At 40.0% G+C, this 71442-nt stretch overlaps 3 protein-coding genes across 7 annotated transcripts in view; all 3 read left to right on the top strand.

Moving 5' to 3' along the window:
* The first annotated feature begins 1378 nt into the window (after nucleotides 1-1378).
* Nucleotides 1379-26523, top strand: ulk1b (unc-51 like autophagy activating kinase 1). Of its 2 annotated transcripts, none has more exons than XM_004538233.3 (27): nucleotides 1379-2031; nucleotides 3622-3714; nucleotides 4052-4093; nucleotides 7300-7332; nucleotides 8762-8798; nucleotides 10611-10784; nucleotides 13220-13293; nucleotides 13558-13659; nucleotides 14872-14930; nucleotides 15305-15387; nucleotides 15552-15602; nucleotides 15872-15963; nucleotides 16276-16441; nucleotides 16624-16678; nucleotides 16892-16978; nucleotides 18050-18181; nucleotides 18314-18480; nucleotides 19436-19695; nucleotides 19832-20037; nucleotides 20350-20471; nucleotides 20609-20722; nucleotides 21045-21229; nucleotides 21667-21851; nucleotides 22596-22714; nucleotides 22928-23085; nucleotides 23441-23576; nucleotides 23808-26523. In XM_004538233.3, the coding sequence occupies exons 1-27, from the start codon at nucleotides 1942-1944 to the stop codon at nucleotides 23861-23863; spliced, it is 3078 nt and encodes a 1025-aa protein (XP_004538290.2). In that variant the 5' UTR covers nucleotides 1379-1941; the 3' UTR covers nucleotides 23864-26523. The 2 variants fall into 2 exon arrangements, with proteins under 2 accessions (XP_004538290.2, XP_004538289.3); XM_004538232.4 differs by having other exon boundaries at nucleotides 16627-16678.
* Nucleotides 26524-59672: 33149 nt separating this feature from the next.
* Nucleotides 59673-64030, top strand: ccdc74b (coiled-coil domain containing 74B). 4 transcript variants are annotated; one of them, XM_076886424.1, is made up of 7 exons: nucleotides 59677-60202; nucleotides 60850-60897; nucleotides 60998-61112; nucleotides 61915-62110; nucleotides 62213-62313; nucleotides 62412-62471; nucleotides 62676-64030. In XM_076886424.1, the coding sequence occupies exons 1-7, from the start codon at nucleotides 59911-59913 to the stop codon at nucleotides 62800-62802; spliced, it is 939 nt and encodes a 312-aa protein (XP_076742539.1). In that variant the 5' UTR covers nucleotides 59677-59910; the 3' UTR covers nucleotides 62803-64030. The 4 variants fall into 4 exon arrangements, with proteins under 4 accessions (XP_076742541.1, XP_076742540.1, XP_076742539.1 ...); XM_004538230.2 differs by having other exon boundaries at nucleotides 59680-60202; nucleotides 61912-62110; XM_076886426.1 differs by lacking the exon at nucleotides 60850-60897 and having other exon boundaries at nucleotides 59673-60202.
* A 3636-nt stretch (nucleotides 64031-67666) lies between these two features.
* The window catches only part of crkl (v-crk avian sarcoma virus CT10 oncogene homolog-like), a 10359-nt gene continuing 6583 nt past the window's right edge, over nucleotides 67667-71442 (top strand). Inside the window, exons 1-2 of the mRNA XM_004538229.4 lie at nucleotides 67667-69004; nucleotides 69399-69870. Of these exons, the coding sequence (XP_004538286.1) occupies nucleotides 68694-69004; nucleotides 69399-69870 (783 nt within the window). The 5' untranslated portion in view covers nucleotides 67667-68693. The remainder of the gene's footprint in view (nucleotides 69005-69398; nucleotides 69871-71442) is intronic.

Below are 71442 nucleotides of genomic sequence, written 5' to 3' on the forward strand. Positions count from 1 at the left end.
TTTTTCATGGAAGTCATTGCAAATTTCACCTTAGACGAAGTGTCATCTCACATTTGCCAAAAACATCTCAATGATCCCCAAGATTTTTGGGAAAATATTCTGTGGTCTTACAAGATAAAGGTTGAAGTATTTGAAGGTTTGAGTCCTGTTAGTGTTTTATAAACAGAACATCATACTAACAGTCACACATGGCGGTGGTAGTGTGAGGATCTGGAGCTCCGTTGCTGCTCCAGGACCTGGACAATTTGCTGTAACTGATGGAACCATGAATTCTGCTCTCTCTCAGTTCTTTGTCTCAATTTTTTTGCCCTGAAGCTCAAGAGGACTTGGGTAATGCAACAGGACAATGATACAAAAAACACCAGCAAGTCCACGTCTGAATGGCTCAGGAAAAACAATGGAAGGGTTTGGAGTGGTCAAGTAAAGGTCTGAAATCAAATTGAGATGCATGACCTTAAACAGGCCGTTCATGTTCAAAAACCCTCCAATGTGGTTGAATTCAAACAATTTTGCAAAGATGAGTGACACAAAATTTCTCCACAGCGATGTGAGCCCCTCGTCATCAGTTATTTTAAACACTTGATTGCAGGTGATGCTGCCAAGGGTGGCACAATCAGTTATTAAGTTTAGGGGGCATTTACTTTTTATTTTTATCTGAAAAATGTAAATGTTACACAGTTTCCATGGTATTGGAGGATTCTAGCTGCTCAACAGTCCTGGGTTATCATTGTCCAGTATTTAGCTTCATGCACTAAATATGTACCCTTCTATTACGAAGCCATGCTGTTGTAATGAATGCAGTATGTGCAGCATTCAGACGGATGCTGCATACGTCCCCTCGGCCTGTTTTTTTTTTTTTTTAATTTTTAAAAATATTTCAAAATGATTTAATTTTGGTCTTAAAACTTATAAAATTTCTCACTTTAAACATTGGACATGTTTCATCATGATCTAATGAAGAAAAAACATGGGTTTGTGATATTTGCAAATATTCGCATGCTCAATTTATTTCTATTTGGCACAGGATTCTAATGAAGACCATGGTTTAATAAAAAAAAAAATTTTTAAAAAGACCTCATAACATTTTTTTTCTTTAAAGATTTTTGATTGCCATTTTTCCGTGTGAAATAACTAAGTAAACAAAGCCTTTAGTGGACCTGTCTTTCTCTCGTTTTCTGCTTCGGCCTATTTTTCCAGCGTACACATTAGCACGCATCCGCACATAATAGTTATCTGATGCATTGTTTTATACTGAGACGAAGCGTCTTCTTTTTCCAGTCTGATCTTGTTTAATAAAGTTAAAGCAAATCTACTCTTTCATTTTAGGGACGCTCCGTGACGTCAAACCCACAGCTTTAATCGCAATGCGCATGCGCTTTGTTTCAGAAGCTAGACTGCGTTCGACGGCACGAGCGATGTTGTGACTTCAGCGAGTCAGCTGCTAATTGCAGTGCATTAAGGGGGGTTAGCAATGGTCTCTGCTATTTAGACCTGTTTTTTTCTTTTGAGTTTAATACCGTGGCTCGTTTCGCCTGTACGGACGCTTAGGCGACAGAAGTCAGGACCTCCTGTATATAAACAAAACGCAGCGAGCTGCTTTTTAAGGTGGCACCACCGAGACAGCAGCTAGGAAAGTCGTTCGTTAAGTTAGCTAACTTCATGTTGGCCGCACTGTCAAAGATGGAGCTTGCTTCACGGCTTTGTCAGAAGTAACACGATTTAAATAAAAATAAAAACTTCAAAGCGTATCCGTGTTAACATGAGAGAAGAGGCCGGTTTGAAAGGTAGGCAGCCTATGGCAAAAGAAAGAGGGGCTGAACGTCGCTGCAGCTGGCCCCAGTTGACAGAGGAGAAAGGACTCTCTAACAAGAAGGGTGACCTGAGGTCTCCTGGTCATCTGTCCAGGTCTTAGTAGTGTAAAAGTAAAGACTTTGGCTCGACATGGAGACGGTGGGGAAATTTGAGTTCAGTCGGAAGGACCTGATAGGGCATGGCGCATTTGCTGTGGTCTTTAAAGGTAGACACCGAGAGGTGAGTATTACCCCTTTGCAAGTTTATAATACGTTTTATTGCTGCTATAAAGAAATCCGTTGTCTTTTTTTTTAAGGCAGATTTGTTGCGCTGTTAAATGTAGGTCGCCATCTGGTGTAGTTGTTGTCATTGTACGCCCTTAAGAGGCCTAGTCTCACATACAGGATGTTCCTTGAAATAACAAAGCTGTATTAAAAAACGTTGAAATACTTTATTTAAATACTTGCGACACATTTTATGAAAGCATGCCTGGTTATTGTGTGACTGCCTTTATTTTTGTGGCTGGCTTGTGGTGCAGATGTTGTGTGTCAGCGTCGCTAATGTAAATATAGGCCACCAGACACGTATAGTTTTCCTTAGAAAGCTCCACACTGAGGCCAAATAGACATGTTCAAACATGTACTACACCCAGAATGGATGGATATGAAATGGAAATGCTCCATCCTGAGACGTGTAATCCACTCAGGGGATCATGTGGGCCTGAAGCATCTATGTTGCTTCTTTACTACATTGGCAGACAGATGATAATTTCACCCCGTTAGAGCTCTTCGCTCTCTGCGGACTTGCTTGTTTTTCCTAGGATATTTAAAAGTAGAATGGGAACCTTCAGTTTTCGGGCCATTCTTTTGTGGAACCAGCTTCCAGTTTGGATTCAGGAGACCGATACTAGCTCTACTTTTAAGACTAGGCTTAAAACTTTTCTTTTTGATAAAGCGTATAGTTAGGGCTGGATCAAGTGGACCTGAATCCTAAGATAAGCTAAAACTTTATTGATCCTACAGCAGGGAAATTTGTGCGTTACCACAGCTCAGGTACAGATAGCAGAAGAACACAAAGTTATGCTGCTATATGACTAGGCTGCTGGGATTCCCATAATGCATTTAAATATCTGGTGTTAATATTTGGCTCTCTCAACAGCATGTCCTCCTCTCCTCACCCCAGCCGGATGCAGCACATGGCTGCCCCTCCCTGAGCCTGGTCCTTTTAGACCAGGAAGTTTCTTCCTGTTAAAGGGGAGTTTTTCCTTCCCACTGTTGCCAAATCTCTTGCTTATAGGGGATCATATGATTATTGGGGTTTTCTGTTTTCTTTGTGTTATTGTTTGGTCTTTACCTTACAATATAAAGAGACTTGAGGCAACTGTTGTTGTGATTTGGTGCTATATAAATAAAATTGAAGTGAACAGAATAATTTTCATCCGCTGTTTTCAGTGCATTTTACAATACGGTAGTGAACTGCCTTTAATTTTGCTGCAAGGTCAGAAAATCCACTGCCAAGGTCACTGCAGTGATTCATATGAAATATGGTGCATGGGAGTCTGCCTTAAAAAGAGGAGAAAACCCTTAGCAATCAGACCTTCTGGCTGTTTACACTCTCAGCAAGTCATTTCCTTGTAGGCCAACACTTCATGGTAGTCAACAAACAAATATACCATAGTGTGACACTTTACATTTCCTTTTACCAAACCATACATTTGACAGATGGCAGTGCAGTGAGACAAAGTGCAGACACTTTCTGACATTCGAGCACACCTCATTCTCTGCAGTGTTTTATTTCTTTCTTCAAATGACTTGAGTTTCTGTGCTCCAGAAACATGACTGGGAGGTGGCAGTAAAATGCATCAACAAGAAGAACCTAGCCAAATCTCAGACTCTGCTGGGGAAGGAGATCAAAATACTGAAGGTAAGTCAAGTTCAGAGAGAGACAAAAGAACACCCCCTGCCTAGTGTTCAACATCAGATTGATTGATGTATGTTTTCGTAGTTAAATCTGTCACCTGGCATCTGAACCTGTGGTAATATGGTATTCACAGCTGGCCACGTGCCAGATGTGTTAGTGAAATATGAGGAGTGGTTATCTCAGCACGATTGTCTTACTAAACGCAGAGTTTGTTATAGTCAAAATGAGTACTCAGAAGCTTCTCACAGACTACAAGAATGCCCTGACCTGAACAAGCATGTAAAAAGAAATGTGATGATGATAACGATATGTGACCTGAAGTATTTTGTCTTTTCTGTAGGAACTCAAGCATGAGAACATTGTTGCTTTACTGGACTTTCAGGTATGTAGCATCACATTCACAAGTGTCAAAATCACATGTTAAGGTTTCTCATTTTTCCCTGTTAGACAGCAGCTGAAAGCGGAGCAGATGGGCTGCTGGATGTGGCTTTTCCACATGACCCACTTGTGTCTCATGCTAGTTGCACAGTTATGGCTTACCTATTTGTTAAATGAGGCTTTCCAACATTTGTTTGTTTTAAAACTGTTTGTTTCTGCTCTGGCGACTCTGGTTTTTTGGCCCGTTGAACTTGGCCAACCCTTCTAGTGCTTAAATTCTCTCTGCTGCTACGTGGCCTGTTCTTGATGGCCTCCTTTTATTAAGTCTTTCTTTGAAGTGTAGCAATTTAAGTTGTGCGTGTAGGCAGAAACAAGTTGATCAGGGCACAGGCTACTGTGTTAATGCTTCTTTACCAGTTGTTCATGGTTAGAGAAGCAGATATCCTGGCTCACCATAATAAACAAAAGGTGTTGCATTTTTAATCAGAGTCCACACTCTCAGTGATGTCTCTGTGATGGCCGCACCTGCTAGTTAGTTTAGATATAATGTTCCTTACTTCCACACACAAACTCTTATCTGAACTCACCAGGTGTTTCTTCTGTCTTTGTAGTTCTTGATTAACAAACTGCCATCTGGTTTAAAAAAAACATCAAATGTGCAAATTCTGCTAATTTCAAAGGCTGCGTTGTTCTTGCAGACTAACAGCAGGTAGCTGATGCTGTGTCTTTGAAGAAACTGGTCTGGAACAAATCTCTTAAAAATGTTTGTAATTTTAAAAAGTTGCAAAGAAGTTTTGAAGGTTGTTTCATTGTGATCTGCTTATTTATTTTTAAATGAAATGTGAATCCTTGACTCTAAGAACTGAGATGAGATCCTCCTTCTCTGTTGTGTGAAGAGAAAATGAAAACTGTGCACATATTGAAAGTTTCATTAGCGGACTGAAGGTTTGAGCTATCATTCTCTGCCCATATCGGTTAAGCTTGACAGCTTGCTCATAATGGAAGAACAGTGTTGCATGCTATCATATGAGCTGCTTGCTGCTTACACACTAAAGCACTGAAATAATTAGCAACAATCATTTCTCTGGACATGCAGAACCTTAAAAAATACCCTGTTCTCTCTTTATCGTCCGTGCTGGCTGGGGATAGTTGGAGCTGGGCTCTAAGATTACAGGTTTGTTGTGGCACGACAGTGCTGATCTTCTTAGCTGGCAATCCATCCATCTATCTAATTAGGTCCTAAAGAAACTGACACCAAACCAAGCTCTGGAAACCAGCAATGAAAGGGACTGAAGATGTGTTTGCAAGTCAAATATTTGTGTATTGTAGGCTTTCAATTTTGAAGGGTTAGTGTTACTCATCTGGGTCCAGACCTTTGAATCTGTTTGCTGTACTCAGATCGACTGATTTGTCTTGATATTAAACCATTGTTTGACAGTTGAAAAAGTCAACTAGCCAGTCAGAGCCATGGCCACAAATAACACCATTGTCAAGATCTTCTCAAGCTGTACATCTAGTGACATATAGAAAAAGAAACCCTTTCACCTGCTGTCAGCGTACAACTGAATATTGGCTAAAGAATTCAGACTCATTCAAACAGGGTCAAGTTGGCAATCGCATGCAATCTGTTTCTGATAATAAAGCGATTCGTTGAAATTGAAGCTGAAGTTCACACGAAGTCCAACATCATTCCTGCCTGTGGCCATCTCCCTGTACAACGCATCCACTTAACACACTGTTTGCTGCTACAACTACACATGTTTCTTTTCCAATTATTTATTTATAAGTGACTTATGTATGTATGTATGTATATATATATGTATATATTGTACTATTCTTAGTTAGCGTATTGTCTGTCTTGTCTTAATGTTGGTTTAAAATGGAGCACTGTAACAAAAAATAATTTCCCCCAGGGATCAATAAAGTATTCTGATTCTGATTCTGATGAGTCTCACAGATTTGAAAAAGAAATCTAGAAATTTTATTGAACTGCCAAATGACAACCTTGGTTTTATTTGGGAATATAATCAGTTGGCAATCAGCTGAGCCAAACCCCAAAGTCCAGTTTTCACTCGAGTGTGACTGAGTCATTATAACCCAGGACGTAGTTCAGATTTTTTTTTTTAATTGTAAGCTATTACAGTGCCATGGCAAACGGCAACAACACCAAACCTCTTATTTAACTATTTCATCGAATGTTATTTACCTAGCTTAGTGTTTCCCCACCGCCCCTAAACTCACTGGTTGCTTGTGTTTGGCCGTCCATCTTTAATAAAGCCAACGACAACTATTCAGAAAGCCTGACTCAGCTGAACTGTATAAAACAGTCTGGCCTCTGACTGCTGGCTTTAGTGAGATACTGAATCGAGGTCAGAGAGAGACTACAGTCGTCTGTTGCCATGAGATAAGAGAGGTTTTTTAAAATGGGCTTGACTACCCTTCACAAAGTTTTCCTTTTTTTAAAATAAGTTTTGGACTGTTTCCAAAGTGCACAATAGATGTTTGAGTTTCTGTGGTTCTAAGTTCTCAGTAAGGAATAATTTCTAAATGATCCATTATTTGTTTTTTATCTTGGTGTTGATGTGAGAAAATATGACTCGCTTGTTACTGATTCACACTTGTCGCCCGTTGCTTTGTTAATGTTGCTGAGGACAGAGTCCACCTTCTCTGTTAGTATTTTTTTTTATTGTTGATTTTGCTTTTTAAGGATGCACTAATTGAATTTTTGGGTGGTATATAAAATCATTTGGCCAATAGCCAGTGCCTTTTTTTGTCTTTGTTTTGTTTGGTATTTATTTCCACTCGGATTCCTAATTTCTGATGGCAGACATACAATTCAAGTGGGGGGGTTTTTTTGTGTGTTTTTTTTTTTAATCCACGCCACCTCCATATTTATTGTGTAAGAAACAAAGAAAAAAAGAAAACGGGTGTTTCAGGGGTATCAGTTGGTTCTGCCTATACAGACCTGGTGTTTTAATCCTCCTCCCATTGTGCAACTTTTATAGACTTGTCGGTATCTGTATCTGGATTTTAGCCACTTATTTTCACTTTTCTGCAGCTGTTTAAGCTGCTTGATACTTCTAGTCTAAGTCACCTCGTTAGCTTGCTTTAACATGAGTGGTGTGTACAGGAACCATCTGTTCCTTCTGCTTTGTCTGCCACTGGCGTGTGTATGTTTACCCCCACTCTTCTTATCTCCCTTCTCTTTAGGAAACTGCCAGCTCAGTGTACCTGGTAATGGAGGTAAGCTTGCTGGGATGTTTGGCTTTGTTTGCTCAGCGCTGTATTGTCTGAACTCTAACAGGGCTAAAATTAGCTGTCTCCTCTGGCATCTGTGGGGGGGTTAAATGGCTAACAGCCACTACTCTTTTTGCTGTGATTTGATGCTGTTGTCCTGATTATGAATTAGAGGGGGAAAGTCCATAAATGGAGGGAGTTGTGAGTTCTCAAATTGCTTTTGATGCTTTTGATGCTCATACTCTTGTTTTGTGCATTTTAAATAATTTCTTCAAGGGAACATGCCAGACTGTTTTATCAATGTAAATTTTGTTTATAGTATTTGTCAAAGCGATTAAAAATTGCTTGCTATTTTTGTTAATGTATTTTGTAAAAATACATATACACTCACTAAACTTTTTATTAGGTACACCTTGCTAGTACCAGGTTCGATCTCTGACTTCTTTGACTTAAGAACTGGCTCAGATCTCGGTGGCATAGATTCAAGAGGGTTAGGTCTATATCGACTTGATATCATCACACAGATGCTGCTGATTTTTTTGTGGATTCATGCTTTCATATTGTTTACACCAAATTCTGAACCTACCATCTGACTGTTGCAGCAGAAATCAAGACTCATCAGCTCCAGCAACATTTTTCCAGTTATCTGTTGTCCAATTTTGGTGACCTCCCCCTTTACTTGAAGTCCCAGTATCCTGTTTCTTAGCTGACCGGAGTGGCACCTACTGTGGTCTTCTGCTTCTGTAGTCCACCTTTTTTAAGGTTCGACATATGCATTCAGAGGTTTGCGGATGTCTTCTGCAAACCTTGGTTTTACCAAGTGGTCATTCTCCTGTGGCCTCAGGAAGGTATTTTACATGGAGAACTGCCGCTCGCTGAATATTTACTTTTTTGTGGATCACTCTCTGTGGTCAGATGATCAGGTGTACCTAACAAAGTGGCTAGTGAGTGTACACGACATTGACAGCCAGGCAGAAGAACTTTGGATTTCTTATCCTCATTTTAATCTTCTGCTGTCAAATGTGTTCTGTCATGTACTTTGCCATTAAAATAAAAATATACAATTGCTGTCTAGATCTATACCACAAGTCAAAAGCAGATTTCTTTATGCTGATCTGTGTGTCTGAGAGATTAAACTACTTGTGAGGCAGCATTTTACGGCCTCACCTGTCACAGCCCGTCCTTTTCTGGGTTCATTCATATTAATGCTGGGAATGGGAACAAGGGTATAAATCTGTAAACACATCACTCTTCAGCAAATCACTCCCCTGATCTCTGCTGCTTTCTAGTTGCTTCAGAGGCTGTGTGATCTCAGAGTCTTTTTCACTGTGGTTACACCTCAGTCCTCGGTGCTACCTGTGTTTTCTAATGCTATTCCTTTTCATCTCTCTCCCCCTCCCCTTCATTCCTGCCCTGTCACTATTTTTAACCACAGTACTGCAACGGCGGCGATCTCGCTGACTACTTACACTGTAAGTGCAACAGTTTATCTACTTATGCTCAATGTACTCAAAATGCTTCTTAATCCAAAAAATCAGTTAAATCAGGAATAAAATCTTTGCTCAAAAGTCTTTCTAGATCTAAAGCAGGCCCTGAATGCCCTTCTTTTATCTGAACACAACGATTATATCCGTTTCCTAGCAAGCGAGATGAAAACTGGACTTTTGGCATATTTTCATATGTATGTAAATGATGATATTTGGCATAGACATGTGTTCAGGAAAGAGCTTAAATTTCAGAAATAAGAGAACAGCAGAGCAACCATAGAACTAAAAAAATGGATTCTGCAATGATGGCCAAATCATCAATAGTCTTAATTATAACCTTAAATTAGTAAAAGCCTCCAGTAAAGCACTTTGTGACAAAACGTTTATGTTAAAGAATTTGTCAGAGTGATTTCTCAAAGGGAGGTGCTGGTTATGACAGTTATTTTTCTGTCACCTCCCAACACTCAGGTCACATCTTTGTTTTGTGAGACTTCAGGCTTTCGTGTTTAGCCCTGAAAGCAGCAGCAGCAGATTTGGCTTGTCACTAACAGATTTGGACCCAAACGTTTTAATAGTGTGTTACGTTCCCCTGAGGGGTCTAGGCGGGGAGAGGGAGGTAACAAAAAGTGACCAGGTCAGAAAAAGGAGTCAAGGAGGCAAAAGGGTTAAATTAAAGAATTTTATTAAAGATTCAATTTATACTAACTAAAAGAGACGGACAAGCCGCTATCACCATTTAAGAAAACAAACAAAACTCAGGCGTTGGTCAATAAAGTAAAACGTAAGCCAAAAAGAAAGAGCAGCTCACTAGCTGAAAACCACCAAAGACACAGCTCACTAGCTGCAAACACAACAACCACTCAGCTCACAAGCTGTAACCCCACTACTGGCACTCTGGCCCAGAGCTCACCTTTCCCTGGGCTTAAATCTCCTTGATTACTGACGAGAGTCAGCTGCACAAAAGGGAAAGGTGGCACCTCAGGCACAAGAGGTAGTGGGACACGCCCACACAGGCACCTTCAGGAGAGAGGCCCTGCTAGGGCCGTAACAAGTGCCTAAAGAATATTCAGACCAGAGACACCTCTCTGCATTGTTCTTCTGTCTTTTAATAAACACAGTACAGTGTTTGATCATATACTTAGAGCCACCTTGTGCTCACTTTTGAGTCAGAATGGTAGAAAACTGGGAATTTCTCAGCACTACAGATTTTCCCAGCTTCGTCGTATCCTCACCAAACTTCTCTGGGCTTCAAATAGCCAGGACCATCAATCCATTTGTGATATCCGTCAAACTTCCTGTAATTTTGCACCCAGACTCTAAATAGAAATCCCATCCTATTCTATTAATAGCCAGCATGATTGAAAAATGGGTTTAGATCCTCTCCCCATTGTAATAAATGACCTAGACTGCTTCCAGCTCAAGGCGAATACAGCATGTCTTTAAAAGTCTGCTGGAAGGGACGTGGACATGGAGCAATTGTAGACAAGGAAGTGTCCATAACGCAATACTGTATCATTTTGAGCTGGAGACACAAAAGAGGACATGACAGTTGGGTGATATTAGAGAACCCAGGAATAAACACACGCTGCAGATAATTTAGGAAATGTATTAAAATGATCTGTTGCATAAAATCATTGTATTCCAACTATAAACTAAGAGAGATTCATTCAGTCCGTGATAGGTTTACCGATATCATCATGTTGTGTCCTCATTAAGAAAATTCTACTTGCATCGTAACCTGTAGGATTCACATCAAAGTTAGTGATTAATTGATATTTGCTTTGTCTTTTCCTTCAGCTAAGGGCACACTGAGTGAGGACACTATTCGGGTTTTCCTGCAGCAGATTGCAGGAGCCATGAGGGTCCTACAATCCAAAGGAATAATTCACAGGGACCTCAAGCCACAGAACATCCTGCTTTCTTACCCACCAGGATGCAAGTCACACTCCAACAACACCTGCATCAAGATTGGTAGGTTTGGTTATGTGAGAGTCTTTAAGGCGATTATACATACTGTTTGTTTTTGTTTTTTTTAAGCATTTCAACACACTTTAGGAGACTTTAAGATTTTTTTAAGCTCTGTAGTATCTGTTGATTAATATGCCAAACAAGAATACATTTTTTTAAAGTGATGGCAAAACATTTAAAATATAAAACTTGTGGGATTTAAAGCAGCAGAACAATTTACAGGAGCAAAAAAATAATTCAATCTCAAAAGCTCCTTATGGAAATTCCTACAACGTAATCAACTTTTTTTATAGACAGTTTTATTGCAATGGGATCTCATAATGATTTCCCTGAGGTAATTGATTACCCGAAGCTCAGAAGGCTAAACTTGTTTGAAGAAATTGATTACATATAGAATTTCACATTTTACCTCTGCAGTGTTGCTATTGTTCTTCTGAGAGTGCACGCTGTTTAAAAATGCCGCAAAGCAAAGACGCTTTCTACAACTACAAGATGCACTTGTGTCATCCAGTTTAAAATTGATTGATGTGGTAGAAGATGATATTGGTGCAACAGAAAGTAATCAATAAGTGTCTGGCTATTGGTGACTCTATTCTTAAAAACATGAAACTAGAAACCCCAGTGGACACAGTCAGAAGTATTCCAGGTGCCAGAGCAGGCGACATTGAAGTAAATTTGAAATTCCTGGCTAAGGCTATGGAGCAGGTGTGTAACTTTACCAAAATAATGTCATACTCTGTAGTTTTCTCTGATCCCATACCCAGTCGGACCAAGCGTGACATGTTTAGCTGTATGTCACTAATTGCTGGCTGTCCGAGTGGCGTCCAGCATGTGAGCTTCATAAATAAATGGAAAACTTTCTGGGAAAAACATGGTCTTGTCAGGAGAGACAGCAGTGGACACCAGCCGTTTAAAGTCTTCTCCCACAGAGGTTGATTATTTTGTTAAGTGTTACAGCTTCACTGTATACATCGCTCAAGGCAACAGATCAGAGATGCTGGTATAATTCACAATGTGCCTTAAAAGGAAATGACTTAAAAAAAGAAGAAGAAATGGTGTTTCATTCATTTAAAGTCTCCTTGTTTTTTTTTTATTTTCACCTTCTTTTCTCTTTCCCATCACCCCAACCAGTCGTGGCATATGCCTGCCCCTCTGTGAGCCAGAGTTCTTCCCGTTAAAAGGACATTTTTCCTTCCCACTGTCGCCAAATGCTTGCTCATGGGAAGCTGTCTGATCGTTTGGGTGGGGCTCTAATATTGTAAGGCCTTTACCTTACAATATGAAGTGCCTTGATGTTATATAAATAAAACTAAATTGCATTAAATTGAATAATTATGAAGTATCTTTCCCAAGTGAGTGAGAGCGAGTGTGTTCAGCTGTTTGGAAGCTCTACTAGTCCCTTAGCCTATTAATTTTTTCCCCTCTAGAGACTGAATGCATAGCAAAGCCACCGCAATCTCAAACAAGCTGACTACACACACACACGCACACGCTGTACCTACACAAGGTTTTTTCGCAAGCGGTTTGTTGATTCGTTTAAGAGGCTGAGTGCATTTTAGACATTTAAGAGTTTTTGTTTATAAAATGTACTGTATATACGGATTACAAAATTATGACTTAATACTACAAACAAGCAAAGAAACACTTAAATGATCACACGAGGCTAGCTCCAAAAGTGAGTCAGGGCCCCATCTTGAAACGGTGTCTGGTATTAGGAGCTCATCTGACTAAAGGCAAAGTTTCTGTTGCCTTTAGCCAGATTTTTATTAACACCTCTGCACTGGGTCATCATTGTGTGATGACCCAGTGCAGAGGTGTTAAAGATAAGGCCCAAGGGCCAGAACTGGCCTGCAAAAAGCCAAATGTGATTTGCTTTGACTGCTAAGATGGAGAAATTTACATCAGTTTTAAAGCCTTACTGACAAAAATAAGTCTCCTGACAAACCGCAACAAAGCATTTAAATAATGCATAAGCAATCAAATGTACGACGCTGAGGTGTTCTCTCATTGTATTATATTAAATAACAAAAACTTGTATAGGAATACAGTATTAGGCTATGTTTGTTCAATGCATCTAAAAAAATAAAATCAACAAGCCAGCGTGCTACATTGATCTTCTGTGGTTAAGAAGTGTTTTAATTACGTCATAATTCAAAGTAAACTCCAGTGTGATGATACTAAATTTCCATGAGCTTAACTAAATCATAAGCTCGCCAAGACTCGCCCATTATCGCTCAAGTATTGCATATTCTTTCGTTTGTTTTGCTAGTCTGTTTTTCCATTTTTCTCTTATTTAAATGATTTTTTTTGCCACAATGTAAATATTATGAAGGTACACCTGGATTCCTTTCTGGCACCAAATATTTACTCATCCTCCTCTTTTCCCTTTTTTTCTGTATCCCCGCCGTTCCTTCCCTTCTGGACGTTTATGTCCACAGCGGACTTTGGCTTTGCAAGGTACCTTCAGAACAACATGATGGCAGCCACGCTCTGTGGATCCCCTATGTACATGGTAAGCACAATTTGGGTAATTTTTACTGATGAAATGGAAATAACTGTTTAAATGTGAATAAATGTTTCAGTTGGCAGATTCAAATATGGTGATTTTAGCTGTTTGAGATTGTTGCAGTCCTATTCATTCATTTATTTGTTACATTTTTAACTAAATGCGATTTGTAAAACAATACAGGGATGAATATAATATCAATTTAATAATCAATTGTCCCTCAAAGTTTTAAAATTGATCTCACCTCCCCTTTTTAATTTTTCTCACCAGGCTCCTGAAGTAATTATGTCCCAAAACTATGATGCCAAGGCTGACTTGTGGAGTATAGGAACAATAGTGTTTCAGTGCCTGACTGGAAAAGCTCCTTTTCAGGTAAAATAAAAGTTTACAATATCCAGAATGATTCTTGGCCAAGCCAGGGGGGGAGGCAGGCAGGCACGTTTATTTTTATTTTTTATTTTTTTCCCCTTTCCAGAATTCTGAGAAAAAAGTCAGAATTCTGACTTTTTTCTCAGAATTTTGAGAAACGAATTCTGTAAAAAAAAAAAAAAAGAGTCGGAATGCTGAATTCTGACTTTTTTTTTCCTCAGAGTTCTGGAAAAGAAGATGTGCCCACTTTTTTTTTATTTTTATTTATTTTTATTTTTTTTTCCCTCCGGTGGCCCAGATCCTCTTCCGTAACAAACTTGAACTTGAAGTCAATCCAGTATTTGGTGTGTCCACTCTGCGCCTTTAAGAGAGCTCCAGTTTTAGGCTTTTCTAAACTGTTATGTTGGGGCTTATCATCTATTTCAAGACCTTCAGATAATCTTTTTGCTGGAGATTGTTATTTAGGACTGCATGTTTTGGACCACTGACATGTTGAACTTTGAACTTTAAGACTGAAACCAGGCACATGCATCCCTGATGTGATAGGATATGGATAAAAACCTCAAATCAAAAGTGCCTGAAACATTGGAATATCAGCTCATTGTGAGGATGTCATAACTAGCACACAGATTAGAAAATATTTTTGCTTTTGTCATTTGCTCCAAATCTGTGGGCATTCTTGCACTAGCAGTACAGACTGCACACCAGCAGGGACAAAACAACAACTCCAGCATTGTGACTTCTTTATTCTCTTTGTCTTTGGCAGCTACAGTCATGCACTGCTTCTCTACTGAATTCCTTATAACTGCTCTAACATCACACATTAAAAAAAAAAAAAAATTCTCCCTTTTGTTTTTCCTCAGCCTGTATCGGGCTAAATGTAGATTAAAGATGCCAAATGTGGACGTTGACAATGGTGTTAAAATGAAGCGTAATATAGCAAAACCTGTTACGTGTTGTTCCTCAACTGATCCAAAAGCATTTTTAAATTACCTGCTGTGTTTTCCTTGTTCTCTGATATGTGTACATAAAAGTTGTTACTCAAGTAAATGGAGTGTGTTGTTTGCAGTGCAGTGACAAAACCTGATATAATAAAAATGTATACAGCAATGCACTAGAATAGTGTAATCGTATAATTACTCTGTGTGTATATGCATACTCTTACAGTCTTTCTTATGTTTTTCCAATATATCTGTGACTTTTTGCCATCTTCAGGCCAGCAGTCCCCAAGATCTCCGGCTGTTCTATGAAAAAAACAAGAATCTCAGCCCCAAGTAAGAAATTATGTTGAAATGACGATATGTTTTTTTAAAAAAATGATGTCGTAGTTTTCTGCATTTATTATAAAGGTATTTCTTAGAATATAAGTATTGTTTGGATGTTTAGTGCAGAACCAATCTGAAAGGTGTGGCTTATTAAGATGCCATATTGTAGGTCAGCTTATCAAAGACCTGGAAAAAAGCCATAAATCATTCATTTATTCTTGTTTGCTAATACACATAAATTGCCTCAGAAATGTCTTAATCTAGAAAATCTATAAAGAGTTGAAGTGTAGGAGTTGAAGGTGGAGTTTTGCTGTATGTAGAGTTGTGACCTTTTAATCATTTGCATGAAGCAAAGACTGATTGTTGTTGTATTTGTTTTACAGCATTCCCAGAGAGACTTCAAGCCACCTGAGGCAGCTGCTGCTGGGTCTGCTGCAGCGCAACCACAAAGACCGCATGGACTTTGGTCAGAAAATGTTTAACGTTCATTCATACTCGACATATTTCATTCGTGCAAGTTTGGATCAAACTTTGCTTATGCAAAAGATGTTGTTACAGTTTCTTAGTTTGTTGCATGCAGAGGAAAACTGTGAACTTCCTCTCATTAATTATATTTATTCTCCCTGGTAGATGACTTTTTTTGTCATCCTTTCCTGGAGGCTAGCTCATCTGTGAAAAAGAGTAAGTAAGAATAAACAGCATTACTTCCTTAGTTAGGTCTAATATAGATACAAATACAAAATATGTTCCATTTGCTTCAATAGAAAATATAACCCTAAAAATAAAACAAGGTGACTGAAGCAATGTTTACAGGATGAGATCTGATAGTCAGGCCAGTCACGTAAAGATAGAACGGGTGTTATAACACCTGGAAGTCCTGTGGACTTTAATTCTGAACACACAAAGTTTCTTTTTTCAGAAACTAACAACTGTGTTGAATTTCATTTCAGCAACTCCTACTGTGACCATGACTTGTTTGCCCAGCTCTGCATCAGCCAGCTCTTGTAGCAGCTCTTCCACGTCTCACCTCGCCTCACCACCGGTTTGTGTTTGTTATTTCTTATATTTCCTCCAGCATTTCCCCCAGAGGGGATGAGCACGAACACCAAAAGATCCCCAAAGAAGCCAAAAACTTTTTTAAATTTATCATTTTTTTTATGTGCACTAATTTCCCGAAGCGGCGACCTCTGGAGGAAAACAGAGATTTTTGTATTTACTTTTTTTTTGATGAGTGTAAAGTTTTATTTGCATTCATAGAAGCAACAACTTTCTCACCTTTCCCTTCTCTGATGACTAATTTATACGTTCCTCCTCTGTGTTTAATATGCCACCTTCTGTCTCCCTGTCTCTGTAGCAGTCGCTTGCTGAGATTCAGCAGTTGCGAGCCAAAGCTCTGGCCTCTCCCACCCAGGAGGCCACTGGTTTTCTCCTTAAGGACTCGTCTGGAGGTGGCGGCAGCAGCAAGAACTCATCCTCCTGTGACACAGATGACTTTGTGATAGTGCCTGCTCACTTCACCAGTAAGAAAACTTTTCTTTTTCATCGAGTCCCTGCATAAACATTACATGGAGCTCTTCAGTAGACTTGAATTCATCTTGTAGCCTTTTTTCTTTCCATAGACTGACATTTATATTGCATTTCTCAAGCTGAAGCGCTGTGCTATGAGGCTGTTCAAGTTTATAACAGTTTTGTTTTTGTTCAGCAGGTGAGCTGACAAGTGAGAGTAAAGTGCTGCAGGACAGCCTAATGAACAGCGGGTGAGAAGCAAAAGCTAGTTATTCATTAATATCCAGCACAGCGGCTGATATGTTAATTAAATGCACTTCTTTGGCACTGTTACAGAATCGGGCTTATAGAGGAAGATAAATTATGTTAGTAATCACACTTATATTAGCTGTGAAAGTGTACGCCCTCTAAACTGTTCATGAATAACATTGTGATGGTTTTATTCTCTTCTCCACTTTAATTAGCTCTCTTTTAGCATCAGCTGGTCTGTGTAACCAAGCCAAAACACCGCCGCACTCGCCTTCCTACAGTGGATCACCAAGTCCTGTCAGGTAACTGCACACAGCCAAATTTTTTCTTATGGTGGTAAATGTGGGGGAGTTAATTAGGTGATCTCCTGATGAATTTGCAAGTTTGCTCACCTACAATGATATTAACAGTCTCAAATTTTTATTGTAGTTTAATTTTAAAGGAGGGACAAAAATTCAAAAAACACATTATTAAAAAAAGGTTTAAGTGTATTTGTGTGTCACTGAATGGAATAAGAAAAACTTGACTTGATGGAGAAACCCTTGTTGGCAAGCACAGCGGCAAGAGGTTTCTTGCAGTTGGTCAGCAGGTTTGAAACCATCAACTTTGGCCCACTCCTCTTTACAGAAATTCTCTAAATCCTCCAGGTTGCTTGGCAACTCGAAGCTTCAGCTCTATCCACAGATTTTTCTAAAGGACTGAGGTCTGGTCTGGGCCACTCCATCACCTAACCCTCTGGAGTCTAGGGTTGAATCGGCTGTTTTTGACCACCTTTGATTTTACCTTTATATTTTTCTTTTAAAAACTGTTTACCCTCCTTTGTTTGGTTTCAATGTTTTTAGCACAACCTCACGTCTGGCTTCACAGTAATTTCTGCGATATATCCGAATAGTTAGACTAATAGCTGAAACTACTTTCAAAATTAGAGACTGTGTATTTCTTTGTAAGTGAACAAATTCAACAAAATATCAAGTAATTATTTCCCCTATTGTATAGTTACATGGTGCAAGAAAGAAGCAGCTGGTAAAGTAATTTGGATTCAACTAAAGCACCGAAGGTTCATGCACAAAATTTTCTTCACTATAAACTGTCAGGTTTTTAATTAAGTCAGTTTTATTAGTTTAACAAGCTTAATTGTCCTAGTGTTTATCTCTCTATTACATACACAGTTACTCCACAACTGTCATCTTAATCTTTTGTTTTGTGATGTTAGTCGATGTGTCGTTTGTACGTAAACATTGTGCAAATTAATAAGTCACATCTGCTTCCTCTGGAAAGTGTTAACTACGCATGTGTGTACAAAAGCACACGGACTGTCTCCTCTCTTATCTAACTGTTCCCTTGGCACCCTCGGTTATTCTCACTGTTGTCAGGCCCAGCGAGTTCTCGGGAAGTAGCTATGGAAACCATGGTCAGTCATTGCCTATTCCAGTCCCCACTCAGGTCCAGAATTACCAGCGTATGGAGCAAAACCTCCATTCTACCAAACAGGATGGTTCGCCACGGTCTGCATCAAGAAACACACACACACACACATTTATAAATGTATAAACTCCACTGTTGCAAAACTAAATTTACAGGTTAGCTTTTAAACTTCTTGATGGAAGTGCAGTGACTCATAAGACTCACTTCATTAGGCTGTCAACACCAGTGCGCCGCTGCAGCAGTGGAAGCTTGTTGGGCTGTGCTAGGACTGGACCTTCACCACCATATGGGCAGGGGGCTGTCACCACCATCACCACCACCACCACCACCCGCAGGTTCTCCCTGGGAGGTGCCAGAACTTTGCAGCTCTCTCCTCAAGGTAACTTGAAGGCCATGCTTCACTTGCTTCTGCATCAACCTGGCTTAAAAATATGGAAGCTGTAGAGTGATAGAGTGCAAGCTTGGAGCTAACTGGTTGGTGCCAAACTCCAGTGACGATATTTGAAAGGTATTAAAACTACACCAGCCGGTCTTTTGTCTGTTTGTAACCATATTATAAATTATAGATATTAGTTATAAGCAGATCAGGGAAAGTTTGTTTTGGTGCAAATGATTTCTAGAGGAGCAAAAACTGTTAAGGAAATCTGAAAAGTGAGATTATTTCTCTCTTTGTTTGTTTTTTAAAGCTCAGTTGTACTTAATACTGTCATTTATAACTTGTATATATAAATCTACTTCTGTCATTTATATAGCAGAAATTATCTGAGTTGTTTAAGCTTTTGATGCACGATGACTTGCTGAGATTTTTCTTTGTTTTTGAGTATTTATAAATTGAATATGTGGGGCTTCTAAGCAGACAAAGACATTTTAAGGCATAAACTGGGGCTGTGTGAACATGCGATGAGGAGTTTTCTAACCTTTAACTGGAGGTTAAATTAAAATCCACTAACAAAAAGACCAAGCAGAGCAAATGATGATAAATTATTGAATAGTTTAACCTCTAAAATTATTATTGATTTCCAGTGGTTGGCATGAAAACTGAACTGCAGACAGAGGTGAAATACAGTGTGGTGGTGTTCTTCCTCTTGGGTTAGTGTGGTCAGAAGTTTTAAAAGTTATTGCTTGAGAAAATGAAACCGCCATCACATACTTTTCTCACCAGCTGCTTTCAAGTCCTCCTCGCACAGAACCTTCTCTTCCCAGACATGTATGCTGTCGGGGGAGTTAGACAGGACATGTCCATCTTTGCTAGCTTTGTTGTTTTCTAGGCCTGTCTGACACTTCATGTTGCATTGCCACCTGCTGTCTAGCAGTCCTTCTGTCCCACTTTGCAGCTCTGCAGCACACTGAACCCAGGCTGAATTCTCAGCAGCAACCACAGAGGGCAGGACTTGGCACAAGGCTCCACAGTGCCCCCTGTCTGTTGGACTGTGCCACTGGTGGTGGCAGGCAAAAAATCCGAAAGCAGCACTCGGACCCTCTGGGTACTCCCTCAGCCGGACTCATGGCTGTCCGCCCCTTACACTCTTCTCCCAGACTGAGTGAGCTGATGCAGCGTAATCCTCTCCCCACTATTCTGGGCTCCCCCTCCAGGGTAGGTCTGTGTTTTGTGTGTCAAACAGAGAGAAAAATTGTTTTTTTCTTTATGTACGCAAGACAAGACAAAACCACCAACTGGTTTAACCCAACCTTTCTAACCTTTTTCTTCGCCATGTTTCCTCTTCGCCCAGACCATCCCGCCATTTGAATTCCCCAAGACTCCGAGTTCTCCAAACCTGGTGACCTTCCTGACACAGCAGGGTATGGTCATAGGCTCTCCTTGCAGCAGGACTGCCCCAGCAGAGCTCAGAGACCTGGTACACCAAGCACCCACACCGGTCACCCATTCTCCTCATTGCATCCACAGATGGAATGATGATACCAAGAGCTTTGGAAGGTCGTGTTTTGTTTCTGCTGTTCTTTGTTTTATGTTCCCCGATGATGCAATCCACAAAGAACCAGGGTACACAGAGAAGCTTGTGTCATGTAAAATTAGTTTAAAACAGGCAATGAAAAGCACACATTGCTGAGTTAAAATCTTTCTCTACCTTTTCTTTATTCTTTGGACTTTTTATTATATAGTGTACTGTTTTATTATCCAAATATGATGTAAAATTATATTACAGACTATGTAGATAGATATGGCTAATTAATAAAATGAAGGAAATGAATAAACACCTTGTCTCTGTGTCATGTTTCTTTGAAGCAGGTCTCAAAGTGCCGGTGGTCTGTCCGACGTGCTGCTGATGGCTGCGTTTGGACCCGGTGGACCTGCAGGTGACCGAGGCAGCACAGAGAACCTGACCTCTGAAAAAGCCATAGATATAACAGGTAGACATGACTGTTGCATGAACGAAAAAACACACATTGTTCTGCAGTTTAACCACTGACGCATGTAAAGGTTTGGAACTGATAGTGATTCATAGGGAGAAAAATGTCAAATTTGTTCCCTCCTTCTGTTTCTCAAGGATCCCCGGGTGGCGGGGGAGGCTCTGGCAGCCCAGCACAGGTGGTTTTCACTGTAGGATCTCCACCTAGTGGCAGCACTCCACCCTTTACCTCCAGACAGAGAAAATACTCAGGTATTGTGCATGAAAACATGTCGACAGAGCTGAATACAAGTAATTCATCTCCAAATCGCATCTGCAGCACGATGGCAGTATTACAATGATTCACAGTCGGGCAGTACAGAGCTGAGTTTTTCATTTTAAGTAACGTGGAAATTAAATGTTCTGGTTAGCATAAGAGTAGGTGTGTATATGTGTGTGTATGTATGTATATATGTGTGTGTGTGTGTGTGTATTTATGAACAATCAGGAAACATGAAAGCCAGCTGCATTGATGAAAAATGATTGCCTCGGGCATTGAGTGTAACATTTCTGCCGTCTCTTTCCCTGACTGCAGGCTCATTCACTTCAGGCAGCCCTGCAGGCTCCTTAACCAGCCGTCACCCTCCGACAGGCACCTGTTTGGATGGCTTTGAGGCTTCTTCCAGTCCTCGTTACAGTTTCCCCGATCCCATCACAGCCAACATGGGTGGTCGCGTCACCTTCGAGGCTCCCGAGCTGCCCGAAGAGACGCTGATGGAGGTGAGATGCCAGATTCCTCTGGAAAGTAATGAGGATGGAGTCTTCTGTGTTCAGAGCTTGTGTGTAGCAGTGACTTTTCCTGTTCTTGTGTACATCAGTCAGGGTGATCTTGAACTAAAGAATACTCAGTATCCCTTTAAAGAGTGTTGGCCATAAGGAAGGATGGAAAACATTGTCAATGAGGTTTTTGGGGGGGTTTTTTCTTTCTTTTTTTTTCCTTTTGGTTCACGACACTGTAGAAAAATAATTTAAGGTAAAAGCTGAAATGGATTTATGGAAAGCACTGAATGACCTGTCTCTTTTTAAATCCTGGGCTTTTTTCACCCATGGAGATTGAATGCAAAACCTCATTCTGGTGTCCACCGTTTAAAATTCTGTCATTATACCCTCCCCTCCCTTTCTCTGCCTGTCTTTCTTCCGTGCCTGTCGGAGTTCAGCAGGAGCATACAGACACTGTGCAAAGGCTGCGGTTCACATTGGATTTTGCTCTGTGTCTAATGGAGGTGGCTGCTGCCCGTGGTGCTACAGTGACAGGGGAGCAGGGGGACTTTTCTCATCTCTCTCTCCTTCAGCAGCAGAGCCTGGTAGCAGATCAGATAAGCTCGCTGAGCCGAGAGTGGAGGTAAGGCCGTATCTGCTGTGGCTGTGCCTCTTTGTTGGATGAATTGATACCTTGGCGATTTCCTGGCTTTACGCCGCGTTTGGTGATAAGCCTCTGGGGTCTTGGACATTTTTATTAAATTGTATTGGTGCCTCAGAGACTTACTATGGAAAAAAGAAATTGGAATACATTTAATTATTTTTTATTTTTGTTGCTGTAATGTTAATGTAATTGTAAGCTTATATGCTTGAATGCATCTTTGCTGCAGGACAAAAACTAAAGTAAAAGCAGCGGGTTGTAGTGAAGGAGTCATCATGTAGGTCATTTTGTGTTTTTATGCACCGGGACTTTTTTTGTTGTGTACTTCAGCTTGAAATGAAGAATATTTGCATTTTGCCCAGAGAGTGCTGGGAGCAAATAGAAAAGAGAAAACTGCCCAAGTGCCTGCTGCTCAGGACACCATGGCAAAAGTAAAAAGCCTGAGGCACTCTCATTTGTAGAGGATGAGATTTTTGGCATTCTCAAGTTTTTTTTGTTTTTTGTTTTTTTTTTTCTTGGGAAGACTTTAATCTGAAGTGTAAATGTAGTTGTTGCGTTTGATGGTTTTTGACTGCCTCTAGTGAATTTTCTGATGCTGAATATTTCTTAAACAGAAACCTGTGATTCAGATTTTTATCCTACAAGTATCGATTGTGTTTAATGTGTCATTTGTCCTTTTAGAATTGAGTTTAACTTAAAGTACTTTACGTGTGATTGCCTCCTCAGTCATGCAGAACAGCTGGTTCTCTACCTTAAAACTGCAGAACTCTTGTCCAATGCCTTACACACAGCAATGGAGCAAGTTAAACAGGGCAAGCTTTACCCATCTGCTACTGTCAAACAAGGTATGAGCCTTTTCATTTTTTCAGCGGCAGTCTTAAAAACATAAAATTGCCATGTGCAGGATATATATATATATATATATATATATATATATATATATATATATATATATATATATATATATATATATATATATATATATATATATATAAATAAAATAATTATGATTCATGTATTTAGTTGTTTGTTTGTTTTTAATTTCTCTCCATATACAGTTGTGAGAAAACTAAATGAGCTGTACAAGTCCAGCGTGGCATCCTGCCGCTCACTCAACAGCCGTCTGGAGCATTTCTTTACCCGGAAGCATCGCCTAATGGACCAAATCACCTCCATCACAGCAGAACGGCTGCTGTTCAGCCACACTGTGCAGATGGTAAACCGAAAGAAAAGTCGGATAATTGAGAAATAGAGGAGAACATAGGGGGAAATTGACCAAAGAATCTTTAGATCTAAAAGTATCTTTATCAAGGTGCTTTTTTGGCTCACCAGGGTTGAGTAGGCAACCCATATGCCGTAATATTATTGTAGAGGCCTGGGTTTGAATCCGGCTTGTCTTGTCTTTCCCCTACTTTCTCTCCCAGCTTTCCGGTCAGCTCTTAACTGTTCTGCCACATTAAAAGCTTAACAGCCCCCCCCCTTTTGTGTGGTTAGCATTTGACATATTATTTAATATAATATTTTACTCAAAACAAGATCAAACCTTTGACCTGAGCACTCTGTCCTCTCAGGTTCAGGCTGCTGCACTGGATGAGATGTTCCACCAGGGGGAAGCATCAGTCCTGCGCTACCACAAAGCTCTCTTACTGATGGAGGGCCTGTCTCTGCTGCTCACTGGACAGGATGACATCATCAGTGTTAGCAAATGTAAGTATCACCGTATCACAGTAACAGAAAATGCCTCCACTCAGCATCAGCAGCTAAGAACCACCATTTAATTCAGGAATGTTCCTTGAGCTAATACTCTCATTGGTGGGAATCTGTGCAGATAAATTCAAAGTGTTTCATCGGTCCTGTGGTAATAAAGTCAAGTATGATAGGCTGCTTTATCATGACTTGTGCTTTTTTTTTCTCTTTCCCTTTGCTTTGTGTCTGCAGGTAAAGAGTGCATTGAACGGCGCCTCACAGCTTTGCAGGCAGGGCTCTGTATATGATAGCCCTGCACTATTTTGGGGAATGTGGAAAGTATGACAGTCGTTTGCGCCCCGCACATTACTAACCAAATTTCCACACGCCTCTCATGGTTCTCCAAACACGTGTTGGACGTAAAGAGGATTTTGCTTCCGGCTCTGAAAATGCCAAGAAGACTCCCCTCACTTCAAGTATCGCATTCAGGAGCAATTATTTCCAAGTATTCACATTAGCCACATATGGTACTTATCTAAACGCATAGCTTTTGAAGATCAACAGATATCCTTGCTATGACCTTGCAGTGCGGGACTATAGACAAAATGGTCACACAGGATCACAAACTGGAGGGGAAGTGCTGTGGACATGTGCTGATTTAAAAAAAAAAAAAAAAAAAAAGTTGGATTGTCCGACTATCATCCTCATCAAATCTACATCTGTTTTATACCCCTTGTTTGCTTTCCTGTGTTGTTTGTGTTCTTTTTTTTTAAGCTTTTTTTTTTTCCTCTTTTGGGGTTTATGTAATTATTTTCTTGCTGACAGGAAGTGTACAGTATGCGGCATTACTACAACTGGTGACCAGAAGTGCACACGCACTGTTTCAAAACCGTTGCCAAAATAACTTCTTTTTTTTCTTTTTTTCTTTCAAAGTTTTGTTTTTTGTGTATGTGTGTTTGCTTTAGATTAACTTTAGGTAACTAAACTGCTATATAGAAGAAGAAAAAACTATCTGACACTTTAATGATTCTATACTTGCTTAATATCAAAGACCATGCCTTTTTGCTTGCAACGTGCGGTGTCGAAGGGATTAATTTGATTAGTTTTCTAAAAAGTGGCTGGTATTAAGGCAGAGAATGGGTCCAGAAAACACTCGTTACCCAGCGCTAAAGCGTGGGTATAGCTTTTAATTCAGAAGGGGCTGAACGTGGTCTCTTAGCATCTTTGATCACAATCATGTTTAAAATGCTGCAATAACCTGGACTATATTCTTCAGGTATACAGAAGCTTAGGTGCTGCTGGGGCTGGTTATGCCTTCACATGAATTCCACTTTTTTTTTCTGTCTTTTAATCTTTTATCTGTCAACTCATTTAGCAAGTATAATCAAATCTGAATGTAGGGGCTGTCTGGAGAGAAACAGCATAAATATTAGACTGAATGTTAGATATTTAACATTTAGGCTGATCTTGGGGCTGAAGTCTGAATGTTTTTGCACTGTTAAAGTACTGTACAGAAAGACCGTGAGTTGAATATGGTAAATGTGTCCAGTTTTTGTAGATACTTTGACTTGTTTATGACAGGAGATCTGCTTATATACGTTTTTAATGCAGTTTTAGTTGTAATACATTTACTGTCAAAATGTAATGTTAGATGTGGGAGTGTTGACAAAGAGATGATATAAGCTATGAGAGAGTTCTATTTGAAGAAAATGGAAAAGAGATTTCTTTACACTGAAAACAAAAAAAAAAATGCATTGATTGTGTTTGTGCTTTATTTTATTGTAGTGGGTACGGTTTTTTTTACCTTTTGTTTGACTTCTGAAAAGTGACATGTTGAAGTGCTAAGATTTGTGTGGGGTTTTTTTTTTTTATTTGTTTTTTTACATTGAGCTTTTTGACATTCATCCCAACAACCTAAAATGCTGTCCAGCTGAAAAATCTCCTTCAGCTGCTTTAAAAACAAAAGTTTTTAAAGAAGAGTTTGTTTGCATGCTTTGGTTTTGTGAAGCAGTGCTGTTTGTGGTGCAGCGGATGAAGCTGTGACAGCTCCGTAACATGGGAAATATTTTAATTTTGACTCCAACTGAATGCGTGGATGTGGTTAGCTAAAAGTAAAATACCACTTTGAGGAATAAAAAGTGGCACATCTAGGACCTGTAGTACTTTCTTTCCCCTAACGTGTAATTTCTCGAGCTTTTACAAGTTAATGAAGGTGGGGTTGTGTGGTCACGTCTGAAGACCGTTTACAGTGACGCCTGTCAGCAGAAAAGAATGGAGGAGAGATTCATCAACATATCCTTTGTGTGCATTTTCTTTGTTGCCCTTTGTCAAGTTTCTGTGAAATGCAGATTTTGCTCTACATGTATGCAGATGTTTAAGTGTACATTCCACAAATCAAATCATCTACGGGCTCCCTGTCTCTGCACTTGCTGCTCTGTTCAGATCCCTCGTAATTTAAAAACAAAAACAAAACCTCAAGCATGTGTCACTTTTTACTGTCCCATACAATCATAAAGATGTTTGTCTCCAGTAGGACTCAAAAGCACCATGAAGACGACGGGTGCAAAACTCGAGATGCCTAAGAGAGTGCAAGTGAAGAGTAATTTTTACTTTGGTGCACTCGATCAGGAAACCTGTCACTTATTTGGTTAATTTGTTTTGTATGTTTGCTAAACAACGTACCCAAATGATTTCTTTTTAAACTTTTACGTTACTAATTCTGTAAAACTTGTAAATATTGTAATTTAAGTTATTGTTGTTGGCATGGAGAGAACAGCACCATACCACCTATACATTCCCAAAGACAAGGCCTTCAGCTCAGTCATCCACATTGTCTGTTTAATGTTGCAAAAGCATTTAAATGTTGTCATATCCATAACAGACACTAGCTCAGTGTCCCTGTGTGTGTGATGTAATATTTACTGTTTGGAAGCTACATCATGAATAAAGTGAAAGGAAAGATCATTAACTGTTGTGGTGACTTGGTTTACTTGACCTGAAGCTTTACATTTGTATTCTTCAACTAAATCGATTCGGGTTTAAAAACTTGGCATTCTTTACTTGCTTTTCAAGACTGCTTTTATTAGAAGGCCCCCTGTGTTTAAGAGGCTGGCAGTGCAAGAGGGACTCTGTGGCTTTTGACCTATTTCTCAGTAAGTGCCCCCCAGTAGCATCTTATGCAACCTGTAAACATGAAAGGAAACAAAAAATTTTTTTTTTGTATTTTGCTAGAATTTACCAGCACAGAATAAAACCATGGGAACATCTCAGTTTTATTTCAATGCTTCCCTTGTAGTGATAACAGCAGAGTTAACCACCTTCACAGTGACAGTTACTGCAGCTTTACAGAAATGAAAACAGCCACCTCACTAATGGTTGAGTCTATAAACCACAAACACAGTGACGTAAACCATCATAAACCACGATCCTCTTAACAGAAACTGGTGCTACCAGAAATGCATGATGGCACCTTTTTCCTTTGCAGCTTTCAGTCATGTGTGAGTGCTCTCAGTTAAAATAAAAATTAAAAAAAAAAAAAGCTTGAGAACCACCTTTGTGAAAATTTAACCCACCTTTAAGGACATTTATCAGGAAGAAAAACATGGGTAGGTTCTTCTAAACAGACCTAACCCAAAGTTAGTAATATCTGGTTTAATAGTCGCCTAAAACATGTGCTCTACACATCATGAATTTGGGGTTGATGATGCCCCGGATACCTATCACTCCTTCTTCTCCTTGGAACTAAATACATGTGATTTTTCATCTTTAGCTCAGAATCATACACATGCTTAAAACTTGCAAACTGTCTATAGGTGGTTCAATTATAAAATAAATAATTTTATCTTGAACTCAATCAGGCTTTCAAAAACTGGGGGTGGTTATGAGAAGGTGACAACCACCTTCAAAAAAAATTATCATTTGTTTATTAATAGTTGAACAAAGTTTCAATGCAACTCAGTTATATTTATAAATAAAAATAGCAAACAATACAGTGAGTTTTGACATATGTAAATATACAATATAAAATGGTAAGGCAAAGAAAATCGGCAAGTACACATGCTAATCACAAAAATATCAGTCTAATCTTTTAGGTAGATTTTTAAGTAAAGACAACTAAACAGCGAATTTTAAATTTTTTATAAACTTCCGGTTGGACGTAAGATCTGCCTTGGCCAAGCGTTGTAGCCAAGGAGACCGAGCTTCTATTAAAAAAACAAAACAAAAAAAACTTTATTTATAGCAAGGACCGATATTAACATAAACTGCCTAAATACATTTAAAGTACAAGAAAACCGAAAACAAATCATTGGGGGATACATAATAGCAAAACACCATTTTTTAAGTTAAAGATAATAAATACAGTTTTACAAACAGTCTTGAATATTATGTAGGACTTCTACATTTAATTTGAGCAAAAACAAATTGAAACTAGAAAGTGCATTTTCTGAAGAAACTGCAGTGTGAATGCTTGAATCTGAATGTATGCACTGAAATGAATTAATTGCTGAATTTTGAGTTAAAAATATTGAATGAGATTAAAAAAAAACAAAAAGAAACCCCGAATTTAACCTGAAAACAAAGGCGCTGAACTGCTAAAAGCTGAAGGTTACACAGAAGAAGGAGTTGGAAAAAAACTGAAAATGTTTTAAATGTAAATTAGAAAACCCTAAGAAATGAGAAAAGAACATTTAGAGTCAGAAAACATCTGAATGAATATTAAAAGGTCATATTCTTTGAATCACTGAATGACTCAAATGTGATCCCTCCACTTTGATCCACACAGTTTAAAAAGTTTAAATGCCTGAGCTTTGAAAGACACGGTGTTGGAAAGAGAACAATAATGGCGACAATTTGAGGGTAAAATGATGGCTGTAACACTGTGGACACAGCAGCAGTTGAAAGAGAAGTGCTTAAGATGAATCTTGGCACAGTGGCAGGCAGAGCTCGTTAAGCAGGCAGGTGTGAGCCTGGTTGCTATAGTGACTGCACCCAATGGCTCCATACACACGTACACAGACATGCACCTCACTTTTGCTGCTTAAAATGAACAGAAAAGTCAGGCCCAAACAAATTCTTCCCAAATGAAAAGTACATGTCGTATTGACAAAATTCTTTCACCGTGAGCGACAGCCATGTCTAGTCTACCTAATTCTCAGTTTTCATGCCTGTGGAGTTTATTATATGGACGTGGTGACAGTGTAAAGACACCATGCTCTTCTGATTTTCAAACGAACCTTCTGAGCCATTTTAACATTAGAGTCTATGGAAGAGTTGGAGGGAGGAGGCTGTGCATTGGTGACATTTATGAAAGAACCATAACACCTAGTACAATAGTAAACACATTGGATGAAAGAGGACAGCCATGGCTACGTTTTGAGGGTAAAATCATACCTGTAGAGCAAACGCTGTGGACACAGCAGCAGTTTTAAAAAAGATTTTAAGATTAATTTTTTTGCTCCTCTCACTCTAGCAGTTGAGCTGTCTCACTCTAGCCCCAACATTCCGTCCCATACACACCCATTATAAACTCTGAAACGGGTGAAAAAACATCATGAAACTTAAACTGGAACTGAAGAAAAAGTATAATAGATATTGAAGAAAATATAATCTGATCAAACATTATTCAGCTTTAAATATTGTTCAGCTTTAAAGTTACTGTGCAACTGTGTAATAAAAATGTGCTCACGACTTTGGCCTTGAGAGCGATAAGAAGCGATCGCCTCATCCTGCAGGTGCAAGATATCTGCAAGCGAAGAGACTAGAACACCCAAGGCCGATTTCCTTTTATGGAGTTGTTTTTCTGCTAATGCAGCACTTTCCTCACAACCCCCTCCTGTAAGTTTTAGAGAATATATACCCATCCTCACAGCAAATCTTAGGAATCTCCTGATGTGAGCTGTGTTGAGAGGTTGTCTCTGTCTCAATAAAAGTTCACTGATTCCCCATCTGCCGCAGGTGTCCGGTTGTCTTCATTCTCCGCCAGCCTGGTTAAGTCAATTCCTCCTTAACATCTAAAAGAACCTATTTAATGAAGGAAGACGGGTTCACTTTGTGTTTAATATTATTCTATTGCTGTTGTTGTTTTTTTTTGTATCCTTCAATTGGCGTCACGAACAGGATCCGCTCCAGGTCAACTGGAACGGATGGGAGGACTTCGGCCGTGGTCTGAGTGAACGGAGTTTGGACAAAAGCTGTGTGCACACAAAAACAAGGTAAGCAGACCTTTTATTTCTGCTATATTGAACATTATAAAAATACTTAGTGTCCAAACTCCTAGTAATTCATAACCAAAATTGTCTGGCTTACTTAAGGCTTGTTGAGAATCAGACAAGTGAATAAGAAATAAGTGAATAAGAGATAAGTGAATAAGTGAATAAAGATAAGAGTGAACTGAGGTCTGACCACGGTTGCAGCCGACGGGTTGCTCTCCGGTGTCGGATACATACCTCAGTGCAGGTCTGGGACCTTGAAAGGGTTTATTAGTAACGCCTTTCTAAACAAATTAAGAGGTTAAAGGCCTTGAGAATATTTTTTAGTAATATTCTCTAAACTACAGAAGGGTTAGGAAGGCCCAGAGGACTTTATTAGAAAAGATCCTCTAAAACTTAAAAAGGAGAAGTACTGGTTGGAGTCCAAAGGAGGGGTCCCTTTGATCAATAGGAGAAAACGGATCTCTTCTTAAAACCCCGATGATTTTAGTGTTTTAAATGTTTTGATGTTCTGTTTGATATTGGACACACATAAATACACGCTGAATGCTTGCTGTGGAACACTGGGCAGGACAGTTTGGTTCTCCGTTGTTCACAGATTACACAATTAAAGGAACTAGGTTCCTCTTTTGGTTAAAATAATACACCACACATAGAATTTTTTTTTTTTTTTTTACACATTTATTACATACATAAGGAGGGTAATGAGTGACTGCAGGTAATGTATGAAGTGTGAATGAGACGTGTGAACAAGGTGACAACCAACTAGCACCCCTATCAGGAAGCTCTAGGCAAGGTTACCCGCCAGACTCCGGTTTGGTAGAAGCTTGGTAACACCTGAAGGGATATTTCAGTGCTGACTCACCTTTAAAGCAGCGCCCCAGCTGTTAGTGCCTAACAGAGGCAGAAACCCAGCTGGCCCAAATTCTCCTTTAAAATCAATAAAAGAACACTCCTCCATTGACAGTAAAATGGATGGAGAATTAGATCGAGAAACTAATGATGATGGTTGGGGTCCCGGTGTTATTCTTAGCACATTGGGAGAACAATTAACATGTGTTGAGACAGTCATCAACTCCACACACCAGCCTAAAGAAGCAAAAAAGCAGAAAGAGTCATTGAGGAAAACAGCTGAAAGGTTAATGAAAGAAAAGGGAAAGGACGAGGGGAGTAGTGGTAACTGGGGAATAATTTGGCAGAATAAGGCTATGCAGGCAAAAGAGAAAGAGGAAGAAGCCAACTCAGCAGCAGCAGGTGCAGGTGTGATGAGCGGGGTGAGACACAGAAAGGAAGCAGATAAGCACGCAGGCCGCAAAGCTAAATTTAATCACTGGGTGTGTTTATGGGAAACTGCAAAACCACACATGAAGAAAAATAGGTCTCAGCCACCTCCCTATTCTGCCTCAACTCCTCCCTCAGCAGGCATATATCCGGTACTTAATATCTCTGGTGGAATAATGACTATTGGAGAAGAACCGCCCGTAGCTCCAACTCCCATAGATACCAAGCATTTTTGCCCAGGAAGCTCCTCTCTGTCGGCGACATCCTCAGCTAGTAGTAGAGCCCCCTCTTCTATGTCCCATTGTTTTGCAACCGGATCTGAGGGCCTAACTGACCCCCCTGCGAGCGCACCATTTGCGGTTCGAATGAACAGACAGGAACCCACTGAACAACAATTAACTGATCAAGAAGCAGCATTACGCAGCTGCTTAAATGAACATAGGTCAGTGGTCCAGGTGAATAATCATGTTGCGTCAGCCCCTCTTTCCCGGTCCAACCCCTTTGCCGGCACTCCTGTCGCTGTTAAAGGAGATCTGACCGCTACTGCAAAAACTGAGCCTGGCACTTCACCAAATGTCACAGTTACCATGTCTTTGGTGGGCCGTCAGGATCCGGAAACACAGATGAGTTTAGCCCACGTTTTTGCTGACACTGCTACCCCACCAGGCGGGGAAGAAACTGAGGATACTGATGATGAACTCAGTGACCTTAACAATACACCCCCCTCTACCCCTCCCAGTTTAGGATATCAGACTAGATCTAAGGGCCCTGTGCCTCAGCCTCCAGGCATATTTCCCCTGGTCCAGACTAAAGCGCAACGTAGACCAGTGTATCAACCTTATTCATTCGGAGATGTCCAGGCCCTAGTGGACAAACTCCCTGACATAACGGAGGGAGGGAATGCCTGGTTGGCTGGTTTGGATAAATACACAGCTGGACAGGACCTCGCACTGGGAGATTTTAGAGCTATTATAACTAGGTGCACATCCCGATCTCAGGCAGCGGACCTGGAACAAAATGCGGGTACTACCATGCATGAGAACGAGGTGCCACTAATGCAGGCCTTGAGGTTTATTGGACCGGCCCTGCGCAAACAATTCCCACCCAAAAATCAAGGCACCTTACAGAAATTTAAATGGGAGGGAAAGCAAAATCCCACCCATTATCTAAATCAGGCTGTTGAAGACTGGGTGAACCATACAGGTCATCACCCCAGTAGGACTTGTTCACAGAGCATGTGGTTTAGAAGGGCGGTGCTGAGGGGCATTCCGGAGTCAGTAAGCCAGAAAATGGAGGATAATCCTGATTTGCAGGACTGTGACTTTGCAATCTGGAAGAAACATTTGATTTTTAATCTTAACAAAGTGCAGATTAAGTCTGATGATAAAGCGGAGAGCGTCGAAGATTTACAGTTGCAACTGTTGAAGGTTCAGCTGCAGAAAGCTAAAAACGACCTGGGTGGAAAAGGTGACAAGCCTAAAAAGCAGCTTGTGGCCGCTGCGGCTCCCCCTCCTGGTCCAGTTGCCCCTGATTTGTATCCGAACCCATGGCCAACTGATCCACAGCCCCCCCAGTATGGTGCTTATCACTCCCCGGCCCCTTATGGGCAGAGAGGTTCCCCATTTGGAGGAAACAGAGGTGGTTTCAGGGGAAGGGGTCAGATGGGAGGTGGTAGGGGAGGCCAGATGTATGTTTGTTTCCGGTGTGGACAACCTGGACACTGGGCTAAAGCGTGCCCTTTGAACCCGGCTGCTGGAAGAGGCAGGGGAGCCCGTGGTGGGCCCTATCAGCATCCTGGCCACAGAGGTGGACCTCGTGGTGCTGTAGTTGGAGTGCCCCCGGCCCCACAGATGCCTGTGATGGGGTGGGAGTACTACGAGGGTGGTCCCCAGCTATAGGACACCCCACAGACTGCCCAGGACGGTGAAGGGACAACGGCGGATCCTATGCTGTCCATAACTGTAGATAGAAGAAGAAGCAGCTTTTTAGTGGACACTGGAGCTACGTACTCCACCATTAAGGATGTTGCTCGTGAAAGACTTACTGACAGAGTGATTACAGTGGTGGGCATATCTGGGGAACCTAAAACTCTGCCTTACACCGTGCCCCTCCCCACAACGGTTGGAGATCAGACCTTGTTACACAGCTATGTTTGTTCAAAACAGGCGCCTGTGAATTTACTGGGAAGAGACTTGTTGATTAAATTAGGAGCCACAATACTCTGCTCTTCACAAGGCCTAACTGTGACTCTCCCTACTGGGGTTGTACTTCCCTGCTCTGATGGGCCAGAGGGAGGTGGTCAGTTTCTGCTGCAACCCTCCTCCTGTTTGGCGGACTCTGCTGACATCTACTGGGCATTATTGGAAGTTGAAACACCTGCTGAACCAGGAGTTTGTACTGCTTTTCAGCAATGGCGGCCGTGGCTCTCACTCCTACATCCTTATGTCCCTCCCCCTGACCCACCTCATGTTACACTGTTTTATGACAGGCATGACACCACCTGGTACCAGCACATGTTCCAAAAGCAGTGTGAGGGGCGGGCTTGGTCTCTGAACATGTCGTGCATTTTTGCGGCACCGGAGGGAGTGGCAGCAGCGGTTACTTTTACAACAGATCAATTACAGTGGTACATGATGTCTGATGAGGCAGCTCCCCATGTGTCACTGGCCTTACATCCTGGACACCAGGCTAAGGAGCTGGGTGGAATGGTTAAACGTTCCCTTGCGGCCACTGACTGGACACCTACAAAACTCCCACAGGTTTTGTTTTCTCCATCTACCAAGACATACCAAATTTTAAATGATTGCTTTAATTCCTCAACACTGCAACATGGAGTGGTCAGCGGGTCACATGGAAGAGAACACACAGACCACTGTGATGCTGCGCCTTTACTCGACTCTCTTCCAGATTGTTTGTGGTCCCTTGGACCCACAGATGTAGGTTTAGTTGATGTGGAGCCAGTCTCTTTTCAACTGTCATCTGCTACCCCTTTGTGGCAGCCTCAGTACCCACACAGACCGGAGGCTGAGGCTGGGATTGCAGAAACAATTTCTGGTTTGGTCACTGCCGGTGTCTTGGAGCCCTCCTGCTCTAAGTGGAACACGCCCATCCTACCCGTTGAGAAAAAAGGCACGGGGAAGTTCAGAATGGCACATGATTTGAGAAGGATTAATGCCTTACTTGGCACTCCTACTTTGCCTGTGCCTAATCCTTATGTTGCCTTGACCAACCTCCCACCATCTCATGCCTGGTTCACCTGCATTGACTTGGCTAATGCCTTTTTCTGCCTCCCACTTCGTGAGTCACTGCGTGACATTTTCTCATTTACATTTAGAGGCCGACAATGGCGTTACACTCGCTTACCACAGGGATTTGCCCTCTCCCCAGGACTGTTTAATCAGTGTTTGAAAGAACTTTTACAAACCAGCCCACTACCATCTGACTGTATGTTAATACAATATGTGGATGACCTTTTGCTGTCTGCCCCCACGGCTGACATCTGTTTGGAGGCCACCAGAGTGGTACTTCACCACCTGGCCAACACAGGTTTTAAAGTGAGCAAAAACAAACTACAGATTGCAAGAAAACAGGTTTCTTTTCTAGGCCGCATGGTCTCACAGTCCGGTATTTCCTTGTCCCCAGAACACAGGAACTCCATTTTGCACCATCCAAAACCTCTAACTGTAAAAGACATGTTGTCATTTTTGGGCCTGACTGGTTACAGCAGGACCTATGTCCCAGACTATGTTGGCCTTACTTCCCCTTTGCGCGTTTTGGTAAATGAACAAGGCATGAGAAACCTCTCTGCTCCCCTCTCATGGACTACAGAAACAGAACAGGCGTTTATAAAGTTAAAACAACAGCTTTCTGTCGCCTCTGACCTTGCTGTGCCAGATTATGCTTTGCCTTTTCATCTTGATGTTTCTGGAACTGGAACCCATATCAATGGTATCCTGTTCCAGAAAAAAGGGGGAGAGAGAAAAGTGTTGACATATGTAAGCGTAATGCTTGACAACACTGAAAAACGCCACCCACCGTGCACACAACACGTTTCTGGACTTGCAAAAATCATTCAGAAAACAGCACACATAGTGATGAACCACCCACTAAAAATTTTGACATCACACAGTGTGGTGGCCTACGTCTCCTCACAGGCCTTCACACTCACTTCACTCAGGCAGAGACGCCTCAGTACCATTTTGGAAGCACCACACATCACCTACTCACATGAAGGCATAAACATGGCTGATCACATGGGATCAGGGGAACCACATATGTGTGAAGAGGTTGTGCAGGTACAGGAGAAAATCAGGCCAGATTTGCAGGCAGAACCTCTAATGGATGCAGAAAAAGATTGGTTCACAGATGGATGTTGTTTCAGAACTGAAAGTGGAATGTTGAAGGCTGCATGGGCAATAGTGGAACAGACAGACATGAGATGGAAAACAGTGAAAGCAGAGCAGTTGACAGGACAACAGTCTGCACAGAGAGCTGAACTGAGAGCGGTGATTGAAGCCTTAAGGATGGGAAAGGGACAGAAAGTGAATATATACAGTGATTCAGCTTATGCTGTGGGAGCAGTGCATGTGGAGCTCAAGCAGTGGCTAAGAGCTGGTTTTTTGACAGCCAGCGGAAAGCCTATTAAACATGAGATAGAAATGAGGGAATTAGCGGAAGTACTGTTGTTACCTGTTAAGGTGGCAGTGGTAAAATGCAAAGGACACAGTGCCGGATTGGACTTAGTGGCATTAGGTAACAAACAGGCCGACTTAGTAGCTAAGCAGACAGCTGGTTACTTACCCTCCCTGATTATGGTAATGGACCCAGAAGCCACACCCCCTCCAGAAAGACCACCCATACAACTAGGCCTAGCCACAATCAGAGAGTTACAGGACAAAGCCAGCCCCCAGGAAAAATCATTATGGGTAACAAGAGGGGCCACAAACACAGATGTTTGGCGTGGCCCAGATGGAAGGCCCATTCTACCGCCAGGGGTCAGACAGACAGCAATGGAAGAGGCACATGGAGTGGGGCATGTGGGACCTGCACAAATGATGAGGAACTTAGCCGCCTGGTGGCACCCTTATCTAAAAGACATGACAAAATACATGGTTAAAACCTGTAAGGAGTGCAACCAATTTGGAATCAAGCCCGCCTTCAAGCCAATAGCAGGGTACTTCCCCATCCCACTTTGCCCAGGGAAAGAAATAATCATTGATTACACAGACATGGTGGACAGAGTAGGTAGTTACAGGTACCTGCTGGTGGCTGTGGATGCATTTTCAGGTTGGCCAGAAGCCTGGCCGACAGCAAGTGAAAACAGTGGAACTGTGGTGAAGTGTCTGATTAATCATTATATACCACAGCATGGGTTTCCCGAGGTCATAAGGTCGGACAATGGTTCACATTTCAGGAACCACGATCTGCAGAGGGTTGAAGCCGCATTAGGTTTGAAACATAAGTTTGGCTCAGTTTACCACCCCCAATCCCAGGGGAAAGTGGAAAGGATGAATCAAACTCTAAAAACTAAATTGGCTAAAATCTGTGCACAGACCAAATTAGATTGGGTTAAGGCATTGCCTCTTGCATTAATGTCCATAAGATGCTCAGTAAATCAAACCTCTGGTTACACTCCATTTGAGTTGGAGCATGGCAGGCCTTTTCCTGGCCCCTCCTCTCGCCTGTTAATGTCGGATGAAGCTGATTCAGACCTCGATCCGAGGACATATTATAACATGCTCCGCAGTTTTGTTGCCCAGTATTCCTCACAGGTCGCTGAAAGAAACCAGCAAGAGCTGAAAGAGGCGGCTACACCTGGAATGGACTACGTCCTCCTGAAAGTCACAAAGAGAAAGTGGGCTGAGCCTCGCTGGACAGGCCCTTACCGCATAACAGAGCGGACCTCCCACGCTGTCAGGCTCGAAGGGAAAGGTGACACCTGGTTTCATTACACACAGTGCGCTGCTGCCACCGAACCAGGAAGAACCTTGAGAGAGGTGCAGAAGGACCTGTCAGAAGGAGCTGCAACAGCATCACCAACCACTTGAGGGAGCCAAAACTCAACCTACAAGCCGGCTGGTTACAAAAGGGGGTGTTCTTCATACTGAACTAAACATTTTTATTTTTCTATTTTTAACATCTTTTATGACTTTGCTTTTATATTGGCTTGAGTTTTTAAGATTTACATTTTACATTGCAATAGTTTTAACCGCTGAAAGCTCATTTAAAGTTGTGTCACTGATACTTTTTGTTGCTCTTTAACTCCTAGAACACGCCCTTGGCGAGGTGGGGGGAACTGGACCACCTTTCTGTGCCCCATCATCCTCTATTAGAAGACATCCAAGCTAAGTAAACATGTCTTGGCCCTTTCCCCCTGAAATGACAGGCAGGCAAAGATGTTGCGTCTTTGTTTGCTTCCTGGCCCTGGGTCTCATTCCCATTGGCATAATCCTGATCTGTGAAGGGCCCCCGAAACTTCTGACACCTTCAAGTTCAAAAGCTTCGCCCCCTTCTGACAGTCCCAATCTGACAAATGTAGCCCCTAGGGTCTTGCCCACCACTTCCTCTCCAGTTTTGCCCACGCCCGATCCATTTAGAAAGAAACGAGACACGGTTACCTCCTGTACCCCAAGTACGACTAGGATGATTACTCTCTGTGTCCCCAACAATAAAAGTTGGGTAGTCGAAATAGATTTCGCTAGCTTCCCAGTCACTCCCGTCACCAAAGACCAAGGGGGGGATCTTTTTAACCTTGCAGTACATCTCTCCTCCTCAGTGTGGTATATAACCCTGGGAGGTTGGCATCAGTGGAAGTGGTCCAGTTTAGTGTCAGAAACGGACCTCGATTGGTCCAAGCACTCTAGGGGTCGGGCTTTGCACTGGAGAAACCAAAATATGCTCAGAATAGCAAAAAACCGGATCTTTCAGGCTTAATTTTTACCCTAAAGGATCTGGCCTTGACCTCCTGTCAACAATTTATACTTGCCCCTTGGACTGATCGCACCGCCCTGTATTGGCAAATGGAAATATGCCCTAGCGTTGGTGCAGCTCCAAGCTCTGTAGTTAAAGATGATAATCCCACCTTTAATGGCCCTCCGGTGACATATACAAACGGGGGGAGAAACGGCCGAATACGCATTGTAGACACAAATAAAATGTCTAAAGATGACCTCTTCCAAATTCTAACCGGTATTTCTGGAGCAACAAACAACTGGTTACTACTAGCTGAACAAGCTGCTGACAAGACGGCTTCCGACTGCATAGTGTGTATGGGAGCCCGCCCCACTTTAAGAGTGGTACCGGCGCCAGTCAATAGTGCATGCCTCCTGCATCTTATGAACAATACAAAACGAGGTCATTGCTCATATCTGGAAAACCACTTTCCTAAAACTCAACGCTCGGTCTCTAATAAACCACCTTTCTTTTCTTCAGATGTAGCTGTGAACAATTTCACTTGTATTAACCTGACTGGCAATGCAGTAAAACTAGGTAGCTTGAACTCTTCTTGGTGCACTGAGATGACGGTTATGAAACCAAACTTCCGACCTACGGCTAGGGCTGATTTGTGGTGGTGGTGTGGCAATAACAAGTTATATGATGGTTTCCCTCGGGATGCGTCAGGTCTTTGCGCTCTCATAACTCTTATTTTACCTGTTTTAGTCACTCCAGTAGATCTCTCTATAGAAGTACACGAAGTTGGCCTCCCATCCTCCTCTGAACGCCGCTCTAAACGTTCTCTAATCCCAGGTTCAGCTCATAATCCAACCTATATTGATGCTGTAGGTATACCCCGTGGGGTCCCCGATGAATATAAACTGCGAGACCAGGTTAAAGCAGGCTGGGCCTCGATACTTTGGATGGTTGAAATAAATGCGAATGTAGACAGAATTAACTACATTCACTTTAATGTGCAACTGTTGGCTAATTACACTCGAGATGGTTTTGAAGCTGTGCATGCACAGTTATCTGCCACTTCCCTAATGGCTTTCCAAAACAGGGTCGCAACGGATTTTCTCCTCGCAGAAAGAGGCGGAGTCTGCAGCCTTTTTGGTCAGGAGTGCTGTACCTATATCCCCAATAACACAGCTCCTGATGGTTCCCTCACTAAAGCTATTACTGGTCTCACAGCTCTTACTGTTAAAATGAAGGAACACTCGGGCGTTGATACTGCCATGTGGGACTCTTGGCTTAACATGTTTGGCAAATATAAGGCCCTTGTAGCTTCCATCCTAGTTTCCATCTCAGTTTTTGTTGCTGTCCTAGTCACCTGCGGTTGCTGTTGTATTCCATGCATTCGATCCCTCTTCCAGAGACTGATTGTTACAGCTCTCACTCCTGAGGATAAGGATCTCGCCCGGCAGATGCCTTTATTGGCTAGTCAACTTCCCACCTCCTCGCCAACGGATGATGAAAACTCTGATCGTGAGGGTGACGAACATTATCGTCTTTCTCTTGTTTAAATGCTTCTAGAATGGTTGTTTCTCTGTGGTGTTTTGTATTAGGCTTGTTATTAATTGTTTCCCTCACCCACTTCCTCTTGAAGGATATATCTGGTTGAACTGTGTCTGGTCGGGTTGTGAGGGTTAAGCGATGTTCTCAGGGTCTCCGGACTTAAGCCTGAGCGAATGTGTACTCCCACCACTGGATATAAATTGTTTTTTTTCCACACCCCTTCCTCACGTTTTACCATATTCACTTTTGAATGTCCTTAGCAGTTACCGTTCTGGGTTTATTTTACTGTTGATTTATTCTTTCACATTTTCACGTTTATATCTCTCATTATTATAGTATACTCTGTACTCTCCACATTTTTATCATTACTTATGCTTTTTGGTTGCTGGGTTACAGGAACTGTTAATTTTGTGTCACTACCCTGGTTGCACTGACTCGTTGTATCCTTGTGTGCAGGACAGCTGTTACTGCTTTCGTCTGGAACCGAGACTGCTTGCAGCCGACCCCTGGGCAGGGTGGTGCCTGGACTCTTTTCTCCTCATCTGCAATGACAGATAAAGACAAATGATAAGACCCGAGGAGTTTTTCGAGCCAGGCTTCGACACGTCTCTGTGTTCCTTTGAATGTTACTTATTTTTGTGTGTTGACCCATTTAAGATGGGTCAAAAGGGGGATTTGAAGAAAATATAATCTGATCAAACATTATTCAGCTTTAAATATTGTTCAGCTTTAAAGTTACTGTGCAACTGTGTAATAAAAATGTGCTCACGACTTTGGCCTTGAGAGCGATAAGAAGCGATCGCCTCATCCTGCAGGTGCAAGATATCTGCAAGCGAAGAGACTAGAACACCCAAGGCCGATTTCCTTTTATGGAGTTGTTTTTCTGCTAATGCAGCACTTTCCTCACAACCCCCTCCTGTAAGTTTTAGAGAATATATACCCATCCTCACAGCAAATCTTAGGAATCTCCTGATGTGAGCTGTGTTGAGAGGTTGTCTCTGTCTCAATAAAAGTTCACTGATTCCCCATCTGCCGCAGGTGTCCGGTTGTCTTCATTCTCCGCCAGCCTGGTTAAGTCAATTCCTCCTTAACATCTAAAAGAACCTATTTAATGAAGGAAGACGGGTTCACTTTGTGTTTAATATTATTCTATTGCTGTTGTTGTTTTTTTTTGTATCCTTCAATATTGAAAAGATAAATACAAGTTGAATAGTTGAATGTCTTGTCTTCGTTTTAAAGTTTGAATGGTGGCTCTATGTCAACGTATGTTGAAGTAGATACAGTTTAAAAATGAGTAAGTTGAATGAGGATTTGAAGGGTCTCCCCATTGAAATACATTATAAATTTTTGTTAAATAAAGTTGAATAAAATTAAAAATATAAATGTTAAAAATGAGAAAAGTAGAAGCAGTCATGTCCAAAAGAATAGGAATCTAACGGTGTTTGAATGGTTTTTCTAAGTTGAACGGTTTTGAAGGAGTTAGATGCCAAAAAACGTACGGAATATATAATAATAACTAGAAAGTGCATTTTCTGAAGAAACTGCAGTGTGAATGCTTGAATCTGAATGTATGCACTGAAATGAATTAATTACTGAATTTTGAGTTAAAAATATTGAATGAGATAAAAAAAAAAAACCCGAATTTAACCTGAAAACAAAGGTGCTGAACTGCTAAAAGCTGAACGTTACACAGAAGAAGAAGTTGGAAAAAAACTGAAAATGTTTTAAATGTAAATTAGAAAACCCTAAGAAATGAGAAAAGAACATTTAGAGTCAGAAAACATCTGAATGAATATTAAAAGGTCATATTCTTTGAATCACTGAATGACTCAAATGTGATCCCTCCACTTTGATCCACACAGTTTAAAAAGTTTAAATGCCTGAGCTTTGAAAGACACGGTGTTGGAAAGAGAACAATAATGGCGACAATTTGAGGGTAAAATGATGGCTGTAACACTGTGGACACAGCAGCAGTTGAAAGAGAAGTGCTTAAGATGAATCTTGGCACAGTGGCAGGCAGAGCTCGTTAAGCAGGCAGGTGTGAGCCTGGTTGCTATAGTGACCGCACCCAATGGCTCCATACACACGTACACAGACATGCGCCTCACTTTTGCTGCTTAAAATGAACAGAAAAGTCAGGCCGAAACAAATCGCTCCCAAATGAAAAGTAAAAGTCGTATTGACAAAATTCTTTCACCGTGAGCGACAGCAATGTCTAGTCTACCTAATTCTCAGTTTTCATGCCTGTGGAGCTTATTATATGGACGTGGTGACAGTGGAAAGACACCATGCTCTTCTGATTTTCAAACGAACCTTCTGAGCCATTTTAACATTAGAGTCTATGGAAGAGTTGGAGGGAGGAGGCTGTGCATTGGTGACATTTATGAAAGAACCATAACACCTAGTACAATAGTAAACACATTGGATGAAAGAGGACAGCCATGGCTACGTTTTGAGGGTAAAATCATACCTGTAGAGCAAACGCTGCGGACACAGCAGCAGTTTTAAAAAAGATTTTAAGATTAATTTTTTTGCTCCTCTCACTCTAGCAGTTAAGCTGCCTCACTCTAGCCCCAACATTCCGTCCCATACACACCCATTATAAACTCTGAAACGGGTGAAAAAACATCATGAAACTTAAACTGGAACTGAAGAAAAAGTATAAAAGATATTGAAAAGATAAATACAAGTTGAATAGTTGAATGTCTTGTCTTCGTTTTAAAGTTTGAATGGTGGCTCTATGTCAATGTATGTGGAAGTAGTAAGAGTTTAAAAATGAGTAAGTTGAATGAGGATTTGAAGGGTCTCCCCATTGAAATACATTATAAATTTTTGTTGAATAAAGTTGAATAAAATTAAAAATATAAATGTTAAAAATATGAAAAATAGAAGCAGTGTTGTCCAAAAGAATAGGAATCTAACGGTGTTTGAATGGTTTTTCTAAGTTGAACGGTTTTGAAGGAGTAGGCTTACAAAAAACGTACGGAAAAATAAAATATAACTAGAAAGTGCATTTTCTGAAGAAACTGCAGTGTGAATGCTTGAATCTGAATGTAAGCACTGAAATGAATTAATTGCTGAATTTTGAGTTAAAAATATTGAATGAGATAAAAAAAAAAAAACGAATTTAACCTGAAAACAAAGGTGCTGAACTGCTAAAAGCTGAAGGTTACACAGAAGAAGAAGTTGGAAAAAAACTGAAAATGTTTTAAATGTAAATTAGAAAACCCTAAGAACTGAGAAAAGAACATTTAGAGTCACAAAACATCTGAAAGAATATTAAAAGGTCCTATTCTTTGAATCACTGAATGACTAAAATCCCTCCACTTGGATCCACACAGTTTAAAAAATTGAAAAGTCTGAGCTTTGACAGACACAGTGTTGGAAAGAGAAGAACGATGGCGACGTTTTGAGGGTAAAATGATGGCTGTAACACTGTGGACACAGCAGCAGTTGAAAGAGAAGTGTTTAAGATGAATCTTGGCAGAGTGGCAGGCAGAGGTCGTTAAGCAGGCAGGTGTGAGCCTGGTTGCTATAGTGACTGCACCCAATGGCTCCATACACACGCACACAGACATGCACCTCACTTTTGCTGCTTAAAATGAACAGAAAAGTCAGGCCGAAACAAATCGTTCCCAAATGAAAAGTAAAAGTCGTATTGACGAAATTCTTTCACCGTGAGCGACAGCAGCTTCTAGTCTACTGAATTCTCAGTTTTCATGCCTGTGGAGTTTATTATATGGACGTGGTGACAGTGGAAAGACACCATGCTCTTCTGATTTTCAAACCAACCTTCTGAGCCATTTTAACATTAGAGTCTATGGAAGAGTTGGAGGGAGGAGGCTGTGCATTGGTGACATTTATGAAAGAACCATAACACCTAGTACAATAGTAAACACATTGGATGAAAGAGGACAGCGATGGCTACGTTTTGAGGGTAAAATCATACCTGTAGAGCAAACGCTGCGGACACAGCAGCAGTTTTAAAAAAGATTTTAAGATTAATTTTTTTGCTCCTCTCACTCTAGCAGTTGAGCTGTCTCACTCTAGCCCCAACATTCCGTCCCATACACACCCATTATAAACTCTGAAACGGGTGAAAAAACATCATGAAACTTAAACTGGAACTGAAGAAAAAGTATAATAGATATTGAAAAGATAAATACAAGTTGAATAGTTGAATGTCTTGTCTTCGTTTTAAAGTTTGAATGGTGGCTCTATGTCAATGTATGTGGAAGTAGATACAGTTTAAAGAGGAGGAATTTGAATGAGAATTTGAAGGGTCTCCCCATTGAAATACATTATAAATTTTTGTTGAAAAAAGTTGAATAAAATTAAAAATATAAATGTTAGAAATGAGAAAAATAGAAGCAGTCATGTCCAAAATAATAGGAATCTAACGGTGTTTGAATGGTTTTTCTAAGTTGAACGGTTTTGAAGGAGTTAGATGCCAAAAAACGTACGGAAGATGATATAATAATAAAGATTAGAAGAACAATACTGTGAATGCTTTTCAAGCATTCACACTAATAACTAGAAAGTGCATTTTCTGAAGAAACTGCAGTGTGAATGCTTGAATCTGAATGTATGCACTGAAATGAATTAATTGCTGAATTTTGAGTTAAAAATATTGAATGAGATAAAAAAAAAAAACAAAAAAAAAAACGAATTTAACCTGAAAACAAAGGTGCTGAACTGCTAAAAGCTGAAGGTTACACAGAAGAAGGAGTTGGAAAAAAACTGAAAATGTTTTAAATGTAAATTAGAAAACCCTAAGAAATGAGAAAAGAACATTTAGAGTCAGAAAACATCTGAATGAATATTAAAAGGTCATATTCTTTGAATCACTGAATGACTCAAATGTGATCCCTCCACTTTGATCCACACAGTTTAAAAAGTTTAAATGCCTGAGCTTTGAAAGATACGGTGTTGGAAAGAGAACAATAATGGCGACAATTTGAGGGTAAAATGATGGCTGTGACACTGTGGACACAGCAGCAGTTGAAAGAGAAGTGCTTAAGATGAATCTTGGTACAGTGGCAGGCAGAGCTCGTTAAGCAGGCAGGTGTGAGCCTGGTTGCTATAGTGACCGCACCCAATGGCTCCATACACACGTACACAGACATGCGCCTCACTTTTGCTGCTTAAAATGAACAGAAAAGTCAGGCCGAAACAAATCGTTCCCAAATGAAAAGTAAAAGTCGTATTGACAAAATTCTTTCACCGTGAGCGACAGCAGCTTCTAGTCTACTGAATTCTCAGTTTTCATGCCTGTGGAGTTTATTATATGGACGTGGTGACAGTGGAAAGACACCATGCTCTTCTGATTTTCAAACGAACCTTCTGAGCCATTTTAACATTAGAGTCTATGGAAGAGTTGGAGGGAGGAGGCTGTGCATTGGTGACATTTACGAAAGAACCATAACACCTAGGACAATAGTAAACACATTGGATGAAAGAGGACAGCCATGGCTACGTTTTGAGGGTAAAATCATACCTGTAGAGCAAACGCTGCGGACACAGCAGCAGTTTTAAAAAAGATTTTAAGATTAATTTTTTTGCTCCTCTCACTCTAGCAGTTGAGCTGCCTCACTCTAGCCCCAACATTCCGTCCCATACACACCCATTATAAACTCTGAAACGGGTGAAAAAACATCATGAAACTTAAACTGGAACTGAAGAAAAAGTATAATAGATATTGAAAAGATAAATACAAGTTGAATAGTTGAATGTCTTGTCTTCGTTTTAAAGTTTGAATGGTGGCTCTATGTGAACGTATGTTGAAGTAGTAAGAGTTTAAAAATGAGTAAGTTGAATGAGAATTTGAAGGGTCTCCCCATTGAAATACATGGGAAATTTTTGTTGAATAAAGTTGAATAAAATTAAAAATATAAATGTTAAAAATGAGAAAAATAGAAGCAATGTTGTCCAAAATAATAGGAATCTAACGATGTTTGAATGGTTTTTCTAAGTTGAACGGTTTTGAAGGAGTAGGCTTTCAAAAAACGTACGGAAAAATAAAATATAATAATAAAGATTAGAAGAACAATACTGTGAATGCTTTTCAAGCATTCACACTAATAACTAGAAAGTGCATTTTCTGAAGAAACTGCAGTGTGAATGCTTGAATCTGAATGTATGCATTGAAATGAAATAATTACTGAATTTAAGTTAAAAATTTTGAATGAGATAAAAAAAAAACCCCGAATTTAACCTGAAAACAAAAGTGCTGAACTGCTAAAAGCTGAAGGTTACACAGAAGAAGAAGTTGGAAAAAAGCTGAAAATGTTTTAATTGTAAATTAGAAAAACCTAAGAAATGAGAAAAGAACATTTAGAGTCAGAAAACATCTGAAAGAATATTAAAAGGTCATATTCTTTGAATCACTGAATGACTAAAATGTGATCCCTCCACTTGGACCCACACAGTTTAAAAAGTTTACATCTCTGAGCTTTGAAAGACAAGGTGTTGGAAAGAGAACAATAATGGCGACAATTTGAGGGTAAAATGATGGCTGTAACACTGTGGACACAGCAGCAGTTGAAAGAGAAGTGCTTAAGATGAATCTTGGTACAGTGGCAGGCAGAGCTCGTTAAGCAGGCAGGTGTGAGCCTGGTTGCTATAGTGACCGCACCCAATGGCTCCATACACACGGACACAGACATGCACCTCACTTTTGCTGCTTAAAATGAACAGAAAAGTCAGGCCGAAACAAATCGTTCCCAAATGAAAAGTAAAAGTCGTACTGACAAAATTCTTTCACTGTGAGCGACAGCAATGTCTAGTCTACCAAATTCTCAGTTTTCATGTCTGTGGAGTTTATTATATGGACGTGGTGACAGTGGAAAGACACCATGCTCTTCTGATTTTCAAACGAACCTTCTGAGCCATTTTAACATTAGAGTCTATGGAAGAGTTGGAGGGAGGAGGCTGTGCATTGGTGACATTTATGAAAGAACCATAACACCTAGTACAATAGTAAACACATTGGATGAAAGAGGACAGCCATGGCTACGTTTTGAGGGTAAAATCATACCTGTAGAGCAAACGCTGCGGACACAGCAGCAGTTTTAAAAAAGATTTTAAGATTATTTTTTTTGCTCCTCTCACTCTAGCAGTTGAGCTGCCTCACTCTAGCCCCAACATTCCGTCCCATACACACCCATTATAAACTCTGAAACGGGTGAAAAAACATCATGAAACTTAAACTGGAACTGAAGAAAAAGTATAATAGATATTGAAAAGATAAATACAAGTTGAATAGTTGAATGTCTTGTCTTCGTTTTAAAGTTTGAATGGTGGCTCTATGTGAACGTATGTTGAAGTAGTAAGAGTTTAAAAATGAGTAAGTTGAATGAGAATTTGAAGGGTCTCCCCATTGAAATACATGGGAAATTTTTGTTGAATAAAGTTGAATAAAATTAAAAATATAAATGTTAAAAATGAGAAAAATACAAGCAATCATGTCCAAAAGAATAGGAATCTAACGATGTTTGAATGGTTTTTCTAAGTTGAACGGTTTTGAAGGAGTAGGCTTTCAAAAAACGTACGGAATAGATAAAATATAATAATAAAGATTAGAAGAACAATACTGTGAATGCTTTTCAAGCATTCACACTAATAATAACTAGAAAGTGCATTTTCTGAAGAAACTGCAGTGTGAATGCTTGAATCTGAATGTATGCACTGAAATGAATTAATTGCTGAATTTTGAGTTAAAAATATTGAATGAAATTTTAAAAAAAAACAAAAAAAAACAACGAATTTAACCTGAAAACAAAGGTGCTGAACTGCTAAAAGCTGAAGGTTACACAGAAGAAGGAGTTGGAAAAAAGCTGAAAATGTTTTAAATGTAAATTAGAAAACCCTAAGAAATGAGAAAAGAACATTTAGAGTCAGAAAACATCTGAATGAATATTAAAAGTTCATATTCTTTGAATCACTGAATGAAGAAAATGTGATCCCTCCACTTTGATCCACACAGTTTAAAAAGTTTAAATGTCTGAGCTTTGAAAGACAAGATGTTGGAAAGAGAACAACGATGGCGACGTTTTGAGGGTAAAATGATGGCTTTAACACTGTGGACACAGCAGCAGTTGAAAGAGAAGTGTTTAAGATGAATCTTGGCAGAGTGGCAGGCAGAGCTCGTTAAGCAGGCAGGTGTGAGCCTGGTTGCTATAGTGACCGCACCCAATGGCTCCATACACACGACACAGACATGCACCTCACTTTTGCTGCTTAAAATGAACAGAAAAGTCAGGCCGAAACAAATCGTTCCCAAATGAAAAGTAAAAGTCGTATTGACAAAATTCTTTCACTGTGAGCGACAGCAATGTCTAGTCTACCAAATTCTCAGTTTTCATGTCTGTGGAGTTTATTATATGGACGTGGTGACAGTGGAAAGACACCATGCTCTTCTGATTTTCAAACGAACCTTCTGAGCCATTTTAACATTAGAGTCTATGGAAGAGTTGGAGGGAGGAGGCTGTGCATTGGTGACATTTATGAAAGAACCATAACACCTAGGACAATAGTAAACACATTGGATGAAAGAGGACAGCCATGGCTACGTTTTGAGGGTAAAATCACACCTGTAGAGCAAACGCTGCGGACACAGCAGCAGTTTTAAAAAAGATTTTAAGATTAATTTTTTTGCTCCTCTCACTCTAGCAGTTGAGCTGTCTCACTCTAGCCCCAACATTCCGTCCCATACACACCCATTATAAATTTTGAAACGGGTGAAAAAACATCATGAAACTTAAACTGGAACTGAAGAAAAAGTATAATAGATATTGAAAAGATAAATACAAGTTGAATAGTTGAATGTCTTGTCTTCGTTTTAAAGTTTGAATGGTGGCTCTATGTCAATGTATGTGGAAGTAGTAAGAGTTTAAAAATGAGTAAGTTGAATGAGAATTTGAAGGGTCTCCCCATTGAAATACATTATAAATTTTTGTTGAATAAAGTTGAATAAAATTAAAAATATAAATGTTAAAAATGAGAAAAATAGAAGCAGTCATGTCCAAAATAATAGGAATCTAACGATGTTTGAATGGTTTTTCTAAGTTGAACGGTTTTGAAGGAGTAGGCTTTCAAAAAACGTACGGAATAAGAAAATATAATAATAAAGATTAGAAGAACAATACTGTGAATGCTTTTCAAGCATTCACACTAATAAAGATTAGAATAACAATACTGTGAATGCTTTTCAAGCATTCACACTAACTAGAAAGTGCATTTTCTGAAGAAACTGCAGTGTGAATGCTTGAATCTGAATGTATGCACTGAAATGAATTAATTGCTGAATTTTAAGTTAAAAATGTTGAATGAGATGAAAAATACAGAAATTTGTACCCGGAAAAAAAAAAGTGCTGAACTGCTAAAAGCTGAAAACCACACAGAAGAAGTTGGAAAATAGCTGAAAATGTTTTAAATGTAAATTAGAAAACCCTAAGAAATGAGAAAAGAACATTTAGAGTCAGAAAACATCTGAAAGAATATTAAAAGGTCATATTCTTTGAATCACTGAATGAAGAAAATGTGATCCCTCCACTTGGACCCACACAGTTTAAAAAGTTTACATCTCTGAGCTTTGAAAGAGAAGATGTTGGAAAGAGAACAATAATGGCGACAATTTGAGGGTAAAATGATGGCTGTAACACTGTGGACACAGCAGCAGTTGAAAGAGAAGTGCTTAAGATGAATCTTGGTACAGTGGCAGGCAGAGCTCGTTAAGCAGGCAGGTGTGAGCCTGGTTGCTATAGTGACCGCACCCAATGGCTCCATACACACGTACACAGACATGCGCCTCACTTTTGCTGCTTAAAATGAACAGAAAAGTCAGGCCGAAACAAATCGTTCCCAAATGAAAAGTAAAAGTCGTATTGACAAAATTCTTTCACCGTGAGCGACAGCAGCTTCTAGTCTACTGAATTCTCAGTTTTCATGCCTGTGGAGTTTATTATATGGACGTGGTGACAGTGGAAAGACACCATGCTCTTCTGATTTTCAAACGAACCTTCTGAGCCATTTTAACATTAGAGTCTATGGAAGAGTTGGAGGGAGGAGGCTGTGCATTGGTGACATTTATGAAAGAACCATAACACCTAGTACAATAGTAAACACATTGGATGAAAGAGGACAGCCATGGCTACGTTTTGAGGGTAAAATCATACCTGTAGAGCAAACGCTGCGGACACAGCAGCAGTTTTAAAAAAGATTTTAAGATTAATTTTTTTGCTCCTCTCACTCTAGCAGTTGAGCTGCCTCACTCTAGCCCCAACATTCCGTCCCATACACACCCATTATAAACTCTGAAACGGGTGAAAAAACATCATGAAACTTAAACTGGAACTGAAGAAAAAGTATAATAGATATTGAAAAGATAAATACAAGTTGAATAGTTGAATGTCTTGTCTTCGTTTTAAAGTTTGAATGGTGGCTCTATGTGAACGTATGTGGAAGTAGTAGGAGTTTAAAAATGAGTAAGTTGAATGAGAATTTGAAGGGTCTCCCCATTGAAATACATGGGAAATTTTTGTTGAATAAAGTTGAATAAAATTAAAAATATAAATGTTAAAAATGAGAAAAGTAGAAGCAGTCATGTCCAAAAGAATAGGAATCTAATTGTGTTTGAATGGTTTTTCTAAGTTGAACGGTTTTGAAGGAGTAGGAGTACAAAAAACGTACGGAATAGATAAAATATAATAACTAGAAAGTGCACTTTCTGAAGAAACTGCAGTGTGAATGCTTGAATCTGAATGTATGCACTGAAATGAATTAATTGCTGAATTTTGAGTTAAAAATATTGAATGAGATTTAAAAAAAACAAAAAAAAAAAACGAATTTAACCTGAAAACAAAGGTGCTGAACTGCTAAAAGCTGAAGGTTACACAGAAGAAGGAGTTGGAAAAAAAACTGAAAATGTTTTAAATGTAAATTAGAAAACCCTAAGAAATGAGAAAAGAACATTTAGAGTCAGAAAACATCTGAATGAATATTAAAAGGTCATATTCTTTGAATCACTGAATGACTCAAATGTGATCCCTCCACTTTGATCCACACAGTTTAAAAAGTTTACATCTCTGAGCTTTGAAAGACAAGATGTTGGAAAGAGAACAATAATGGCGACAATTTGAGGGTAAAATGATGGCTGTAACACTGTGGACACAGCAGCAGTTGAAAGAGAAGTGTTTAAGATGAATTTTGGCAGAGTGGCAGAGAGAGCTCGTTAAGCAGGCAGGTGTGAGCCTGGTTGCTATAGTGACCGCACCCAATGGCTCCATACACACGGACACAGACATGCACCTCACTTTTGCTGCTTAAAATGAACAGAAAAGTCAGGCCGAAACAAATCGTTCCCAAATGAAAAGTAAAAGTCGTATTGACAAAATTCTTTCACTGTGAGCGACAGCAATGTCTAGTCTACCAAATTCTCAGTTTTCATGTCTGTGGAGTTTATTATATGGACGTGGTGACAGTGGAAAGACACCATGCTCTTCTGATTTTCAAACGAACCTTCTGAGCCATTTTAACATTAGAGTCTATGGAAGAGTTGGAGGGAGGAGGCTGTGCATTGGTGACATTTACGAAAGAACCATAACACCTAGTACAATAGTAAACACATTGGATGAAAGAGGACAGCCATGGCTACGTTTTGAGGGTAAAATCATACCTGTAGAGCAAACGCTGCGGACACAGCAGCAGTTTTAAAAAAGATTTTAAGATTATTTTTTTTGCTCCTCTCACTCTAGCAGTTGAGCTGCCTCACTCTAGCCCCAACATTCCGTCCCATACACACCCATTATAAACTCTGAAACGGGTGAAAAAACATCATGAAACTTAAACTGGAACTGAAGAAAAAGTATAATAGATATTGAAAAGATAAATACAAGTTGAATAGTTGAATGTCTTGTCTTCGTTTTAAAGTTTGAATGGTGGCTCTATGTGAACGTATGTTGAAGTAGTAAGAGTTTAAAAATGAGTAAGTTGAATGAGGATTTGAAGGGTCTCCCCATTGAAATACATTATAAATTTTTGTTGAATAAAGTTGAATAAAATTAAAAATATAAATGTTAAAAATGAGAAAAATAGAAGCAGTCATGTCCAAAAGAATAGGAATCTAACGGTGTTTGAATGGTTTTTCTAAGTTGAACGGTTTTGAAGGAGTTAGATGCCAAAAAACGTACGGAAGATGATATAATAATAAAGATTAGAAGAACAATACTGTGAATGCTTTTCAAGCATTCACACTAACTAGAAAGTGCATTTTCTGAAGAAACTGCAGTGTGAATGCTTGAATCTGAATGTATGGACTGAAATGAATTAATTGTTGAATTTTGAGTTAAAAATTTTGAATGAGATAAAAAAACAAAACAACAACCTGAATTTAACCTGAAAACAAAAGTGCTGAACTGCTAAAAGCTGAAGGTTACACAGAAGAAGAAGTTGGAAAAAAGCTGAAAATGTTTTAATTGTAAATTAGAAAAACCTAAGAAATGAGAAAAGAACATTTAGAGTCAGAAAACATCTGAAAGAATATTAAAAGGTCATATTCTTTGAATCACTGAATGACTAAAATGTGATCCCTCCACTTGGACCCACACAGTTTAAAAAGTTTACATCTCTGAGCTTTGAAAGACAAGATGTTGGAAAAAGAACAACGATGGCGACGTTTTGAGGGTAAAATGATGGCTGTGACACTGTGGACACAGCAGCAGTTGAAAGAGAAGTGTTTAAGATGAATCTTGGCAGAGTGGCAGGCAGAGGTCGTTAAGCAGGCAGGTGTGAGCCTGGTTGCTATAGTGACTGCACCCAATGGCTCCATACACACGTACACAGACATGCGCCTCACTTTTGCTGCTTAAAATGAACAGAAAAGTCAGGCCGAAACAAATCGTTCCCATATGAAAAGTAAAAGTCGTATTGACGAAATTCTTTCACCGTGAGCGACAGCAGCTTCTAGTCTACTGAATTCTCAGTTTTCATGCCTGTGGAGTTTATTATATGGACGTGGTGACAGTGGAAAGACACCATGCTCTTCTGATTTTCAAACGAACCTTCTGAGACATTTTAACATTAGAGTCTATGGAAGAGTTGGAGGGAGGAGGCTGTGCATTGGTGACATTTATGAAAGAACCATAACACCTAGGACAATAGTAAACACATTGGATGAAAGAGGACAGCCATGGCTACGTTTTGAGGGTAAAATCATACCTGTAGAGCAAACGCTGCAGACACAGCAGCAGTTTTAAAAAAGATTTTAAGATTAATTTTTTTGCTCCTCTCACTCTAGCAGTTGAGCTGCCTCACTCTAGCCCCAACATTCCGTCCCATACACACCCATTATAAACTCTGAAACGGGTGAAAAAACATCATGAAACTTAAACTGGAACTGAAGAAAAAGTATAATAGATATTGAAAAGATAAATACAAGTTGAATAGTTGAATGTCTTGTCTTCGTTTTAAAGTTTGAATGGTGGCTCTATGTCAACGTATGTGGAAGTAGTAGGAGTTTAAAAATGAGTAAGTTGAATGAGAATTTGAAGGGTCTCCCCATTGAAATACATGGGAAATTTTTGTTGAATAAAGTTGAATAAAATTAAAAATATAAATGTTAAAAATGAGAAAAGTAGAAGCAGTCATGTCCAAAAGAATAGGAATCTAATGGTGTTTGAATGGTTTTTCTAAGTTGAACGGTTTTGAAGGAGTAGGCTTTCAAAAAACGTACGGAAAAATAAAATATAATAATAACTAGAAAGTGCATTTTCTGAAGAAACTGCAGTGTGAATGCTTGAATCTGAATGTATGCACTGAAATGAATTAATTGCTGAATTTTGAGTTAAAAATTTTGAATGAGATAAAAAAACAAAAAAAAACAACCTGAATTTAACCTGAAAACAAAAGTGCTGAACTGCTAAAAGCTGAAGGTTACACAGAAGAAGAAGTTGGAAAAAAGCTGAAAATGTTTTAATTGTAAATTAGAAAAACCTAAGAAATGAGAAAAGAATATTTAGAGTCAGAAAACATCTGAAAGAATATTAAAAGGTCATATTCTTTGAATCACTGAATGACTAAAATGTGATCCCTCCACTTGGACCCACACAGTTTAAAAAGTTTACATCTCTGAGCTTTGAAAGACAAGATGTTGGAAAAAGAACAACGATGGCGAAGTTTTGAGGGTAAAATGATGGCTGTAACACTGTGGACACAGCAGCAGTTGAAAGAGAAGTGTTTCAGATGAATCTTGGCAGAGTGAGAGAGAGAGCTCGTTAAGCAGGCAGGTGTGAGCCTGGTTGCTATAGTGACTGCACCCAAGGGCTCCATACACACATACACAGACATGCACCTCACTTTTGCTGCTTAAAATGAACAGAAAAGTCAGGCCGAAACAAATCGCTCCCAAATGAAAAGTAAAAGTCGTATTGACGAAATTCTTTCACCGTGAGCGACAGCAATGTCTAGTCTACCTAATTCTCAGTTTTCATGTCTGTGGAGTTTATTATATGGACGTGGTGACAGTGGAAAGACACCATGCTCTTCTGATTTTCAAACGAACCTTCTGAGCCATTTTAACATTAGAGTCTATGGAAGAGTTGGAAGGAGGAGGCTGTGCATTGGTGACATTTATGAGAGAACCGTAACACCTAGGACAATAGTAAACACATTGGATGAAAGAGGACAGCCATGGCTACGTTTTGAGGGTAAAATCATACCTGTAGAGCAAACGCTGCGGACACAGCAGCAGTTTTAAAAAAGATTTTAAGATTAATTTTTTTGCTCCTCTCACTCTAGCAGTTGAGCTGCCTCACTCTAGCCCCAACATTCCGTCCCATACACACCCATTATAAACTCTGAAACGGCTGAAAAAACATCATGAAACTTAAACTGGAACTGAAGAAAAAGTATAATAGATATTGAAAAGATAAATACAAGTTGAATAGTTGAATGTCTTGTCTTCGTTTTAAAGTTTGAATGGTGGCTCTATGTCAATGTATGTGGAAGTAGTAAGAGTTTAAAAATGAGTAAGTTGAATGAGAATTTGAAGGGTCTCCCCATTGAAATACATGGGAAATTTTTGTTGAATAAAGTTGAATAAAATTAAAAATATAAATGTTAGAAATGAGAAAAATAGAAGCAGTCATGTCCAAAATAATAGGAATCTAACGGTGTTTGAATGGTTTTTCTAAGTTGAACGGTTTTGAAGGAGTTAGATGCCAAAAAACGTACGGAAGATGATATAATAATAAAGATTAGAAGAACAAAACTGTGAATGCTTTTCAAGCATTCACACTAACTAGAAAGTGCATTTTCTGAAGAAACTGCAGTGTGAATGCTTGAATCTGAATGTAAGCACTGAAATGAATTAATTGCTGAATTTTGAGTTAAAAATATTGAATGAGATAAAAAAAAAAAAACGAATTTAACCTGAAAACAAAGGTGCTGAACTGCTAAAAGCTGAAGGTTACACAGAAGAAGAAGTTGGAAAAAAACTGAAAATGTTTTAAATGTAAATTAGAAAACCCTAAGAACTGAGAAAAGAACATTTAGAGTCACAAAACATCTGAAAGAATATTAAAAGGTCCTATTCTTTGAATCACTGAATGACTAAAATCCCTCCACTTGGATCCACACAGTTTAAAAAATTGAAAAGTCTGAGCTTTGACAGACACAGTGTTGGAAAGAGAAGAACGATGGCGACGTTTTGAGGGTAAAATGATGGCTGTAACACTGTGGACACAGCAGCAGTTGAAAGAGAAGTGTTTAAGATGAATCTTGGCAGAGTGGCAGGCAGAGGTCGTTAAGCAGGCAGGTGTGAGCCTGGTTGCTATAGTGACTGCACCCAATGGCTCCATACACACGCACACAGACATGCACCTCACTTTTGCTGCTTAAAATGAACACAAAAGTCAGGCCGAAACAAATCGTTCCCAAATGAAAAGTAAAAGTCGTATTGACGAAATTCTTTCACCGTGAGCGACAGCAGCTTCTAGTCTACTGAATTCTCAGTTTTCATGCCTGTGGAGTTTATTATATGGACGTGGTGACAGTGGAAAGACACCATGCTCTTCTGATTTTCAAACCAACCTTCTGAGCCATTTTAACATTAGAGTCTATGGAAGAGTTGGAGGGAGGAGGCTGTGCATTGGTGACATTTATGAAAGAACCATAACACCTAGTACAATAGTAAACACATTGGATGAAAGAGGACAGCGATGGCTACGTTTTGAGGGTAAAATCATACCTGTAGAGCAAACGCTGCGGACACAGCAGCAGTTTTAAAAAAGATTTTAAGATTAATTTTTTTGCTCCTCTCACTCTAGCAGTTGAGCTGTCTCACTCTAGCCCCAACATTCCGTCCCATACACACCCATTATAAACTCTGAAACGGGTGAAAAAACATCATGAAACTTAAACTGGAACTGAAGAAAAAGTATAATAGATATTGAAAAGATAAATACAAGTTGAATAGTTGAATGTCTTGTCTTCGTTTTAAAGTTTGAATGGTGGCTCTATGTCAATGTATGTGGAAGTAGATACAGTTTAAAGAGGAGGAATTTGAATGAGAATTTGAAGGGTCTCCCCATTGAAATACATTATAAATTTTTGTTGAAAAAAGTTGAATAAAATTAAAAATATAAATGTTAGAAATGAGAAAAATAGAAGCAGTCATGTCCAAAATAATAGGAATCTAACGGTGTTTGAATGGTTTTTCTAAGTTGAACGGTTTTGAAGGAGTTAGATGCCAAAAAACGTACGGAAGATGATATAATAATAAAGATTAGAAGAACAATACTGTGAATGCTTTTCAAGCATTCACACTAACTAGAAAGTGCATTTTCTGAAGAAACTGCAGTGTGAATGCTTGAATCTGAATGTATGCACTGAAATGAATTAATTGCTGAATTTTGAGTTAAAAATATTGAATGAGATTAAAAAAAAAACCAAAAAAAAAAACCGAATTTAACCTGAAAACAAAAGTGCTGAACTGCTAAAAGCTGAAGGTTACACAGAAGAAGAAGTTGGAAAAAAGCTGAAAATGTTTTAATTGTAAATTAGAAAAACCTAAGAAATGAGAAGAGAACATTTAGAGTCAGAAAACATCTGAATGAATATTAAAAGGTCATATTCTTTGAATCACTGAATGACTAAAATGTGATCCCTCCACTTGGACCCACACAGTTTAAAAAGTTTACATCTCTGAGCTTTGAAAGACAAGATGTTGGAAAAAGAACAACGATGGCGACGTTTTGAGGGTAAAATGATGGCTTTAACACTGTGGACACAGCAGCAGTTGAAAGAGAAGTGTTTAAGATGAATTTTGGCAGAGTGGCAGGCAGAGCTCGTTAAGCAGGCAGGTGTGAGCCTGGTTGCTATAGTGACCGCACCCAATGGCTCCATACACACGCACACAGACATGCACCTCACTTTTGCTGCTTAAAATGAACAGAAAAGTCAGGCCGAAACAAATCGCTCCCAAATGAAAAGTAAAAGTCGTATTGACAAAATTCTTTCACCGTGAGCGACAGCAATGTCTAGTCTACCTAATTCTCAGTTTTCATGTCTGTGGAGTTTATTATATGGACGTGGTGACAGTGGAAAGACACCATGCTCTTCTGATTTTCAAACGAACCTTCTGAGCCATTTTAACATTAGAGTCTATGGAAGAGTTGGAGGGAGGAGGCTGTGCATTGGTGACATTTATGAAAGAACCACAACACCTAGTACAATAGTAAACACATTGGATGAAAGAGGACAGCCATGGCTACGTTTTGAGGGTAAAATCATACCTGTAGAGCAAACGCTGTGGACACAGCAGCAGTTTTAAAAAAGATTTTAAGATTAATTTTTTTGCTCCTCTCACTCTAGCAGTTGAGCTGCCTCACTCTAGCCCCAACATTCCGTCCCATACACACCCATTATAAACTCTGAAACGGGTGAAAAAACATCATGAAACTTAAACTGGAACTGAAGAAAAAGTATAATAGATATTGAAAAGATAAATACAAGTTGAATAGTTGAATGTCTTGTCTTCGTTTTAAAGTTTGAATGGTGGCTCTATGTCAATGTATGTGGAAGTAGTAAGAGTTTAAAAATGAGTAAGTTGAATGAGGATTTGAAGGGTCTCCCCATTGAAATACATTATAAATTTTTGTTGAATAAAGTTGAATAAAATTAAAAATATAAATGTTAAAAATATGAAAAATAGAAGCAGTGTTGTCCAAAAGAATAGGAATCTAACGGTGTTTGAATGGTTTTTCTAAGTTGAACGGTTTTGAAGTTATAGGATTACAAAAAACGTACGGAATAGATAAAATATAATAATAATAATAACTAGAAAGTGCATTTTCTGAAGAAACTGCAGTGTGAATGCTTGAATCTGAATGTATGGACTGAAATGAATTAATTGCTGAATTTTGAGTTAAAAATTTTGAATGAGATAAAAAAAAAAAAAACAACAACCTGAATTTAACCTGAAAACAACAGTGCTGAACTGCTAAAAGCTGAAGGTTACACAGAAGAAGAAGTTGGAAAAAAGCTGAAAATGTTTTAATTGTAAATTAGAAAAACCTAAGAAATGAGAAAAGAACATTTAGAGTCAGAAAACATCTGAAAGAATATTAAAAGGTCATATTCTTTGAATCACTGAATGACTAAAATGTGATCCCTCCACTTGGACCCACACAGTTTAAAAAGTTTACATCTCTGAGCTTTGAAAGACAAGATGTTGGAAAAAGAACAATGATGGCGACGTTTTGAGGGTAAAATGATGGCTTTAACACTGTGGACACAGCAGCAGTTGAAAGAGAAGTGTTTAAGATGAATTTTGGCAGAGTGGCAGGCAGAGCTCGTTAAGCAGGCAGGTGTGAGCCTGGTTGCTATAGTGACCGCACCCAAGGGCTCCATACACACGGACACAGACATGCACCTCACTTTTGCTGCTTAAAATGAACAGAAAAGTCAGGCCCAAACAAATCGCTCCCAAATGAAAAGTAAAAGTCGTATTGACAAAATTCTTTCACCGTGAGCGACAGCAATGTCTAGTCTACCTAATTCTCACTTTTCATGCCTGTGGAGCTTATTATATGGACGTGGTGACAGTGGAAAGACACCATGCTCTTCTGATTTTCAAACGAACCTTCTGAGCCATTTTAACATTAGAGTCTATGGAAGAGTTGGAGGGAGGAGGCTGTGCATTGGTGACATTTATGAAAGAACCATAACACCTAGGACAATAGTAAACACATTGGATGAAAGAGGACAGCCATGGCTACGTTTTGAGGGTAAAATCATACCTGTAGAGCAAACGCTGCGGACACAGCAGCAGTTTTAAAAAAGATTTTAAGATTATTTTTTTTGCTCCTCTCACTCTAGCAGTTGAGCTCTCTCACTCTAGCCCCAACATTCCGTCCCATACACACCCATTATAAACTCTGAAACGGGTGAAAAAACATCATGAAACTTAAACTGGAACTGAAGAAAAAGTATAATAGATATTGAAAAGATAAATACAAGTTGAATAGTTGAATGTCTTGTCTTCGTTTTAAAGTTTGAATGGTGGCTCTATGTGAACGTATGTTGAAGTAGTAAGAGTTTAAAAATGAGTAAGTTGAATGAGAATTTGAAGGGTCTCCCCATTGAAATACATGGGAAATTTTTGTTGAATAAAGTTGAATAAAATTAAAAATATAAATGTTAAAAATGAGAAAAATACGAGCAATCATGTCCAAAAGAATAGGAATCTAATGGTGTTTGAATGGTTTTTCTAAGTTGAACGGTTTTGAAGGAGTAGGCTTTCAAAAAACGTACGGAATAGATAATAATAAAATGGAATAATAAAGATTAGAAGAACAATACTGTGAATGCTTTTCAAGCATTCACACTAATAAAGATTAGAAGAACAATACTGTGAATGCTTTTCAAGCATTCACACTAATAATAAAGATTAGAATAACAATACTGTGAATGCTTTTCAAGCATTCACACTAATAATAAAGATTAGAATAACAATACTGTGAATGCTTTTCAAGCATTCACACTAATAAAGATTAGAAGAACAATACTGTGAATGCTTTTCAAGCATTCACACTAATAAAGATTCGAATAACAATACTGTGAATGCTTTTCAAGCATTCACACTAACTAGTTAAAATACATATTAGAAGAGGAAATAAGATAAAAGAAAGGATGCGCAGCTGGCCTGAAAGATCGACGTCAGGGCTGAAAAAGAAAAAAAAAGGAATCTTGGTTGTCACGGCAACGTTGTGTATGATCGAGCGAGTGCCAAATGAGCGTGAAAATAGTTATAAGTAGGAGTACCTATAGCTAACTTTTCTTCACTGGAAAACAATGGGAAGGGTGAAACAGCGAGCTATTTCAGTCAGGGGAGGCCTGAAGTACTAAAGCGGAGAGCGATGTCAAGTCATAACCTGCCACCGGTGCGCCATTTGCCACACTTGACCAGAGTAGGGCGGCTAGAGAAGCCTTGCTCGCTACGACGCTTACCGGCTAACCCTGAACAGCGGCTCCCGCTACCTGTTATCAAGCCAGCGGGCAGAGCAGCGGCAGAGACGTCCTGTCAGAGCGGCAGCACGGACCTCCGGGTTGCTTCACTGCAAAGAAACGTCCAGTTCCTACAAGAACAGCACAAGGAAACACTGAAGAAGCTCCACGCAGAGATAGAGAACCTCAGACGGGAGAATAAAGGTGAAGAAACAGTGCATTCATAACTCTTGTATGTGTAAGTTAATTATTTGTAAAAGCATAGAAGTCAGTGACAGCAGTCCTGCCATAGGTCTTTTTAAAAGCAGTAAAAGCAGAATGCTTTGTGGAATGAATGAAGTAAGCAAAAGTAAGTTTTCACATGCCTTTAATTAATGCTGTAATTTGGCCTTTCTGAGATTTTTTAATAGTGGATAGTTAGACAGATAGAGCACTCAATTATTCCCTGTGGGGAATTTTGAAGGGTTGTGGCATTCAAGAAACCACCCTATTTCATGGCTCACAAAGTCAAATAATTATCTAAAGAATTCACAGAGTCTGTGACTCCTGTCTCCTGACAAGGTGCGGCAAGACAAGGTCAGGCTAGGTATGGTGGACGCATGGCAACTCCAGGGTTTAGTTTTAATGATTTCTCAGTGGGAGGTGGGCAGATATCCGGTGTCACTTTGCAGAGCGAGCCGCATGCTGTTCCATATAACAACATGTCACCACCCACCAGGAGACTCCCCGGTCATTCGTCGTTGCATCCTTGCTGCAGCAAGGCCTGTTTTGACTCATGGGTTGCTTACTGGTTGTTTAAGCCCACCTGCAGTGTACAGTACATTAAAGTTCTGTTGTTATGGATGTTGCAGAGTTGAAGTATAAGGTGATAATGGAGCCTCCTAAGTCAAGTAGAAAAGGTAACATGTTTAAGCACATGTAATGACTTATTAGGTTTTCATTTAGGTGAATTTCAATGTGCCACCTAAACTTAATGTCTGATCCTTCTTCTTCTACGAGTTGCACACAGTCGACAAAACTGTAGACCACCCACTCAGGGCAGTCAAGCCCATACTGGACTGTACATGGAGGAGCCACTGCAGGACACGAGACTCTTGCAGGACCAGGCTCTCGGGTGAGTGGTGGGCCTTTTTCAGCTACTTATCTAGCTCAGTATTTACAAGGTGTGGTTATATTTCATAAATGATCTTAGCTCCCCCCCCCCCCCCCCCCTTTTTTTTTTTCAAAGCTATGCACACAAGAACTGATGGATAAATTAGATTCAGATGCAGTAATATGGATATGATGGCACAACAGCCATTCATTAATAACTTACTAAGCAGATACTCAGATAAGCTCAGATAACAGGCTACTGTAAGGCAACCATCAAAAGCAGGAGAACACTAATTCAAGCTCTGTGTTTTAATCACTTTACAGAAAAACAAGATGTCAGCTGTCTCATATTAGGTAGTGATGTAGGTGCACAAGTATTATAGTGCATGTTAAATTAACACTATAAAACAGCATGAGGATATGAACGTGAAGCATGTAAAGAAGCAAAAGCCAGTATGTAATTAGTTATTTGTTGGTCTGGTCTGCAGTCTGAGCCCTTTGATTTCTGGAATATGTGCCTTTTTACATGTCTATAAACTTCTTGACCTGTTAGTACCAGGTTGGCTTTTGATCTGGTGACTGTGGAGGCCATTTGAGTACAGGAATCCACTGTCAGGTTCAAGAAAGCAGTTTCAAATGATCTGAGCTTTGAGACATCATGAATTATCCTGCTGGAAGCAAAGTGGGCTAGTGAATTGAACCTAGTCCCCTGTCTGTGAGGGGGTGGGGGTGGGGGGAGTTAACAACCAGGTATTCTCAACCTAAACTGCCTTATACATGTTATACATCGCCCTCAATGACATTATCTCATTGACTTGCAGTAGCATTGGAGCAAGCACTGAAATTCTGGATTCAGCCAGGCAGGACCATGGCACGGAGGCCAATGGGCGCCTCATCACTTCACTGCAGCCTCTCCGAATTAACAGCAGTTCCTCCCAGCCCCCACGGGCCCCCACACTACAGGAGTGTGAGATCATCATCCGACAGCTATATAATGCTAACAGCTTACAGTCTCAGGAGGTAAGTGCCTGAAGGGCAACGCTTAGCTATTCAGTGTTTTAGTAGCTCTGTTTGTTGTGGCTTTTAAAATAGTTACTTAAAGTACAACCCTGTGTCATCTAGATCGTGCGTGTGAAAGCACTGCTCAGAGACATCGTTTCAAACAAGAAAATCACCCCAGAAAACTACATCATGGCTAAGGCCTACCTTTCAGATGGAACTCGGTGAAGTGGCATTATCATTTTCATCATCAGCGACATACAAAAGCCTTCAAAGCAGCAAAATTATGATAACAGTTTCTAATTTTCTTTGTGTGTTTCAGCGGGTCTTTAGAAGAAAACAAATTACCAAAACTTGGCCTTCAGTCATTCCCAGAAAAACAGTATGTAATTTTGTCTGATTTTGTATTCTGTCACAGTGCACAAAACAGATTCCTCAAAGCCCTGTTGTGCTAATTTTCACAAAACTTGGTTGCATAATAGCCCAGAGATGCCTTTTGCAAGAGAGATCGAGGTTTCTGAGTCAAAAAGAAAAAGAAGCCAAGCATGTTAGTCACCCAGAGTTAAATCCACATATCATTTCCCAGGTGTGGAACATCTCAGTCTGGGGTTGTCTTCCCTGCCCTCAAACAGAGCCTTGGCTACAACATTGCAGATAGACAGAAGAGGTCCCGTGCTGTGCAGAGAGACCGTTTGAGAAGGGCTGTTCAGTGACAGGAACACAAATACCAGAGCATATTTCTGTGGTATATAATGAAATAAAGCATTTCTGATTGATGATGTTTTATGATGTCATAAAGTTGAGCAGGATAGAGTGGTCGCAGCAGGAATCGCACAACACTTAGTCAATGACGGCCCAGTTGGATTACCTCTTCCAGTAAGCCTTGCCAGTGTGAAGCAGCATGCCGTACGGAAGCGCCTCCCTTAAGTGGAATGCAACCATCATTAACACACCTGTGTGCTTCCTGTCATGGCATGTCAAAATGTCTGCTGCTCGGGAAAAAAAACCCTATACAGACACGTCACGTTTATTGACAATTATTGCTCATAATGATGTGTAAGATGGACAGATAACACAAATAATGCTCTATAAGGCCTGGATTTTTTTAGTTTTTCTACATAGCAGAAGGACTGATTTCAGCTTTTCACTGGGAATTTTTTTTTTTCAACCATTGAGTTTCAGGACATTTGTGGCTTGTTGTCACTTCACAAAAAAGCAAGCATAAAAGCACACTTTGTTTTTCATAAAGCCACTTTTTTTTGTCATTCAGTGTGCTAAAGAGCAGTTTAATGATTTTTACTGGCCAAGCATTAGTATTTAATCATTTACAATTTGAGTTTAAGCATAAGGATGAAAGGGTATAAATGTCCTCTGCACAAGACAGTGCTGTTCTTTTAAATTTTTCCCTTTGCGCCTGACTCTTCGGGATACTGTTCCTTTTAGTGGACCAATCGTGTGGAGAGTTATTTGCATGCTGAGTGTCGTATTTGAGATATAATGACACAAAATAGGCAACAGGTGATCCTGCCTTAAATAAATGTCCTATTGTTATGTTAGCACTGGTTTCTAAGGTCATACACCACTGCAAACACTGGATTTGTCAGTTTAAGAGAAGTGAAATGTCACTTAGGTTTTGATCGCTGAAGATTTGCCAAAGTGCGCAGTTTACGGCGATAATTAGATATATTAAGAAATGTATTTAAAGCTTTGATTTCTTTGTTTATGTGGAGCATTACTTGTGTTTAATTAAGCCCAACTGCGGTCCTCTTTACATGGTTTATGAGTCATTTTGTGCTTCACAGGCTGCGATCCCTTTATTCCTTCTCTCTAGAAGAACCCTCACAGGCTCCTTTAGTTGCTGATTCATGCATAACATCTATATTGGACATGTATTTATAGTATAAACACTGCATAAAGTTGAAACAGAATAAAATAAACAAGCCGTGGTGTGCCTTTTTATTGAACTTGCTTGTCATATGAATGCTGCGCTGAAAACAAGGAAGTTAAAATAACCAAAAGGAGAATTGGCCACTCGACAGGCCTGGCTACAGCAACGTTGTCAGTTCTGCTAAATTAGGCCGTGGTCTTGTATTAACTCTTCACTAACTGAATGAAAAAATAATTAGTGAGAACAAAAAAGTTTAGAAAGTTAAGGTAAGACTATGAGCATGCAGTTGTCACAGGTAATGTTATGTGATATTGTAAGAAACAAGAGAAAAGTGTGGTTTCTTAAAGTTTTAGAAATGCTATGAGGAAGTGGCTTGTTTAAAAACATGTGAACCAAAGCAACAACAAACTGAAACATGAGGAAGTAATGAAGTGGGTGAAAATTCTTTGTCTGAAGCCTTTATTGTGAACCTGGTGTACCTGTAGAAATCTAGAAGTATTTAAAGATATCTATGGATATCTATCTATCTGTCCATTTAGTAGCATGTAAACAGGTTTCCCTTTACACCTTTACAGAAACCTGACTGGATATTCTAGGAAACCAGGCTGAGAGGTGAAAGGTGACTCATGCCATGGAGGCTGTAACAGTGAGTCGCTCATCTATATAAACCCTTACACTGGTCTAAAAATGCACTGACACTTTAACAGCAGCATCTCGTGCCATAATTACCAGTGTACTGCTTGTCTGTTGTCAGTCTTCACATCAAAGCATGCTCAACTTTGAATTGAATGCCGGTGACAACGATCAGGAACGTGATAGGATGTTAAAATAAAATATAGGAGAGGCTAAGTATTTCAGAAGTGAAGGCTGGGAGGGGGTTCGCCACACTTCCAGAGACTGCATGGATAGAGGATACAGAGATTTTATAATATATGGTAAAAACTTAAGAGGATCTTGTTCCTGTATGTCTGTATGTGTGACCCTGGGCAGGATTTGTCAAGGTAAACTCTGTGTTTGTGTTCTGGCACATGAGAGCAAGGTTGCAACTGTGCTCAGGAGCTTTAGTATCTATAATTTATTCAAAATTAAAATAAAATAAGAAGCTTTTTTTAAGCAAGGTTTAGTCTCAGAGAAACTGACCTTTCCGACACAGGTCTAATCCTGCATCGTGTAATCATCCTCTTCAAAACTTGATTTAAATTATAATTAACTGCAGTTTGCATCACTACACTGGAATTCCTTTAACTTTCTCACAGGATACATAGTTAGGCACAAGCAGTAGATGGTTTGTAAAATGTGTAGGTTTCTTATGAAGTCTTAAGTGTTAGTGGTGTGAATGAATCGGGGGGAAGGGGCATTTATTTGCAGACTAATAGCTTACACACAATCTGACTCCCTGAAATTAAACTGTGGCGATGCTCTCTGCAGTGTCTTAGTGTATTTTTCGGCTGCAGAAGACGCAACGTCTTCTGCAGCCGAAAAATAAGCTGGGTGGAGAGGGGGCCTCTCGGGCCATAATTACTTTTCTTTTTGTTTCGCCTGCGCAAAGAACAAGATCACAGGTTTTGTTCACTAGTTCCTTGTGTAGCAACTCATCAACCACCGATTAGGTCAAGGGTGGTTGTGTCATCTGTGCATTTAATCTTCAGACTGCAGGGCATCGAGACTGAGCTAAAAGAAGCAGCCATTCAAGGTTACTGTGTTGATGTGAGTTTAACAGAGGTCAAACGTTTTATAAGCTATTGCAAAACCAGTTACAGATGGGGTTTTGGGTTGAAGAACCAGCTTTTCTAGGCTTTTCTGCATGTGTGCTGACCTGAAGTTATCCATTTTAGTATGGTGGGTTTTTGTAGCAGCTGGTACTTCAAAAGAGCACTTGAAGGACTGTGGAACTGCTGTTAGGTAGTCAAAATGTCACGTTTCATTACGTTTGGACCTGTAGTATCGCTTAACCTTAACCTGCCACACAGACAGACAACAGAATCTATTGATAATGGGATGATGGCAGACATTGCATTTTGCGTACATCCACTAGATGGTGATGTTTGTGAAGAAACCTTCAGTGTGCATCTACATACAAGGTTAGACAGCAGGTCAGATAAAGGTACTGTATGTCTCACCCTGCAAAATCCCACAAAACCCATCACTTAAATGAAAAGTTGCCCTAGTTTTAAATGCATCAAAGCATGAGGTTGAAGCCAATATAAGCCTTTTTACCCATAATTCGAAGTAAACTAGTCTGTTTTTGTTTCTCTTTTCAATTAGTTGCAGCACTGCATCTTTGTGGAAATGTGGGAGTTGGCAGGCTTAAGCCATTAAGTCTCGGTGGGTGCAAATCTATTAACATTCAGACAGTGTTTCAGTGATGAGAGCTGTTCTGTGCCAGCTGTAGCCTCATGAGGCACGGCCACTGAAAGCTCAGTCACCACAGGGACAGAGCTTCTTTACAGATCCTGCTTTTATCACTGAGCAAAACTTATTCTGCTTGGCTGAATGGCTTGCCGCACTCTGCTTGTGTTCTCAGATGCATTCTTTCTCTTATATTGTATTCTTCTTCTTCAGAGACACTGCCCCTTGCATTTAAATGTGCGCTCTCTCTGCAGCATATTCTGTTTTGGATTGGGTCATTTTGGGTGAGCTCCAAATCGATTTTTCACAGTTCTTTGCCAGATAATACTTATTATCGAATGAATGAAGGGGAAGTTAAATAACACCAGGAAATGAAAATAGGAAATAAGTACAATTTTATACTGGTGGTATGAATAAGTTGACTGAGCAAATATACTGTACCTATGAGCTGCGGTTATGTGGCTAAAAAAGTATATTAAAAACACACGAGCTGACCACTGACTTAAAGGCACAGAACACAAAAAGATCCGAGACAATCATTAAACACAGTACTAACATAAGAACACGTTGTTCGGCAGACATCTAACTTTTTTTTATTCAGAATTATAGCTTATTCTATCTGTGAATCATTTGATAGAGTAATGTTTCTATTTGTAGAAAAAAAGCTCAATCATGATGCTTCTCTTCACACACCTACATAACTACCTGTCAAAAGCACATATATTGGCACTTTCTACTCCACAATACTTCAAAGCTGCAATAGATTGCAAAAAATATGCTCCAGTGTTGTACGGTAAAAGTAGTAGTTAAATTAGCCTAGATTTAACAGAACCAGCTATGACTGTGAAACACTGCCTACACATATTTCCAATTAAGAATCAACTAATGACAGTGTGGGCATTTAAACTGAAATAACACCTCGCTCTCATACACATTTAGTATGTTACAGCAGCCTTTAACATCAGTGTTGCCTACTTAAGACCTGACTGCTTAGCCTCTGCTGGATTGGTTTAGCATTTATTTGAGGTTTAGCCATACTAAACTGTGTTATTATATTTTTGAGTCACACGCTGATTCTCTTTGAAGTTTTGAAAAGCAAACATCCAATTAAATGACTACGTCAAAGCAGGAACACTGAGTAAAAAACACACTTGTATCTCGACCTGCTCCACATTGCTATTTGCACTATATTCCCGAGACGATGGAACAGCAGAAGAATCTATCAGCAGAATGCTTCACTGAGAAATGACTGACACCTACTCTCGCGGAGCTAGGGGCTGTCCGTGGCTTCGCCAACCGCCCACCTCCTTCCTTCACTCCCCCTCCCCTCTCTCTCGCTCCTGCCGTCAGTGACGCGCTGATAGAAAGCGGGACCTGCCCTCCGGTCGCCATTTTTCGACCTCAGTACTTCTGGTAGCCTGTGCTAGTGGGGACGAGCGGAAATAAGGGAAAGTATAAAATAAAGCAATCGTTAAGCCGAGATCCCTTGTGAGCGGTCGGGGATGCACGCGACAGCTTCCGTAAACGGTCGTGGCTCCTGAGATGCACGCGCAAGAGACGAGTCGCTGCCCTGAAATCATTTTTTTGTGTGAAGACGTGTTGCGAGCCGCCATTTTTCTGCTGTGTTGCCTCAAAAGTCTGCTCCGACTCGAGAAAGGGGATTCGAAAACGCGTTTCCATGAAGTGTGTATCGCCGTGAGCTCCGCGGGATTTCGGCTGATAGTTTCGTGACCTGCCGTGGACCTTTGTGCACAGATGAGGGATTATCAGATGTAAGAAAAAGGAAGAAGAAGGGGGGAAAGTGAGGCCACATTTTCCGCTCTTAGAACTGACACTGACTGGAGGAGATACATTTATTAGAAGAGAAGATTTGGTGTTTTCTCGGAAGGCGGAACGAAAAGGGGAAGCTTCATTGATCGTTTGTTGCTCTGGCCCTCCGTCAATGGTAGCCTGTCGTAAGTTTGCTCGTTTTTCTTCTGTTATTTGGCCCCCTTTTAACAACTGCTCGGCCGCAGCCTGGACTGCTGAACACAGGGACAACAGTATGCTCCAGAGTTGGATCAAGTCACTGGCAGCCTGCATCTGAAAGGAGAAAAAAAAGAAAACAAAAACGCCAAGTTGTTTTTGTTTTTCTTAAACAGATTTTTTCGGTGCCTGAGGCGTTTTGTGAAGAAATCACTCGGAAACTCCTTCCAGAGCGACGAGTGCCCTGCCCTGAGTCTTCCAAATCCTACAGTTTGCTGTGATTGGCCAATTGGAACCACGCATACAGCTTTTAACTTATTGCCTAGCCAATCCTGTAGTATTTTCCTTTCTATTATTATTAATATTAATTTGTAAGCCACATTAACTTATTTTTGAACAGAAATGTCAACTGCTCGATTTGATTCCTCTGATCGGTCCGCCTGGTATTTTGGACCCGTGTCACGACAGGAGGCACAGAATAGGTTACAAGGACAGAGACATGGCATGTTTCTTGTTCGAGACTCGTCGACCTGCCCCGGCGACTACGTACTGTCGGTGTCGGAAAACTCCAAAGTGTCTCACTATATCATCAACTCTTTGCCCAGCAAGAGGTTCAAAATAGGGGATCAAGAGTTCGACCACCTCGCAGCTCTCCTGGAGTTCTACAAAATCCATTACTTGGACACGACCACGCTGATAGAGCCAGCCCCCAGGTAGGGATGTCACCCACCACGCCTCCTCCAGCACTTTACCATACTTTTTTTTTTTTAAATATTTTTATCAGAACTAACCCAGTTTCACTTGGTTATGTCATAAAATCAGCACTATTACCACACATCTAGTTTGCTTGCTTGTTTGTTTGGGGGTTTTTTTTCTTTTAAGTTTTGGTACCACTGGAAAAATAAACCTCACTGAGGATTTGTGTGGTTTTACAACCAAACATGATACCACATTTTGGTAATTGAGGAGTTGGGTAATCGTGTTTGTAAAGGATTTTATTCAACAAATAATGCAGTTTTGTTGTATTCTAGGCTTCACAGTGATAACTTTTAAGGATAACAAATTAACATTTACTTAATTTCCTCATTATTTTTCGTTTTTGCTAAGGTATTCAAGTACGCCGAGTCCTCCTGTCCAGCCCATGGTTGGAGCAGAGGAGAATCTGGAGTATGTGCGGACTCTGTACGACTTCACCGGGAGCGATGCTGAGGACCTTCCCTTCAAGAAGGGGGAGATCCTTATCATCCTGGAAAGACCGGAGGAGCAGTGGTGGAGCGCCAAGAATAAAGATGGACGTGTTGGGATGATCCCTGTGCCCTACGTAGAGAAAGTGGTACGACCTTCACCCCACCCTGTCCAACCTTCTCATGGATCGCGAAACTCCAACAGCTATGGGATCCCTGAGCCCTCCAATGCTCTTGCTCATGCCTATGCCCAACCCCAGACGCCTTCTCCAATGCCCAACGCACCTGGAGCAGTTATCGCTCCGCTACCGTCCATGCAGAATGGCCCTGTCATGGCGAAAGCCATCCAGAAACGAGTGCCCTGTGCCTACGACAAGACTGCTCTTGCTCTAGAGGTATTGTATTTATTTGATCTTACCTGTTTTATTTCTTTGTTTTTGTTTTTTGTGTTTTTTCTAGGCGATCAATGTGATTTCATCATGTTTTAATGCACTGCTCATTTTTATAAAGGATGGATATTGTAATTAAATCATTAGCTTTTCTAAAATCTGTTTAGCTGGACCTTTGATCTGTAACGCAACATCATGCAGTAAATTAATATGCCAGGTAAGGGCCTGGAGTACAACACGCTATAAGCTTCTTTGCCTAAAGCAGCAGTATCCCATCTTCAGTCATTTCTTAATTATTTTTCCATTTGTGCCCAAATAAATCAAAAATGTCTGTGTGCAGCTTAGACTTTTCTACATAAATTAGAGTTTATCACCTCAGTCAAGTTAAAACACTGAAAAAACTTGTGTAGAAGTCACAGAAGCTAAGAGGTTTTATAGAAGACTTTGTTTTTACATTTTCACAACCTGACATCTCTCTAGGAGCTGTCAGGTTACTTAAACATAGACAACAATCGCCAATCTCAAGAGTTAACTCTTATAAAAATTAGGTTGTGTGACCAAAGCTTGGAGAGGCTTCTGTGTAAAACGATCACTTCTTTTTATACTAAAATTGCAAAATTAAGTAGTAGAGGGACCTGGGGAAACACCAGTGCCGCCTTCAGTTACCGCAGTAGTTTTGCTGGTTCAATGTGAGAAAGTGTCTACAGATAAGCTTCGCCCTTTCTCAGTCCTTTTGACATTCTAGCCTGTTGATGTGTGCTCACACTAAAAGAATAATAACCAAACTGTGGTTTTAGCATCTTGCTGCTTGCTCTTATCAGGCCCTTCCTGTTTGTTTGAATATAAAAAGTTATTATTACACCAGGAGACTATCTGCAAGTTCACAACTAGCTCTGGACACTGGCTGCACAAAGATGCTTTGGTTATGGGGTGCTGCTGTTCAGTCAGAATACATGAACCACATCTATTTTGTAGCCTTGGATAGTTAAAAAAAACAAAACAAGTTTCTGGCTTTGGATTGGACCAAAAGTCATACAGATATGAGATGGGTGGTTTGAGAGAGCTTAATATGATTCTTGGAATGATGAATAATAAATGCAAAACAAAAGTTTGCAGATGTAAATGGGAGGGTGGGTGGGGAATCTAGTGAAACTCACCACAGCATTGTGGCTTTTGATCACTTGTCTCTGTGACTGAAGCTTACACTCAGTGCTGTCCATCTAAATGCTAACCTGGAAGCGGCTTTGACGAAAGCATTTCTCAGCAGTCTTGCCTTCCTCAGTGGTACGCTGTGGCTAATACAAATCTGCTCTGACTGTGGTGGCATGTCGAAACATGCAATGCAATGCTCAATATGTGCCTCAGAAATATAGTGGGCCTCCAAAACACTCAGCTCCAATAGCAGATTGAGCTGTAGTGTAGTTTTTTTTTTTTTGTTGGTTTTTTTTATCTTTTTATTTTTCACCCCAGGGGAAGGATGAGAATGCAAGCTATCTTAAAATAGTGCTACTTCCATTCACTCCCATCAGTTTGACAGCAGTTATAGGTGTAAAATAGGGCAGTAGATATGGATACAGA

Source organism: Maylandia zebra, linkage group LG7 (genome assembly GCF_041146795.1).
Source record: "Maylandia zebra isolate NMK-2024a linkage group LG7, Mzebra_GT3a, whole genome shotgun sequence".
In the NCBI taxonomy this organism is placed as follows: Eukaryota; Metazoa; Chordata; class Actinopteri; order Cichliformes; family Cichlidae; genus Maylandia; species Maylandia zebra.

Excerpts from the sequence above, each read along its gene's own strand:
- ulk1b (XM_004538233.3), top strand. The coding sequence starts at position 1,942 with ATGGAGACGGTGGGGAAATTTGAGTTCAGTCGGAAGGACCTGATAGGG. Across the intron at positions 2,032-3,621 it reads TTAAAGGTAGACACCGAGAG|AAACATGACTGGGAGGTGGC; the intron begins GTGAGTATTACC and ends TCTGTGCTCCAG. Across the intron at positions 14,931-15,304 it reads AACAAGAATCTCAGCCCCAA|CATTCCCAGAGAGACTTCAA; the intron begins GTAAGAAATTAT and ends TTTGTTTTACAG.
- ccdc74b (XM_004538230.2), top strand. The coding sequence starts at position 59,911 with ATGTCAAGTCATAACCTGCCACCGGTGCGCCATTTGCCACACTTGACC. Across the intron at positions 61,113-61,911 it reads TTGCAGGACCAGGCTCTCGG|TAGCATTGGAGCAAGCACTG; the intron begins GTGAGTGGTGGG and ends ATTGACTTGCAG. Across the intron at positions 62,314-62,411 it reads TACCTTTCAGATGGAACTCG|CGGGTCTTTAGAAGAAAACA; the intron begins GTGAAGTGGCAT and ends TGTGTGTTTCAG.